The sequence below is a fragment of the Barbus barbus genome (assembly GCF_936440315.1).
Source record: "Barbus barbus genome assembly, chromosome: 15".
NCBI lineage: Eukaryota > Metazoa > Chordata > Actinopteri > Cypriniformes > Cyprinidae > Barbus > Barbus barbus.
In genome coordinates, this window is record NC_136743.1 from 2,646,504 (window position 1) to 2,718,592 (window position 72,089).

The window sequence follows — 72,089 nt, forward strand, 5'->3', positions numbered from 1 at the left end:
TCGCCGATGTCTTTGTCAGACGTCAGCAGGAACGAGACGGTGCTGTTGGTGCTCATGTTGGGCCTGCAAGAAAAAGATAAGACATGTTTCATGATTTACGTCCCTGTTTACCAGTCATGTAACTTTCTTTAAAACTGCTGTGGTATTTTGTATCTAATGACATTCAGAAATGTTGAAATGTGATGTGTAGTAAAGTTAATTTTATTTTATTTTTTAAAAATAAGTTTTAACACTCTTCTTGAGCAGTAAATCAGTATATTAGAATGATTTCTGAAGGATCATGTGACACTGAAGACTGGATTAATGATGCTGAAAATACAGCTTTCACAGAAATAAATTACATTTTACAAAATATTCACATGGAATACATGGAAGTAAATTCACAATATTACAGTTTTTACTGAATTTTTAATCAAATAAATGCAGCCTTGGTGAACAGAAGAGACTTGTTTAAAAAAGCATTTAAAATGAAAAACTATCAACCTCAAATTTGGAACACAACTTGTTGCTTTGATTTTCATGCAGTTTTAGGCTAAAACACGTTTTGGAAAATATATTTCATATAAAATAATAAACTAAGAGAGCATTTTCATAATAACAACCTTAAACTTCTATTAACTTTTTTGTTCTTTTCACTTTTTCACTTCAGCACTGATCAACCAAGTGTCTTCTTTAAAAAGGGACCAAACTTATGTTTTTTAATTCAAAATTTAGTTTAAGTCAGAAATTAAATTTTCAGGTCTATGCTCAAAGAGTGGTTCATAACTACCATAAATATAATTTAGTACCATAAAATTCCCTAAAAAATACAAAATGTTAAATAACTAAAATATAGTCCAGGATTAGAATAAGGGGACTCACACAGTGGCAGCGATGTCGTCCCTCTCATCGGTCGTCCCGAACAGAGACACTTTCATTGGCTGCTCCAGCAAAGTCATGTTTTTGTCGCTGAACAGATGCAGCTTAATCTGGTAATGAAACACTGTGAGAAAACAAGAGAGACGAATATAAAAACTCAAGCTAGATGTAGATTAGTAATGCATTTTCTGGGTGGTTTCTGGCTCACCCTTGAACGGCATCATGTCGCGGGTCTTGAGGTACATCTTGGCGCTCCTGGCGCTGCGGATCTTGTTGACGCCGTAGCCGAGTTTGTTGCAGCGGTTCTTGCGGCAGCTCAGGCACAGGCCCTTGTTGAAGGCGTCTCTGGAGCTGCAGCGATACGCCCAGCTCTGGTACGCCCGGTTCACCAGCGAGTCGATGAACAGGTGAATGGAGCGCTCGTGCGAGCATTTGACGATCTGGTCCATGTCTGACAGACGTCAAAGAGAAGGTCAGAGGTCAGATGATATGTGAGACAAAAACACAGGCTGAGGGTTTATGACTTCCTGTCTTACTTAGGAATTGATTTTAATTGATGATAATAGGTATTTTTCTTCAGTAACTGAAGCTATGCTGAAATATAAATTTTAGATGAAAAGCTTTAACTTAAAAAAACATGCATATGTTGCCTTGGCAGCTATACTGAAATAAGGTTAAGTTCAAATACTAAAATTACTAAAATGTAAATAAATATTAAAGCTAAATGTCACGAATCCTGTCCATGGCCTTCCGCCCTCCCATTATATTGACTCTCACATTACACAGACTGTTACGTCACCTGTCTACATTTCCCATGTTCCACTTCACTGATTATGTTCTCACCTGCAGCCAGTTACACACAAGGCCGAGTATTGTTTACATTTATCTCTCTCCTCATGATAGCCCTTTACAGAGCCTGTTCCCTCTCCTAGTTTTGTCTAGTTCCTAGCTCTAGTCACGTCTAGTTTTGCCTGATCGTCTGTTTTCTGATCACCTGCCTGTCTTGGATCTCTCTCTCGTCTTGTCGTTTGGACTCTGTTTGTACCTCGCCTGGATTATTGTCTGTCTGTGGATTACCCGCTTGCCTCTCCTTTGGATTACGTTCACCATTAATCGACCCACGCCTGTTTGCCGGAGTACTCTTCTGTCTTGCCCTCAATATACCTGTTTGCCATTGTCCGACCCTTGCCTGTGTTGACCATGTTTAATAACAAAGCTTTGCAGATGGATCCGCATGCCTCTCGTTTCAGTCACTCCGTAATACAAAAAAAAAAAAAAACCTCTTTCCCTCTATCTTTCTCTCCGCTTACTAGCTTGTACTTATTTGAACAATGACTGACTTGGTGTTACGAGCACTTCCTCTGTCTGATTGCCTCTTCAAGATTAATCGCTTTTTGTATTCCCCAATTGTAAGTCTCTTTGGATAAAAGCGTCTGCCAAATGACTAAATGTAAATGTAAATACTAAACATTAAAACAAAAACTAATTTACATAACAAAAGCACATAACAAAATTGCATTTTACTATTAGTGCTGTTATTGTGAACTAAAACAAACTATTAAATTTTTGGTAATTTAAATAAAGCTGAAATAAAATATAAATATTAAGTGAAAAAAAAACATAAATGAAAAATTGGAATTTTGCCTTGGCAACTAACTGAAATAAATTTAAGATGAAGTAATAAAATGACTAAAACTGAAACTTATAAAATTAAAGCAAGAAATATATAAAGTAATGTTATATTAATAAAATATTAATATGTTATATTAATAAAAACAAATTACAAAAGCACACAATTTATTTGACTAGATGTAGTTTTTTTCTAAATAAAATATATTTTTTTATAAAAAAATATATTTTTGGTGATTGAAATAATGATGAAATAAAGTAAAATATAAATATTAGATGAAAAGTATTAGATTAAAACAAATGAAAATTAAAGCTAAAAAGAAATCTATTTTAAAAAACTAATAAAAATGACAAAAGCAAACAAAAAATTTCAATCATATAATATGATTAATAAATCGATTCGAAATAAATCGATTTAAAATAAAACTTTAGTACTAAAATCAATAATTTAAAATAAGCACTAAATGAACTGAAACTGAAATAAATTAACACTAAACCAATTTTTTTTTAACTGAAAATAAATTCAAATAAAAAATAAATAAATTCTAAATATTACTAAATACTATAACAGTATAACAATAATGCTAAAATCCCACTGCTAGGAATGCAGTATTGGGACGTACTGTATATGCCGTAGGTGGCGATGAGCTTCATGGTGTTCTGAATGCTGCAGCCCGGCTGGAAGGTGCCGCCGTTGGGGTAAATGTCCACATGACCCACGGGTCTCTGGATGCCAATGCTGAGGTCTGGCGAGCCTCTGGTGTTTGTGTGCAGGACGTCCACAAAGGTGGCATCGTCAGGTGACAGACGCCTCGGACTGTCGGCATTCTCAAAGCTGGGGCCCGCGGGGTCCAGACCTGGAAAAACAGGAGAAAACTGCATTTTATAGCTCTGTACTCTTACTGTGCCAATGGACCACTAACTGGAAACCCAACTGAAATGGAACCAGTTCAGGGATGTAGTGACGGAGACAGCCAAGGAGGCGCTAGGCCCCAAGGAACGCACTCATCAGGACTGGTTCGATGAGAATGAAAGTGCCATTGGAGACCTGCTGGGCTCGAAGAACAAAGCATTCCTGGGATGGCAGAAAGACCCAGGGTCTGCATCCAAAAAGGAGAGGTTCAAGTCCCTCCGATCTCAGGCACAGCGAGAAATCAAGAAGACGAAAGATCAGTGGTGGGAGAAGAAGGCTACGCCGACATAAACAACGGCAGGCAGTTCTTTAACTCTCTCAAGGCAGTCTATGGTCCCTCAAAATCTGGTTTTGCCCCCTTACTTTCTATAACGCTCATCAAAGACAAACAGGGCATTAACAACAGATGGAGAGAACACTTCAGTCAACTGCTCAACCTCCCATCTACAGTCAACCAGTCAGCCCTCGACCAGATCCCTCAACATCCCACTCTCGAACAGCTGGACGACCCCCCATCCCTAGCTGAGGTTCAGAAGGCCATCAAGCAAATGAGCTCTGGCAAGTCAACCGGAAATGATGGCATCTCTGCAGAGTTGTACAAGGCACTTGGTGAGGAGGCGCTCCAGGCATTCCATGCAGTTTTGACAAGCATCTGGGAAGAGGAATTTATGCCCTCGCAGCTCTGTGACACCACAATAGTTGCCCTGTACAAGAACAAAGGCACACAAGCAGATTGCGGCAACTACAGAGGTATCTCTTTGCTCTCCATCGCAGGCAAGATCCTCATCCGCATCAGGCTCAATAGACTACTGACATCAGTCTATGAACAGAACCTGCTGAGTCATAGTGTGGCTTCCACCCAGATTGCAGCACCATTGACATGATCTTCACTGTGAGACAGGTGCAGGAGAAGTGCCTAGAACAGAACATGAAGCTCTATATAGTCTTCATCGATCTGACCAAAGCATTTGACACGGTCAACAGAGACGCCCTGTGGGTCCTACTTAGAAAACTCGGCTGCCAAGCAAAGTTCACCAAACTGATCCAGCTATTTCACATCGACATGACAGGAGAAGTCTTGTCAGGTGGAGAGCCATCCGATCAATTCAGCATCTCCTATGGCGTGAAGCAAGGTTGTGTCCTTTCTCCGGTTGTTCTTCACCCAAGTGCTGCTACATGCTGTGAGGGACTTGAACCTGGGCGTGTACATCAAGTACTGTCTCGACGGCTCACTGTTTGACCTTCGCCGCCTGGCAGCCAAAACAAAGACATTGGAGAGGCTCTTCACAGAAGCTTTCTTTGCAGATGACTGTGCTTTCATGGCGCATCAAGAGAACCATCTATAGACCATCGTAGACAGATTCTCAATAGCAACAAAGCTGTTTGGCTTAACCATCAGCCTCAGCAAGACAGAAAAGTTCTATACCAGCCTGCACCAAGGAGAGCAGCAGACCAGCCCTGCATCACCATCGATGGCACCCAGCTCTCAAATGTTACCACCTTACCATACTAGAGTCCAAAAGGCCAGTCAAGCTCTTGGGAGACTGCACTCCAAAGTTCTACAACACAGTGGCATTCGCCTCTCCACCAAGCTCAAAGTATACAGAGCAATGGTCCTCACCTCACTTCTATACAGCTGCGAGACATGGACGCTCTACCGGAGACACATCAAACAGCTGGAGCAGTTCCACTATCGCTCCCTCCGGTCAATCAAGAAGATTCACTGGCAGGACAAAGTCACCAACGAAGAAGTCCTGGAAAGAGCTGGCTCAACAAGCATTGAATCCATGATTTTGAAAATGCAGCTCCGATGGTCTGGCCATGTCATCTGCATGGATCCGCAGAGGATGCCAAAGCAGGTGTTCTTTTGAGAGTTGGCCGCAGGGTCCAGACACCAAGGGTAGAACCCAAAGCAGTTGGAGCTTGCCGCCTCTGACAGAGCCAGTTGGCGTGCTCTAACTAATAAAGCAGCCACCGCATTTGAAGAGGACCGTCACCATCATCTGGCAGCTGCAAGAGAACGCATACACAGAGCAGTCGCTGCCCCTGCCCCAACTACTGGCGAACCTTGCCCCATTAGCAACTGCCTCTTTGCTTCTGCCTTTGGGCTTCGAAGCCACATGAGAACCCACAGATAACAACGCAAAGCCTCGATCGTCATTCTCGACTCCCGAGAGACTACCTGACTCTTACTGTGTAACTCACTTGTGTCTATTTAGAATTCTACTAAGGAATTTTTGGACTTGCAAATATCCTCTGGGACAGAATTAAAGAGTTTGAGTGGAGCAGAATATCTTTTTTACATGCTTAAAATAAAAGGCTTCCCACCTGTGATTCTGTTAACTTTGTTGTTGGTGAGGTTTCCTGCGACGCCGGCCACATGTGCACCGAGACTGTAGCCTAACAGATGCACTTTTTCCAGAGGAAAGTCCAACTCCTTCACAACAACACAAACAAATAACTGATTGAGTCTCATATAGTTCACTCCAAAAAATTAGAAATGAGACTATTAATATCTTCTGTGTTCCTGACAGGTGGATCTGTGTTATTTTAGTATTATTTATAAACGTACATATTATTATTTATATACCAGTTTTCATTTTCATTTTTAGTAATGTTTTATTTTTTATTTTTTTGCTAATTTTTTTTGAAGAAGAAGCTGTAGAGACACAAGTCATTATCTATACCTGTTTTTGACCTGGGCATGTTTTTTGTCACGGTAGTGATGTGGGTAACATTCGGTCGACTGTCATACAAAAATGCTCCAGCAATAAAATGAACAATGCTAACAATGTGTTCCTCTGCACACAGTACTGTACCTCCAGCCAGTTGACAAACTTGGCCACGTCCGCCCCCACCAGTCTGGTGTTTTCTGCTGATTTGGGGTAGTGCTCGTTGGCCCGTTCCAGCCAGTCCACAACAATGACATTGGCTCTGGGTTCACGTTCAAACAGAGCCGACACCAGCTTATAGACCCAGCTCTCAAACAGACCCGCGACCTACAGGTGACACAGCCATTATTCATATATAGTAAAATAAATGAAGTAACAGTAACAAACACATGCAGTTCATATAGGAGAAATTAACTCATGCAGTGACTCTGAAAACAGACAAACTGCATGTGGTTTCTGTCTGTCATCAGTGAACTCACCGACCATCCGTGGATAATGAGGAAGGTTTGGGAATCATTTTTGAAGTTGCAGTCCAAAATAGAGTCCCGTTGTCCTGGGACGAGATAGCAAAGATCCTCGTCAGGGAATTCTGGGTTTCTGATGGAGAATTTGGACTGGATGTCACTGTAGTCAACTGTCAGCTCAGTAGAGTTTCCTGAAACAAACAGCACCTGTTAATATCATCAATCACTTTAGCATGTGCATCTAATTATTAATGTTCCGTAGTTTATTTTGGCCTGTATTATAGACATTATATATGTGAAATCCAGAAGAGGATGGGCTCCTCACAAGGTTTTCCAAGATATCTCCTCATCCACTTTCCTCACCACTGCTGGCTTTGGCTTGTAAGCCATTATTTTCTGTAAAGCTGCTTTGAAACAATGCATATTGTGGAAATGAAATAAACCTTGCTGATTAATAATGCAATTAAGTAAATCATATAAAAATGCAACTACACTGATCCTGGACCTGTGCCCTAGTCACATCCACGTATTTGTTTAGTTGATTGCAATGCATTCTTCTTGGAAAATAAACATATCTATATAATTTTAGTGCTTTCACTTATTTCCTCAATCTAATAATTATATTTTATTTCAGATTTATTTCCGTTAACATTTTTTTTTCTCAATAACTTTAGTAACAGTAATAACCCTAAGCTTAATTCCCTTAATAATGGTACATTGCTAAATAAATAAATAATAGACTTAATTAGCTTTAATTTAGGTTTTATTAATTTTATTAATTTATTAATTTTTATTGTATTTTTTTTCTTTGTTTTTTATATATATATTACAAACAAACAATGCAGATTAAACAGAAATGTGCATTTTAATAGCAGCATTCTACATCATTTTGATGCTCAAAAACTTACTAGTAAACACTTCTTCAGTAGAGTTGGAGATTGGCTCGCTCGCAATAAGAGAAAATCCGATAACCAGCAGCCAGAAAATTTCTGTTCCCATAGTACAGAATAAATCAATAATTTTAATTTGACAGTACAGTATAAATAAATAGTTGTAAGCTACTGATCCCAGTATAACGAGGCAACGGAAGCTCGGCGGGTTATTTATCTGTGAACCTGCTGCTGCTCACAATGCGTGGTTTTTCGTGCTCATCAGCGATTGGTTGAAAGTGCGCGGGGGGCGTGGTAATCGTGCTCAAAGTGGGGCACTTCAGCAAATCAAAGGAGAGAGATTTGCATTCATGCAGCTGTCAATCACAAGTGTAACGTAAACAACTGCATATGCATGAATGAGTCGCTTTAGCCTTTGTGTTCAGCTTGAAGATTTAAACATTGTGATGCTAAACACTAAAATAGTTCTGCAGAAGCTTCTGGAAACCCTTAGATGAACTTAGATTGGATATTTTAAAAGCATATCATGTTGTTTATTTTTGGTGATTTATTTTACAAGTTATTTAAAAAAAGGATGGATATATTTCCATTACACAAATGTCTTTTATTAATTAGGACTAATTAATTCATTATTGTATTTGTTTATATCTGCATCTATTTCTATATTTGTTTATATTATTTTATTGCTAAGTATAAAAAAGCTGTGCAGACATCATAACTCTGATTTCAGCAGTTTATTTTGATATCACTTGTTAAAACATACTATAAGTAATTCTATTATTCTTCAGAATTATTTTTTTTCCATGATCTTATATTTCTCCTGATAGAATTCCTTTGGGATTTTTGCAAAGAATATGTGGGATGTTGTGTCATTTTAGTCAAACATACACACTGAAACCATATTCAAGTTTATTGATTTTTTTATTTATTTGAATTCCATTTATTTATATATATATATATATATATATATATATATATATATATATATATATATATAAATCATGTTTAAAACCTGTTAGCCTGCACCAGAGCGACCTCGCACTGAACGCTCTTTGTTTGCATGTGTCATTGTTTTCTAATAGAATAAATGAAACGGGACAAAGTTAATCTTGTCAAACTCTATATCATTCTGAGGGTCTAAGCCTCAAGCATCGACGACAGATCGCTGTTTTTCGATGGAAAGCTTATAAGGAATGAGTGGCACAAATTTGCTACATTTGTGTAAGCAGTACACATCCAAACACGCAGAGTAAAAAAGCCGTACGTACCTTTATCATTGTAATAACGAGCCACAAACGCGTCCACTGCTGAAATCCCAGTTTAGTTAGAGAGGTAAGGGTCCACAGAAAAACATCCCAGCGAGCACTTTTAGTCCAGCGAAACAATAACGTTGTAATAAGGATGAATATTCCTTTGTTTACGTTTCATTTCTTCAGAGAGTTATTGTTCGCGTCCGTTATGGAATAAATTACGCTCAAAAACAGCGTCTTGGTGGTAAAAAAAACAAAACGATTTTGTAGAATACGGTCTTACAAACATAATGAGACCGTCTACGGAAAAAAAAGTCTCAGAAAAGCGGAATATAGATTATTTGAATTTGGCGCTCCCTCCTGCCGGCAGTGACGCTTCTGTGACGCACGCTGTCATCTGAGCGGGGCATAATTTAGCGATCTGCTTTATCCATAAAAAACTGTTTTTTTTTTCTTCTACATTTTTTATATGTGTGTGTGTGTATTGTGTGGGGAATGTGGCCGTGTCTGCATGATTATAATCTGTATGGACGCACATCAGCGTGTTTATTAGCGACTCTATGACGGCTATCATTGTGATTCATTGATCAGCTATTATTGATTATATGGCCCATCTGTTTGATTATAATCTGAATGGAAGCACATCAGCGTGTGTTTACTGACTCTATGACCATGTCTGGCAATATCACTTCACGTCTGGCAGTGATATTTATCATTGTAATAACGAATAACGAAGAATACTTCAGTATACATACTATATACAAAGCATTTTTTTCTATTTTTTTTCCTTTTTTATTACTCAAATAATTATTTTTGTATTTTTTTAGTGCTCAAATAAATCTGTCTATTATTTTATAATTGAAAAACTATGCAGGAACATGTATAATGACTAAAATAGCTTGTATAATTCTGTAATCCATTTGGTGGTTATTTTTCCTCAAACAGGGGGGTGGGGGGACTATAAATAGTTTCAGAAAAAATATTGCAGGAATCTCATTTTTCATGGTATCTTCTTCAAATTTGAAATATGAACTGATGAGACACATGGCTTTCGATCCATTACTTTTCTGGATTGCTCCAGGACTTATTTCATGTATTTGTATATGAAATAAAAAAACATTCAGTGTGGAAAAATATTTTTCAAGGCACGTCAGTGTCTATAACTTTTTATCTTTTTGAGCATTATCAACTCTGGATGATAGATAGTAAAGCCCAGAGTCTCTTCTTTCCAAAGATACCTAATTTGTTTGTGTAAGCACACTTTGTCACAAACTGTTACCATTTTAATTCAGGTAGGTTATTTTCACCTGCGAGGCCCTAAATGGGGTTGAAGGTTAAAGTGTTAATTCTTTAATTTTTAAATTTTTTATTTATTTATTTATTTTTAAGTCTGATTACATTATTCTCATTTATCGGCGAAACCTTTGAATTATTTTTTATTTTATTTGAGATCTCTTTCGTAATTTTCCTCATAATTGACTCACTTTATTGTACAGTCTTTCTCTCTGTGAAGGTGAGATGTTGCATCTTGAGTCTCATGTTTGCATTAGCCTATATGGCACATGGCATATGAATGTGATACTATGATAAGCATTCAGTTTCACAAGATTTTAAGCAAAGACCCAATACATCAAATAATTAACTCAGATGAATATAATCTGGCTTTCTTTGTGTGCTATAGCACACCCTGTTGACAAGTGAAAGCACTTCTCTTTATATCAAGCTGATGTAAAGCTGCTTTGACACAATTTGTATTGTTAAAAGCGCTTGACTTAATGATACCTTTCGTCTCACTGAGGTTTTCAGAATTCTGTGTAAAGGAGGGTCTGTTCTTCTAGATCTCACCACTAGAGGGCAGCTGTCAATCATCAATGACGAATCATCGCTTGAAAGAGACTTTTGACCTCTGCTCTGACCTTGGAAAAGGTCATGCATGCATGAAAAGGGGGTATAAGGTTTAACATACTGTATGAAATCTGGGTATTATTTTATATATCTACTCTGGAATTAATATATGGTTTTGTTAGTTAGCTCACTGATAATCAAACTGTATTGATTCAAACATTATAGGTTCAACAATGATTAAAAATCAGTTTTATATATAAAAACAGCATGTCTGAATAAATGAAAACTGAACTGTACGTTTTATCAAGGCTTTTTAATTTCTACATTATTAATTGTTACCCATTATCAGGGGGTAATTAAAAATAAAACCATTAAAAAATTCACATTATTGAAATTGAATGAATGTAAACTAAAATTAAAAAAAGCAATATTTCTTTTTTCATTTAGTTTAACTTGATGTACAAAAAATAATTAAAGAAAAACTGAAATAAAAATTAAACTACATGTGTTTTTGTTTGTTTTTTAAAAACTAAAACTAATAAAAATTACAAAAACACAACAAAATTACTAAAACTGTAACATTAAAGTAAACATTATTGTAAAATGGAAGTGGAAAATATAAAAATAAAACTTCTAAATATAAAAAAAAAACAATAAGGGTATCTCAATGATACTAAAATAACACTGACCATTTTGGATAATTTATTTATCTACAATATTTGCATATTGCATTACGTTCTGTTATATCACAGAAAATAAAACTAGAATTAACTGAAGCCCATCTGACTTTACAGGGAAAGTTCATCCAGAAATCAAATATCATCATTTACTGACCCTTAAGTTGTTTCAAAACAACAATGCTCTTTTTCTTCTATGAAACACAAAATAAATGTTTTATGGCTTTTCCATCAAATAAAAAGTAAATGGTGATCAGGGACCATTTACTTTTGCATGTACTGTTCCTTTAAGAGTGTGAACTAATAAACTCCACATGATCAGAGGTCTGAGCAGATCTAAACTGCAGTTTTTAATGTAACATTGCAAAACAGTCTTGATGCCAGAATTTCCTGCCGGGCCGTAATATGTGGAATATGATGAAATGTGACACTGAGCTGCTGCAATTCTGGAATGTCATTTAGCTTTCCTTCAGGTCCTGTTCCAGTCTTCTAGGAGATTGTTTTATGACTTTGAAATTTCATCTTACTGCTTCACATGAACAAACGCAGCATTCCAGACTGAAACTCTATTTCATCTCTGTTTCTGTGATACATTATTATTTGAAAAGAAGATGAAATTAGACAGATGAAAAAAAGATTTTCATATGTTGCCGTTTTGGCAATAAAACACAAACTCTTTTACTCATTTACTCACCCTCAAGCCACATACGATGTAGATTTGTTTCCTCATCAGATATGGAGAAAATGTACCATTGCATCACCATTTCACCAAAAAATTTAACTTACACCCTTCTGGTTCTCACCCCTCGCTCTGCAGTGAATGGGTGCCGTCAGAATGAGAGTCCAAACAGCTGATAAAAACATCACAATAATGCACAATAAACACAATAGCCAAAAGCTGTGTGTTTGTAAGAAACAAATACATCAAGACGCTTTTAACTTTAAACCATTGCTTCTGGCCAAAATATGAGTCCATAATCCATAATAACGCTTCCTCCAGTGAAATAGTCCATCTCCTGTTGTCTCTCACATCAAAATGCAGCCACATATTTGTTTAGAGCTGTTTTGGACTGTTTTGGCTTGTAAACGGTGCTTGATCTGTGCAGACTTCTCTCCTGATTCAGATCAGACCACTTTTTCACTGGAGGAAGCATTATTATGGATTATGGACTCGTATTTTAGCAGGAAGCAATGTTAAAATGAAGCTTTACACCTCACAAGATGTTAACTGATGGACTGGAGTGGTGTGGATTATTGTGGTGTTTTTATCAGCCGTTTGGACTCTCATTCTGACGGCACCCATTCACTGCAGAGCATCCATTGCTGAGACACTGATGCAGTGACACATTTCTACAAACCTGATGAAGAAATAAACTCATCTACATCTCCGATGGCCTGAGGGTGAGGACATTTTCAGCTAATTGACATATTTTGGTGATCTATTCCTTTAAGAAAATACAGTAAATAGTGTGAATTTTAATTTCACGTTGACCTTTTCTGTGTTTTTAATCAGCGTTTTATGTAAACCTGTAATAGAGTAGCTTCATTTATGATCAGCTTTCTTATAATAACATCTCAGTCTCCCACTGGTATTGTGAAATTACATTCGGTTCTTTCGCAGTGTGTCAAAAACCTTCGAGGTGGGATGTGCTTGGCTGAAGACATCTGCCAGACCTCATCAGCAGCATCATATCTCATGACTTACACGTCCAGCTAATGTAATGTGAACTCATGTGCCGTTCTCAATGAGTGACTCACGGTCTACAGCAGGACCATAACTATCTCCAAAACCCCTTAAAAGGGTTTATCTAGGTCAAGATCTCTAAATCATCTACAGCAGAGGTTGGAACACAGGGCAGGAAGATGAAGGAGAGAGAGAGAGATTTCATCCAAACATGTCTGTCTCTTCTCCCTGGGGCTTGTTTCAGCCAATCTCTCAATAAAGACGGCCTGATTTAATGCTGTCTGCCATTGTTTATTTATTGATTCATTTAGGACATTTATGGTCAATACCAAAATAACAATAAGACTTTTTTTTTTTTTTTTTGGAGACTATGATATTATTTATTTACTTATTTATGTTTATTCTTGCAAAACTTCAACAACAGTTGCAACAGTTCAAAATTTGAGGTCTGAAGTCTTTTATGCTCACCAAAGCTGCATTTATTTGATGAAAAATACATAAAAAACTTTAATATTTTGAAATATCATTCTAATTTAAAATAACTATTTTCTATGTAAAATGTGATTTATTCCTGTAATCAAAGCTGAATTTCTTCAGTCACATGATCCTTCAGAAATCGCTCTAATTTGTTGATTTGCTACCCAAGAAACATTTCTGATTATTATCAATGTTGAAAAGTAGTGCTGCTTCATATTTTTGTGGAAACTGTGATAAATTTTATTTTTCAGGATTCTTAGATGAATAGAAAATTCATAAGAACGGCATTTATTTGAAATAGAAATCTTTTGTAACATTTTAATGTCCTCACTCTTGCTTTTGATCAATTTACTGCTAAATAAAAACATTCATGTCTTTAAAAAATCTTACCGACCCCAAACTTTTGAACAGTAGCTCCACATATTCTTCCCATTTTTCAAATACTACTGCATCTTCTTAATGAGCATCACACAGTTCCTGAGACACCAGAATAAACGAGTCTCACATTCTGAACATGATATTAGCGGTGCAGGACTTAACGGACAGTCTTAAGCTGTTCCTCAACCTTGAAGCCGTGACAGAGAAACAAAATCACCCTTGAATGTTAAATGTGTTTGTGAATGAAGGATGTCGAGGATCGGAGGCTCCTCTGGTTTCAGTGGAAGCTCATGAGCTCACAGATATAATAAGCTGCTGTTGGATGTGAAGCTTATATAGGAGTTCTTGTAGCTCGACTAACATAGTGCTGCATGCTCAAATGTACAGACTGAATGGATGGGAGGTTACTTTAGATGTAAGCATCTGTCAGATGGACTGAGGTTACAACTTATGGAAGTAACTGATGATTTAGTTTTTTATATATATGCTATATTATAGATGAGAGAAATTATATCAACGAAAATGATTAAATTTGAACAGAAACAACAGCTAAACATATGTGCCTGTGCTATTTTATTTGTGATTGAGATACTACTATAGGTTTTAATATATAAAATAATAATATTTTTAATTGTTTTTATAATTATATCATATTATGCTATTTCTATGTATTAATGTATGTATATATATACTTCATGACTACTGTACATAACTAATACAGTATTTATATCACATCATGATGTTATATTATATTATTTTTCTTCTCATTTTAATTTTAGTTTTAGTATTTTGTTGTGTGCTTTTCTCGTTTTTATTAGTTTTACATTTATACACATATATGCCATTTTTCTAAATTTTTATTTCATTCCAGTTTTAGATAGTTTAGTACATCAGGTTAAGATAAATGAAAATGAGAAATGTTTCCTTGGCAACTAGCTCAAATAAATATAGTTTATATATCTACATACATATTTTATTTAATTGCAGTTAGTGTTTATTTTATTTCAAGTAACCTTTTTATGATTGTTGGCTGTAATAACCCTGAGTGTGTATCAGTCGTGGAGTGTTTGCTGTCAGTATTCTCAGGACCTCAGCTATGCTCTTGACTCACACTATCAAATCGGTCTATTCCCAAGGTGCCCACATGCTTTTTGGGGTGTTTTTACCATAATAGGGCACGAGGAGATGTAGATGCACTTCCTGTGGGAGGATCTTTTTTCCTTTCAATGATACAGCTACACTTTCTCTCTCTCCACTGTATTTCTATCACTTGTCCTTCTTGCAGTTTCTCAAATGTGTTTATTTAAACCAAGAAAACCTTGAGGAGGTGCACTGTGTGTCCATGCACAACACTTCAGCATGCAACTATAACAGCAGGCAATAAAATATGCTTTCTTCAAGCTGCATGGAGGAAAGTATAGATTAAGCATTAAAAGTTGATATAGTCATCCCTCTCTTTACATACAATACCTACAAAGTAAGATTTTTTAATGTTTTTGAAAGAAGCTCTTCTGCTCGCCAAGTCTGCATCTATTTGATTTAAAATACAATAAAAACTGTGAAATATTTTTACTATTTAAAACAAGTTATCTATGTGAAAATAATGTAAAAGTTCATTTATTTCTGTGATTAAAGCTGTATTTTCAGCATCATTACTCCAGTCTTCAGTGTCACATGATCTTCAGAAATCATATACTGATATGCTGCTCAACAAACATTTCTGATTATTATCAATGTTAAAAGCACTTGTGCTGCTTCATATTTTTGTGAAAACCATGATGCATTTTATTTTTCAGGATTCTTTGATGAATAGAACGTTCAAAAGAACAGCATTAATTTGAAATAGAAATCTTTTGTAACATTATAAATGCCTTTACTGTCACCATTGATCATTTTAATGCATCCTTGCATTAAAATTTGACACACACACATATATATATATATATAGAGCCTATGTAAGCAGAAAAATGTTTCATCATTGTACTGGAGCAGATCTGTCACTCGTTGCTGCTGGATTACCACGGTTGTTGTGTTTTGTGTCGCACAAGGCTTTTAAAAATATTAACATTTTATTATTGGCTGTATTTTAAGACCCAGCAGCTGTTAGGTTTCCCTAGGCTGGAGAAAGGCCATCATCATAAGCCTCACCTGTCTGAGCCGAGACCCTCGAGACCACATTACATGAGCCGCTAAATATCATCCTCTTGTGTGTGTAATGTCAAATATGTCATTACTGAACAGAAATGCAAACTTGATGCATTTAAGAAATAACGTATAAAGCCAGTCATTATTTCAAAATAATCCCTGATTTTGAAATGGGGCGATCAGGATAAGTGTCTCGTATCGTCCTGAAGGTATTTATTTTGTGATAATGACCGACTCATTAGACAGTTTCCTACTAATTATATGGCAAATTACCACATAAATAAATAAATAGACATGGAATATTGATTTGAGTTAATTGTGTGAGAATAAAGTGTGGAGGGATACTGAAGACATAAAGCACAGCTACAGTACTGTATGTAGATCATCACATACCTGGGACAATTCATAGTAATTCTGTTATTCAGAATAAATATCTATAAAATGTAAGTTGTAAAGCAAGTCAATATTAAATAATGTAGTCATTCCTGATGAACACAGCAGAAAACAATTCAGATTTGCACAAGAATTCTCATCTCAGACTTTTTCTTGGCTCAGAATTCAGCATTTCGTCCTTTTTTCCCCCACTTCCACTCAAGCAGCCAAACCAACCCTGTTATTAACACATGACTGCAGATCGAACTACATGAGAACAACCAGGACAACGCTTATTGGTTGTGAAGATGACAATCAAAATTTGTTTGATTTATTTCATTTTATTTATTTAATTACACATAAAATATATACAATTTGAATTCATTAATAATACATTTTAAAATTATATATTTCTAATTAAATTAAAGTCTAAGATGAGATTTTCTTTTTTTGCTAAATAGTTTAATACTAAATTATATATGTAATGTATAAATTTGTGTATTTATTAAATAATAAAATCATTTTATATTTTAGATTGTTTCTTGTGCTAAAGTTTTTGTTAGATATTGAAAAGTTCTGTTTTAATTATTTAAAAATATATTGTATGTTCTATATTAATTATTTAATAATAAATTATATATAATATACAAACTATATCCACTTGTGCATGTTTATTTATTTACTGCATGTTTAAATGTTTCAAATTAATTATTTATTACTTAATTTTTTTTTTAATTAAGCTAACAAATGACATTCTGTGATATTTCTAATTGAAACAGGACACTCAATGATGAAAACAGCATGAAATGTATTTATTATATTGATTAAATCATGAAAAATGGGTGTTAAATATGAATGTTGATTGAAAAATAAAAGGTACTGACGATCTCAAAAGGAAAGTCATTTTAGAATTAGAGCAAGTGACTGCAGTAAACCAACATGTATTGATGAATCATTCACAGTAAGACCAGGGCCGTGTTTTTATCAAGTAAACAGAGTCAGCTTGACTAGTTTAATGAGGCATGAGGAGCCACTAAACCCTCGGAAGCACGGAGGGTTTTCCCAAATAAGGGAATCGGCTGACTTTGAGACATTCTGTGGGTAAAACGCTTGCTTGAGGAGGGGGAGCTGCACATTATAGAGTGTGTGTGTGTTGAGGAAGGGGTTCAAACAGGGAGGTGGAGGCCACCAGGGAACGAGACTCGTCTCCTCCACCTCAGGTTGTGTTTCAGTGTGGACTCTCTCTCTCTCTCTCTCTCTCTCTCTCTCTCCCGCTGGCTGGTGTCACTCCACCTCCTCATCTGACGAGGAAAAGCGCTGTGACTCCTCTCTCTGTCTGACTTTGCTCTAGATCCCGATAGCTCTCGGTTTTCTCTTCATTCTTTCTCTGGTAAGAAACTCCAAGAGCAGATAGAGCAAGATGGAGGCCATCAAGAAGAAGATGCAGATGCTGAAGCTGGATAAGGAGAACGCCATCGACCGAGCGGAGCAGGCCGAGTCTGATAAGAACACAGCAGAAGACAAGTGCAAACAGGTGAGACTCGGATCTGAGACTGATGAGTTCAGTGAGATCCTTACAGAAAGGGCTTGTGTGCACTGATGCTATCAGATGCTTTTACTTTCATATGCTGTTTAAAAGTTTGGACACTTCACTGCAATTATATTTTTCATGATTTTTCAAATCTTTTACTCTAAAAACTTCTATTTAACGGCTTAGAATTAGTTTTGAACACTAAAAAAAGACTTTTCAACAAATATTATTTGAATACATTTTACAAGTACATTACCATGTCAGTCTACTTCAAAATTTCACATTTAATTCAGTGTTACCTGCTGTTTCTTTGGAATTATATAAGTTTACTAGCAATGTCTGAGTGAAAATAGTTTCAAAGTAAATCCTTCACGTTTTTTTCTTCAGGATTTTCAAGATTTTCTATTATTTAATAATAAAAGGTGATTATTTTAAGAACTGTTTACTGAACGGTTCTTTGGGGAGCCAAAATTTATATTTGGTGTGTATATTTTTGCATTTATTTGCATTAACCAAGTATGTCTGGTTCATTGTATATTATATTACATTACATTACACTCTAAAAAAATGCTGGGTTAAAATACAACCAAGTGCTGAATGTACCATATATATATACAGTATATATATATATATATATATATATATATATATATATATATATATATATATATAAAAATCACAGATAAGATCTACAAAAAAAAAAAAAAATCTGATTACTCTGTATTGAAAACATTTGCTATATATCTTCAGTTTCAATTAGTACAACATAATAAATAATGTTCAGACGTGGTTTATTTTTGTCATGTTGTATGAACTGCTCACTGGAGACGCTGATGGAACGTAAGTGTTGATGATCAGAAGATTGCAGATTCTAGAATTAGAATCACACACACAGAATTCCTACTCAGTGATGCAGACAAACACAGATCCGCTGCTCAAGCCTGTGTCAGATGGAACAGATCCCGTCAGTCTGACATAATCACATGTCAGTGATGTTTAGCTGCAGCTGCGCAGACAGACGTCTCTGAGGACACGATCATTGATCACAGTGTAATTATGCTGAGCAGTCTGATCATATTTATGACCTCGCTAGTGCAGATGAACTGTTAGCATGATCTGAAAATACATTCAGCCAACATCACACACACACACACACACACACAGACACGCACACAGTACTGCCTCAATGAACCCTGCTGAAAGGCCAGTGAAAATTATGATATAACTTTATCTATCTATCTATCTGTCTGTCTGTCTGTCTGTCTGTCTGTCTGTCTGTCTGTCTGCTAATCTTATGTTATGTTGTTGGTTTTTTAGCTGGAAGATGAGTTGCTTGCTCTGCAGAAGAAGCTGAAAGGAACTGAAGATGAACTGGACAAATATTCAGAAGCTCTCAAAGACGCTCAGGAGCAGCTGGAGCTGTCTGAGAAAAAGGCGACAGACGTGAGTATTCAAGCATTAGACACTGTTTATACAGATAAAATCATTTTTCTTCAATAAGACGTCAGTTTTCGGTTAAACACCATCATCAAAATCAAAAATACATGGGATCATAATAATGATCCCTCACTGCTTTCATATGCATGTGGCTCTGCGGTAAATCTTTGCACCTGGTCGGGACGGGAAGCTTCAGACTGTTCTCATTCCAGCAACAAAGACAGTCATAGTGGGAGCAAGTCAGCAGCTCCATGTGGGAAAAAAACGGGAAGAAAAAGTTTCCCCACATTCCTTTTCGGCTACCGCTGACAGCCTTGAATAAATATCTTTCCCACTCATTCTGTTACCGGACGCACCAGAGACATCAACGTCTTCAGTGTGCAATTTTCTAGCAAGGCTTACTTGAACTCATCAGCCTTTTTTTTTTTTTTTAACAAAACAACCTCGGAAAGCTGTGGAATCCAGGCTCACATGCAGAGGAAATGGATATATTTAGGGCGAGAGCCACCTCTGAAACCCACAGGGAGAAAATCCAGACCGCAAAGCATGAGAGCCAGAGCTGCACAACCGAGAAACATTATAAAAAAACTGTCTGGATGTGATATCCACCATCCCAGAGCTGCATTCTTTTAAAGCACTGGAAGAGAATGAAGGCTATACTTCTTAAAGGGACAGTTTCAATAAAACCCTTTCTCTTTCTAAAAAACTCTATATATATATATATATATATATACACACATTTAATGAGCGATAATGCATTCTATTAATAAAAAGTCAAAGTAAAAACATTTATCATGTTACAAAAGATTTATATTTCAAATAAAAGCTGTTCTTTTGAATTTTCTATTAATCAAAGAATACTGAAAATGTAAAAATTAATCATGGTTTCCACAAAAATATTTTGCAGCACAACTGTTTTCAACATTGATAATAATAAGAAATGCTTCTTGATCAGCAAATCAGAATATTAAAATGATTTCTGAAGGATCATGTGACTCTGAAGACTGGAGTAATGATGCTGAAAATACAGTTGCGCATCACAGAAATAAATTACATTTTAGCATATATTCAAATAGAAAACAGTTCTCTTAAATGGTAACAATATTTCACAATATTATTGTTTTACTGTATTTCTGATCAAATAAATGCAAAAAATTAATAAATAAATAAATATCTTCCCAAAAATTATTCCAAACTTTTGTAGTCCTGTATATTTACATTATGCATCCAGCAGACGCTTATATCTACGGCATGTTTCTATAGTATGTCAAATAAGCTCTGTTCCAAAACCTAGACAGCATTTTAGAGTCATCCTAGTGTTTAGGCTTTTCAAAAAGACATAAAAAAATGACAAAGGATGCTTTCTTTTAACATTCACAGAATGCATTCCTTTAAATATAAATATTCTTTCAAATATACAGTGTTTTTCTATTTGACTCAATATTTGTGTGTGTGTATTATGCTGATTAAAATATGACAGCATTAGCTTGCCAACACAGTAAACCAAACTTGTATTTAGTTATATTGAAATTGAAAGGATGCTGCCTTAGGCAGTAGACAGTAAGGCAGCTCAGGTTTTGTATAAGCAGTCTGAAATATGAAATACTTATAGTTTGTTTCTATTTCATTATATGGACATTTACCATCCAGATATAGATCATTACGCCACCGTCTCACAATTTGTGTAATATTTCTATATAAGGCAACAGCATAGGTCTGTGCAGAGCATGCAGTTCACTTCATTTCTTTCTTTTCACTCACAATCACACACACAGCCCAGGAATGTAAGGAATTCAACCAAAGCAAACAATGAACCTTCAGCTCTTGAATCTAATGAATACAACTCTCCTGCTGGGGGAAACACACACACACACACACACTCCAGCCGTCTGCAGCAAAAATACTCCCACACATGCTGGAATTCACTGAATGGAATACAAAAGGTATTATGATAGCGTCGTGTAATTTATTAGGCAGTGAACTGATTAAAGAAAGCCGTGAGTGACTCAAAGCTTTGCGTTAAGCTGGTTTTACCATAATAATAACTGCAGAAAACAATTCTTCTAGCAAGTAATGCAGTTCATTTGCCTGACTTTAGGCTGCCTATTATGGTGCATTAATATAAAATGAGCACAGATGTGTGTTTAGCACATCAGTTTTTTTCTAATGCGATCAGAATGTGGAGTCAGAACTATCTTTTCATATAAAGTTGACTGAGCCAGACAATAGATCTATTTCTGTCTGGATGTTATGAGAGTGTGTTTCTGAGCACAGCGTGAGAAATTCGGGAACTAGAGGTCTGTGCTGCCCCATAACTGCTGTAAGAGGGCCAATAATTACAACAGCACTTCCTGCTGAAGAATATGTGCTGAAGAACATATGGAGAACGTCTGTGGAAGTCTTGGAGCTACATGTGTGTAGATTCAGTAGAAGTGCTTAAAAATCTTGTGCATTTTGCCTGTATGTTTGTGTGATTCTGTAAATAACAGATGTATGTGAATTAAATATGATCTAAGATGCATCTCGGTGTTACATTATTTGTATTGTTAGACTGGTGTATGTAAAGACCATAACGATTTCCCAACCTTCCAAGTATGATAACTCACATCATAATAGTTGTACAGTCTGTATTAAATGTATTTGTTTGCTTGTTTTTGAAAAAACAAACCTGCTTTAAAAATCAAAAAATCTAATTTATGGTCTGATTATTTTACATTTATATTAACAACATGTGAAAACTAGCCCTCAATTTCATTCATAAATAATTTTTGTTATTAATGTATAAAATGTAATTAATTTAATAATAAATTAATAGAAATTACAAACTATCAGACCCCAATTGTGATATATAGACTTATACAGGCTATAAACAACCAAACACATGAAATTTGCCATTTTTTGTCATTCCCAAAACATAATAGGCTACTATTAAACTGAATATGTGATGGCGTGAAGATGACAAATGTGCATGAAGTTTCAGAAAAATGACCAAATTCACCTGTGTGTACTAAATAAATGCATTAAACAGGTGTGAAAGGTAGTCGTTTTTTTCTGTGCATTGAGGATTTTACGCATTCATATCTCAAATATGATGCAATCTCACATCATTCATAAGAAACACCAAATATGTCCAGAAGTCAGCACATAATAGCAGCAGGAGTCAAACAGGAACACCACCCCCTGATGTCATCCGAAACCCGCATCTTCTTCCTGGGATTGGACTTTTTTTTTTGCGCATTCCTGCCCTGTTTTTCCAGAACTCCTCATCCTGCGGCTCCGCGAATCAGTGACGCGCAAATGGAAAGTTTGCGACAGTTTTGAGAGACGCACAGAAGCTGATCCAAATCTGCGCTCTTGGTTTATTTAGAAACTCGCTTTTCCAGCCGTCTGTCTCCGTTGGCGTTTGTATGAGGGTTTGGGGATGTCTGTGAAGTCTTTAGACGCCGTGAAGAAGAAGATCCAGTGTCTGCAGCAGCAGGCGGATGATGCGCAGGACAGAGCGCAGTTTCTGCAGACGCAGCTGGACAATGAACGAGACCTGCGGGAGAAAGTGAGGAAAACATCTTACCTTTCCATCCTTACACTCCTCTTTCTTCCTCTACTGCTTCTGTCTGCTGCTCTTCGCGCGTCTCGGTCCTGGCTGAACAGAAATGGTGGAGACCGGGGCTAGTTGTCACACTTTAGTGCTTGTTTCTCACGGTATTTTAGCGTGACTCGTACACCGGGGCATGTTGTCACACGATTACAGTGAAAATCTGCCTTAAAGTTTATTTATGCTTAAAACTCAAAAAATAAATAAGCACAAAACAAAATATTACATACAAAAATATCAAAGCATCGGCTAACAAATATTGCAATTAATAAATTGTATGCTATAACATTTAAAACACATGTTTAGAAACCACTGCTAGAGAAAACAAGTGTTTGTGTAATCAAGGAAAAATATCACGTGTTGTATATTTATCTACTTTTTCATTCATTTCTGCTGGCTACAACACTTTTTTTTTTTTGCTTTTTGTGAATGTGTTTTATAATTGTTTTACCATTTACATTTAGCTGGAAAATATGTTTTTGAAGAAGGCTATTATGTGCAAATCAGTGTCAATAAGCTGCAGGTTGCCAATTGTGACAACTTACCCCGCTATAGTTAACCTGTGTTTAAATGAACTTTATCTGGTGGAAATTTTCTGCAGCTTTTTTTTCTTGTCAAGACTTTGTTTCTATACAGTAATGGACACCCCCCCCCCCCCCCCCCCCCCAAAAAAAAATTCATATTATCATATGAAATGAATCTCATATGAAATATTATCATTAGGATTACATTCTGGTGGGTTAATCTGCTTTTGTTGAATGTTCATTTAATATATAATCACTCAAGATGGTTTTGGGAACCTGGGTGTTAAAGTGGGATTTCTTCTCCACTTGGTGGCAAGAAAAATATTATTTTTGAAGTAAGCCTACATGACTGAATCTGGAAAAAACTCCTAACCGTTTTCCACATCAAACTCTCGACCTGTTACCTCAGCAGCATTTCAGCGCTTATATATAGAATTTTTTAATATGCAAAATATAATATATGTTAAAAAACATATTAAACATGTTATAATATATAAACACAGATTTTATAGATTAAAAAAAAATATATATAGTATAATATATTTTATATTGATTTTTAAAGCATTTACTGTAGAACATTTTTCACCATGGTTTTAAAAAAGATAAAACTGACCACTAATATAGCAGCACAGCAGCCCGTTTCCTGGAAACTGCTGTCCACAGTTAGTCGGGGCATGACGTTCTTCACATTCTCACTTCCTGTCTTATTTGTTGCTGTGTGCTTTCACCAAACACACGTCTCTTAGAAAAAGATGTCACAGGTGCCCTTTATCCATATAACTTTGGAAAGCATGCAGTGTTCTGAAATGACTGCAGGAGACTCAGTCGTGATCTGGTTCCTCATCTCATCTGAAATGAGATTCATTTATAGGCTACTCTCCAGTAAAGCATCAGCAGCTGATTTACTTCTGAATAACTACAAGTAAATCTATTAACATTCCTCCTGTCTGTGTGTCTGTGGAGCTGCACAAAGGGTTAATTCCAAGTATAATCCATTAGGTCTCCTGATATTTGTGCAGAAAAGACCACAATGATTTGCCGCTTTTAAAGACTCATAATGGTATGATAATCAGATGCATGTTTGAGCACCGTATAAGGAGTGAGGCCCACTCTGCTCTGTGTTAGAGGAAGTGGGCGTGGCCAGAGGAAAGCTCTCATTCAAATGAGTGAAACTGAAAGAATCAGCTTACAGTTCGTTTTGTGTTAAAACTACTGACTTCTCAGAGCTTAAACAGTTTAGCCAAAAATGGAAGTTTTATGAAATAAAAATGCTTTTAGTATCATGGAGATTATAGCTTTTTTATTTTGTAAGTTTTCTTTATATATATAGGTGCATCTTAAAAAATTAGAATATCGTGAAAAAGTTCCTTTTTTTTCATTTGTAACTTATTTTAAATATATGAAAATTTCACTTTTTATTATATTAAAATATAATAAATATTAAATATTTTTATATTTTATATAATATTTTTGATTATTATTATTGAAATCTGCTTTAAGTTGTTTATTTTATGTTTATATATATATATATATAATTATTTATTTATATTATAATATATTTTATCACATAAAAATTTATAATATATTGTATTTAATTAATGAATTTAGAACATGTTTGGTTTATTAAAGAGGTGAAAAATATTTAGAAATATTAATTGGCAACTTGCTGAAATAAAATTAGTTTAAGCTAAGCAGTGATATACTTTTATAGTTTTTGTTAATATTTTGAATTAAATTTGTTTTATATTGTCTGTTTTCATTTTGATTATAGTTTTAAAAAATAGTAATTTTATGGTCTTTTACAGTAATTTTTTTTTTTTTTTTACATTTTTATTAGTTTTTATTTGAGTTTATTTTATTACTTTAAACTTGAACTTGTACTCTTATTGGAAACTGAGCACATAAAAAAATATTGAAAAACAAAACAAATCAAAAAGACAAATGAGGTCAGTAAAGTTTTTTTTTTTTTTCATATATACATATATTTGTACGTTTCTAATAGGTGTCAATCCTACAAGGATCTACAAAGATCTTACTGGATAACCTGCCATTTCTTTGTTTTCTTATGTTTTGTTATGTTAGAATTTCCGTTTATCCAGTAGGATTTTAGCAGATTGTTTTAAGACCCGTTTCTAATAGCATTCCTGTAGGATCTTTTGATCCTGCCTCATTCCTTCAGATTTCTATGCGGGATCTCTCAGTGCTGTTTCTCTGTGTGTTGACAGGCGGAGGGAGACGTGGCCGCTCTGAACCGCAGGATCCAGCTGGTGGAGGAGGAACTGGACCGAGCTCAGGAGAGACTGGCCACCGCGCTCCAGAAACTGGAGGAGGCCGAGAAAGCGGCAGATGAGAGCGAGAGGTCCGAACAAACACACACATACATCTGTGCACATTAGAGTTATTATTCAACTAAAGCTGAAACCATTCATGAAACAAAGAAATTACTTGATTGTTACATTGTTACTTGAAATAAAATAAATGTTAACTGAAATAACATATAATACTTATTTTATTTCAGCAAGATTTCACATTTCATTTGATGTACTAAAATAAATCAAACTAAAACTGAATATAAACATTTTTAGAAAACACAAGCTAATGAAAATGACAAAAAAGTAAATAAAAATGACTAAAATGTTAACTAAAATTAAAATAAAATGGAAAATATAAAAATAAAAACTCAATTCAAAATTTAAAACTATATTTGAACTATAAAAACTATATAATATTTGAATTATCGACCTAATTATCATTTCTTCTGTGTACATTGTGCTTGTTAACATAATGGTCAGTTAACAAGAAAAATCCCAAACATATAATTACTCTATATTTTACAGATTTAAAAAAATCCCTTGAATTGCTACATTGTACAATTTAATTTCCGCTGGTGGCCAAGGCAGCATTTCTCGTTTTCATTTACGCTGACTTGATGTACTAAAAACACTAAAACTGATATAAAAGTTAATAACCCTAAATAGACAAAAAACTATCCAAATGAAAATTATAAAAACACAACTAAAATGACTAAAAAATAGATATTTACGTAAATAATATTTAACTACAATTAAAACAGAAACAGTAATTTAAGAATAAAAACTTAATTCAAAATATTTCTGTTTAATTTTCATTAGCTTTATTTCAATGCAGATAAAAAAAAAATGTAATCAGTGGCTTTTTTGAGATTAGCAGTTCTTTTTGTATTGTATATACCATCAGTTCACTGCACACTAAAACAATTGTGCATTATTAATTAGATTTAATTCAAAATAATATATCAGTGAAACTAAAATAGCACTGGTGTGCATCAGTTGCACACTAAAAATCATGCAAAATGAAATTGTTCACAAAGAACTGCTAATGGTGAAATCCATAACAAAAAAGTATATTTTTGTGTATTTTGTATCCAGAGGCATAAAGGTGATTGAGAATCGTGCGATGAAAGATGAGGAGAAAATGGAAATTCAGGAAATACAGCTCAAAGAAGCCAAACACATTGCTGAGGAGGCCGACCGCAAATATGAAGAGGTCAGACACACTCATACGGTTTACTCTGTCGTTTGAGTCAGGAGAGGATCTGTGAATGTCCTCTGTGTGTTTGCAGGTCGCTCGGAAGCTGGTGATTCTGGAGGGTGAACTGGAAAGAGCAGAAGAGAGAGCGGAGATTGCAGAACTGTTAGTACACGTCTTTAACTAACCCACAGACAGATTTAGTTAACCACAACTTGCTGACCTTCACTGAAAAAAAATATGTAAGGTTTGCTTTGAAACCGTTTTCTCTGGAAGCCCGCTTCAACCACTGAATAACAATTGTGAGAAATTTCTCAGAATTGTTCATTATAAAGTCAGAATTGAGGGATATATACTTGCAATTTTACAGCTTTTAACAACTTTTTTGCGAGTTATAAAGTCAGAATTGTGGGACATGAACGTCATTTGTGAGAAATGAAGTTGGAGTTGCGAGAATTAAAGTCAGAATACAAGTCTACGCTATAAAAAAAGTTTTCAAAGTTGTAAATAAAGCAAAGATTATTGTAGTATGTTTTACAAGAAAATAGTATTTCAGTCTTTCTACTTCTTGTTTAATTCGGTGTGAATTTACCAGCAATTTCTGAGTAAAAATTATGGAAGTTTGTTTCTGCCCAGGAATAAAAAAATGAATTGCGTCTTAATCTCACAATTCTGATTTTTTTTAATTTTATTTTTTACATAGAACTGCATGAAATAAACTCACAATTTTATAATTGATTTTTTGAATTGCGAGACAAATTTGCAACTGCGAGCAAAAAAGTCAGCATTGCTTGATATAAAGTCGCAATTGTGAGAAAAAGCAGAATTGTTTATAACCCACAATTCTGACTTTAGAACTCGCAATTCTGACTTTTTTCTCACAATTCAGACATTTTTCTAGCAGACTTTATATCAAGCAATTCTGAGTTTATAACTCACACTTACAAGTTTGAATTTTGAGAAAAAAGTCTTAATAAATAATAAATTAAAGTCAAAAAAAATAATTTTTTTGAATTTTGAAAAATTATTTCATGCAGTTCGGAGAAAAAAAATAGAATTGCATGATGTAAACTCGCAATTGCGAGATTAAGTCGCAATTACCTTTTTTATTTTTATTCAGGGGTGGAAACAAGCTTCCATAATTTTCACTCAGAAACTTGCTAAAACAAAAATACTAAGAAAATAATTTTTTGTAGTGTATCACTGTATGATCAATATTGAAATGCAGAAAACTAGTTGCAAGCAAAACAACACTTGATATAATTAAAATTCTTGGTCAGGAACGCCCATTTGAGCTGTAATAAGATGAGGAAATACAGGTTCTTTATTGGCATTGATAATTCCACGAAGAACCTTTCCATTCCACAAAAGGTTCTTTATAGCGGAAAAAGGTTGATTGGATTATTAAAATGTTCTGCACACATAAAAAATTTATAAAAAAATCACTGATCACTGAAAGGTTCTTTGGGGGAACCTAAAACGGTTCTTCTTTGGCATCACTCCAAAAACACCCTTTTAGAGTCTTTATTTTTAAGAGTCTACCCACTTTTTATCAATGTTTTTACAGTAAAGGAGGAGATCTGGAGGAAGAACTGAAAAACGTAACCAACAACCTCAAGTCCTTAGAAGCTCAATCAGATAAGGTGAGTCAGCTGACCAATGACCCATAATTCCACAGAGCAGAACGAATTTCTGTGTAAATTGTTCATAACGCATTCTGATCTGCTGTTATGTTGAATTGAATGTGATGATTTACAAATCAAGGATTTGCACAGAAACTGGTTCTGCTTCTGTCTCATGAATGAGGCCATTGTATTGAACATGAATGCAGGACATCTGGTAAATCTGATCCATCGTAGCTAATTAGTGCTCTCAGTAGCTTCTTTTCAGTGAGCTGGTTCAAAAATGATTAATTTGAGTCACTTCTCAACAGTGAAGCCCCTGCACATCATCATATGTCATCTTCTTTAGTAGCAAAGTTGCTAAATACAGTTATTATTTACTAGATTTCAGATGCAATTATAGAATTTAAGGTGTTTTCTTAAAACATGGAAGATTATAAAATAAACAGCATATTTACTCGTTTACAGGCTTTAGTGTAGTTTGATTGATTTGTAGTCTAGCGAACAACCTTTTCAAAAGCATAGTTAGGCTTATGAACTTTTCAGTGAAAATTAAATGCATCGCATTTTTTGCAAATTCATCCACCACTGCAATAATAAAATAATATATTAGTGATCTCTCAGTGTTAAGCTGGTAAATCACACTTTGGCTGTTTATTTATTTATAAAATTATAACCATGTGTGTTCAGTTTTAGTAGTATTTTTTTATTGTTGGGTCTGTGTATTTATTATTGTATCAATGCATTTCAATACTTTTAACATTTTAATTTATGTAAGCAATACTGGCACCATGTTTGATGTCCAGTGTTAAATCTGAGACCAGTTGAGAAGCAGCGGTCTGAATAGCCTTTTGCTTGTTTTCTGTCTGCAGTATTCAGAGAAAGAGGATAAGTACGAAGACGAGATCACAGTGCTCACTGATAGACTGAAAGAGGTGAGCGAGTTTAACCTAAACCAGCTGCTCATTCTAATGGTTTTGCATGCAAGTCTTCCTTTCGTAGGCCAGATGCATGCCATTCAGGCCATTCTCTGACCTTTCACATTTGTTCACTCTGCATTTTCCCTCGTAGGTTGAGACTCGTGCTGAGTTTGCAGAAAGGACGGTGGCCAAACTGGAAAAGACCATCGACGACCTCGAGGGTAAGCTGTGATTCAGTCCTGAGGAATTCCAGCTGATCACATCAATAAAACAGTCAGCTGGAATGAACCTTTGTCTCCTCTGTGTGCAGCGGCTTTATGTCTCTTTTCATTGTACTGAAAGAGCATAGCCAATGGTGTAAGCCTGTTCGACCTGTTCAACTCGTCTTCTTAAACAGTTCTTGCAAACACCTGGAGAAGATGAATTGAACTTGTTTTATAATTTATGAACTTTGAAACACTGACAACAGTGAACTAAATTTAGCTGAATAGTGACACTATTATCTTCTGTAGAGCTCTTTATAGCTGAAGTGACATGGAAAATATATACATATATATATATATGTATGTATGTATGTCATGGCCAAAAATATCGGCACCCTTGGTAAACATGATCAAAGAAGGCTGTGAAAATTAATCTGCATTGTTGATCCTTTTGATCTTTTATTGAAAAAATTCACAAAAATCTAATCTTTAAAATTTTTATTAACTTTTATTAAAAAAATTTTAAATAAAAGATCAAAAGGATTAAGAATGCAGATTAATTTGCTCAGCGTTCTTTGATCATATTTACAAAGGGTGCCGATATTTTTGGGCATGACTGTATATATAATACGTTTATTAAATAAAACTAAAATGTATAAAACACAAAGGGAAGCTACTTTGAAACAATCTGTATTCTATAAAGCACTATAGAAATAAATATTACTTGACTTAACTTGACATAATACTGCACATGCACACATATAAATGCACAAAACAATGTACAGATCAAAGTGTTTAGGATTACACCTCAATATTTTCTTCCTTGCCTCTTTTCTCTTTCTTTTTCTTCTTTTTTTATTGAGTGAGCTGCCTACCTAGACAGCCTTTGTAGGCATTATTGTGCTGTGTTTTGTCCATTTGGACCTGTTGAACTTACTGTTTTCTTTCTTTTTCTGTCTATCATTTCCTGTTCCTGTCTCCTGCATTCTCCATCCTTGGCCGAAAAACCTGTCCTTTCTGATCTTGACCTTTGACCTCCAGATGAACTCTATGCTCAGAAGCTGAAATACAAGGCCATTACTGAGGAGCTGGATCATGCGCTCAATGAAATGACCTCTTTATAGATGCTTTTATGTGTCAGCAGTGCTTGAGCTGAACATTATGAGTGCTAACTGTGATTGACAGCGCTCTCGTTCAATCAAGCGCTGCTGCTCTGCATAAACTATCCTGATCGGCTGTGCCTCTCTCACCCTTTCTTCCTCACTGGTGCCTTATGTATTTTGCACTCTCTGAAAGTTTGATTATTCCTCTAAAATGTAATAAGTTTTTTTCTGCTCTTTGAACACTCTCTTTTGTTTCATTTTCTTGCTTTAAAAAACATTAAATATTTCCTGCCTCTCTGATCTTGAGTCTAGTCTTAATCTTTCTTGCTCTTTTCATAGAGAAACAAAATAAAGAAACAATTAATAACTTGTTTATATTAGACATGCAATAATTATATTAAGGTGTTAATGATCCTCTTTTGTGTAATGTAATGCTTTAATTTACATTTATGCATTTAATGTTTTTTTTAATTAAAACATTTTTTTTGTGGCAAAATATTTAAATATATCCAAATATATAAGTAGTTTGAGAGCAAATCACTTAAAAAAAAAATACTTTACATTTATGTATTTAATCCAAATGTAAATATTAATTTTAAAAATATTTTTTTTTAATTAAAAAAAAAAGTTTTACTGCAAAATATTCATATATATATGCAAATATGCATTTTTTTTTAAATCACTTACATTTATGCATTTTATCCAATGCAACTTACAATAGTGGAATAATAATATTTTAAATGTTAATTTTTTTAAAAAAAGCATATATTATGACTTAAGAATCTCGGAGCTTATTGTATTTCTGTCTTTAAAAAGGTTTCTGCATTATCTGTAAAAATCAGTTTCTCTGTGGAGGCAAAATGAATGGGATTTTACTTCCACAGCCCAGCTGTGGTTTATAGTTTACTGGTTTAAAGCCTGGAATGAGCAGGCTTATTACGCAATCAACACTTTAGAGAATCATGTTTAGAAAAGTGTCACAGATGCTTGTGTCTCTTTTTAAATCATGGTGCTGGTTTATTTCAGAGGATGTGGCTGAGGCAAAACAGCAGAACCTGGAGATGCATCAAGTCCTGGATCAAACGCTTCAGGAGCTCAATAGCTTGTGAGCAAACCAGAAGACATCCATGAAGAACATCCCAGAATTTCTCATCCATTCCAGCAGTGTTTTATGTTTAGCTTTTCATGTTTTGTATAAGTTATGCTATTTCCATCCGTTATTTTCTATATTTTGGTTTGCAGTTTTCTGATTACTTCCTAATGCACCTATTAGTCCATTAAATAATGTCTTGTTGTTGCCATTTGTCCCGTTTAAATACAACTTCCGACACCATATGTGGCATAAAACCAAAATATGCCTATAATGGTTATGTTTTTAGACTTAAAAATTTCACTTTTTCTGTTTTTTTTTTTTTTTTTTATAAATATCTGTCTTGGTGCTGTTTTATTTATTTCTTTTGAATGAACATAAAGGCTTAAAACAGTAGAAACGCAACAACAAAAGGTCAAAAATCAATTAGTACATCACATTTTAGTAGTGATGTTAGAGAAATTGTAAATGCGTTATGTATTGGAACACAGATTTCTTGGATTATTTTTGGCATTAAGAAGTCTTTATTAGTTTGTCATTTATGGGACTATTTTGATGCTGCAAGGGCTATTTTCACTGTGGTTTGATGTTTTTTTATACCTGTTAAACTAAATACATATTTACTTATTTGCACAACACACCAATCTATGAGAGTTATTATATATATATATATAAAAAAAAAAGAAATTATTTAAACTTGCCAGATGTGTCACAGGAAACGTACAAAATTATATCTTATAAAAGAAGATGAAGCCTACTTTAGCATCAAAGACTTTTTTATTTTCTTTTTTTTTTGTTGCATTTTTACCTTATTTTCATGAATATTCCACCTCAATTTCTCTTTATTGTATTGCAAAAAAATAAAAAAAATAATTATATGTATATATAAATAAATACAAACTTTTACATTTAAATATTTATGAATATAAAAATAGTTTTACATTAATAAAGAGCTTGACTGTCAGGAAAATAATTCACAGGCCTGAAGCCAAGACTTATGAAGGAATTTGACCGGCCACACACACACTAATTAGTAATGACCTTGAGGCACAGACTGCGTCAGTGATTTCTGTGAAGGTATGAGGTCTTGTATTAGTTCAGGAAGCACACTACGGCGAAGGCTTAGCTCATGAATATTAATCGTGTACGCTAACGTGCGACGTGGCCGCTACGACAGTTGGCGATTGAACGAATCGTATCTTATGAATATTAATGACGCTACGTGCCCGAACGTTCCAGGGCGGTTATAGAGTACGTCTGTTTGACCTCATTAATATTAATATACGCAGCCTTCGCCGTAGTATGATTGGTCGGTTCCTCGCTGCTTTGCGGATTCTGCGCTGTCTGCTGAAGTACCGGGCGGGATTTCCGCAATACATTCAGTATGGCGAAGACCTACGATTATTTGTTTAAACTGCTGTTAATCGGGGATTCCGGCGTCGGGAAGACCTGTGTGCTGTTCAGATTCTCGGAGGATGCCTTTAACTCGACGTTTATCTCGACGATAGGTATTTATGTCTCTGTTTTATGCTCGGGTTGTATATGAATCGTCAGTCTGTGCTAACGGCTAAGCTAATAGACTAGTTAGCTATAGCCTGTTAGCTCTTCTTGAGTTATTGTGGTTTGTTTTGTTTCTGAACTTTGACAGTTTTGCTGGTGTTTTATCTGTTAATGAATTATTTTGTGCGGTAATTAGGTGTCTATTTGATGAAGGTTTCTACTGGTTAGCATCTAAGTTAGCTGGTCTGACAGAATGACTCAGATACCAAAGTAATAGATTTGCTTTACTTTTCTTATGTTGTAAACTAAAATATAAAAAAAACTAGCATCATTAGGTGAATATACAATTAAAATGTTTAAAATATAATTAGATACCTGTTAGCCAGTAGTTACCTGTTTAAGACTCAACATTTTACTGATATAATAATATGCATGTCCATTTTCATTTCAATACTTTAACATAAAACTGTTACTGTGATAGTACATGGTACAGTTATGCTAATATCAGATGGTAATGCCACTGTACTTTGATAGATACCATGGTGCTTAATGATTACTATATGCTTTTACCATGGTAAACCAAGTTACTTTATATAATTTAACTTCCTAAACAGTTTACATGTTCAATAATCTGACATTGTAATGGTAATATGTCCAAAAACATGATAATTGTTGCGTGTATTGATGTAAATGGAGCATTTTCTTAATTAATTGCTCTGTTAAGATCAGTTATAGCTTTATGATACATTTTTAAATGATATGCTTACTGCTTATGTTTTTATAGCTTTGTATTATGAAAGGGTGATGAATATGTCTAGCTTGGATGATACTTTGTTTTGTCTATATATATATATATATTCATATAGCATGTGTGCATATGCATACTATGGATATGTATTTGCCTTTTATGTATGGAAATAGTGTGATGTTGTAAGTGGACACATTTGAAAGAGACATTGTATTGGGCTTGTTTTTCAGCCTATGACAGTTGTGCAGTTACGTGTTTTCTCTTCCAGGTATCGATTTCAAGATCAGGACAATAGAACTAGATGGCAAGAAGATAAAGTTACAGATATGGTGAGTTTCTAGTCGTCTTTTCCTTCTAAGTGTCACTCTCAGCGCTAGTTGAACATTAGCAGATGGCTGGAATGACAAGGGTGATTAGTTTTTTTGAGAGTTTTCTGAAGGAGCCGCTGTTTGACTAGTGAAACCACGACCAGTTTAATTTCTCCTTTATATAGCACCGTGTGTTAGTGGTTGACTTTTGTCATTGTTCTAGTAAGGTTGAGGTCATCTTCCACTTTAAATGCATTTCATCATGGCCGCCGTTACAACACTGATGTTGTTTGATATTTACAGGGACACGGCAGGACAGGAGCGATTCCGAACAATCACAACGGCATATTACAGAGGTGCAATGGTAAGAAGATGCTGAAGTATATACATTACTGTGCTTTGTATGATGAGCTTCAGGTCTGTCTCGCTGGTTGACCCTCATGTTGTGTTCTGGTCATTGTGACCTGGAGAGGATTTTCTTTGTCCAGAACCAAGTAGTTCATGTTATTGCCTTAGACCAAAACCTACTGACACTTGGTATAATTACTTCCCAAAAACGCACACGTGGTGTTCCTGGTTAAAAATGCTTACATTTCTCATTATGCTGTGTCATTACCAAATATTGCATTCAAGACAGATTTTGTATTTCTTTTTGGAACCGATTGATTGTAGGCCTGTGTTAATTGCGAGAAAACAAGTTTGAAACCAAAATTTAGTGATAATGAGAGCTTTACAAGCAGTCTTTAAAGGGCTGGACATTTTTGAATTAGAGAAAGGATTTTTAGCACAGCAGGGTTAACACAGTAATAACACTTCTGCTGTTGTCTTCCTAATTGCTGTTTTGTGCACACTTGTGATTTATCTTGTGCTCTGATCTCAGGGTATCATGCTGGTTTATGATATTACTAATGAGAAATCATTTGACAACATCAAAAACTGGATCCGAAACATAGAGGAGGTGAGTGTTTCAGTGCCCAATTTATCTTCAGATTTCAAGGCTTCTGCTGTGTGCAGGTCTTATCTGCATTTTTTATGCAATAAAAGGTTATAATATAAATAATTACATAAGTTACTGTAGTACAAACAGTGAAGCATGGATTTGATTCTCATGGAAATGCATGAACTGATAAAATGTATAGTTTAAATGCATTGCATTTCGCTTTGGATAAGTGTCTGAAAATGCATTCATGTAAATGTAAATATTTTGCCTATTTATTTTTTAAATATGAAATGGACATTTTTGGCCATTGCATCTCACTGCTTTTTGTCTCTAGCATTTTCCGGCATAAGTGTTGTTGTGCTTTTAATACAACATGTCCAGTAAATAATAGTTTTTGAATACAAAAGCATGTTTTATGTGAACTCTTATTATTGTTGTCTAAACTACCGGTAACCTAACTACTTGTCATTCAGACTAGTCAATTTTGAAAATGTGTAGTATTGCACATCCTAACTAATAATGGTTGCATATTCAACGGCAAATTATTACAGCTCATGTTCTTGTATGTTTTCAACCCAGCATGCATCAGCAGATGTAGAAAAAATGATTTTGGGGAACAAATGTGACATTAATGAGAAGAGGCAGGTGTCTAAAGACAGAGGCGAGAAGGTGAGCAGACCATGTTCCTTTCCAAAGCTTGATGTTCTCTTATACTCTTTTTTTCTTTCCCAAAAAATAATTTGCTAGTGTAATATTATTTAAATTTCATTGTATAAGAGTCTACAGCAATGATGCCACCTTCCACAAGAATGTGTTTAGTTAATGATCTACCTACATCACCACGAATGGCTAGATCTGCTAAACAGTCTGTAATCATCCAGAGAAATCATACTTGTATTTATATAATGGAAACTGCATGTACTCGTTTAGCTGGCGTTAGAGTACGGCATCAAGTTCATGGAGACGAGTGCGAAGGCTAATATCAACGTTGAGAATGTAAGTGTAAATGTCTTAATCCTAGTTTCATTTCCTTATCATATCTGCAGCAGATTGAACGTTTAAAGGTCTAATCGAGACATAATGTTGTTTTCTGCTATACTCGCAGGCATTCTTAACACTCGCCAGAGACATAAAATCAAAGATGGACACGAAATTGGTGAGACTTTCCCTTTCTGTGATTTAGCTTTGTGTAAAAATGAATTTAGATTGAAAATTGGGTAACACTTTACAATAAGTTTCTTTAGTTATCATTAGTTAACTGCATTCGTTAACATTTGTATTAACTGACATTAACAAAGGTTAAAATTAGCTTTGTAAGTTCATTAGTTAATGCATCAGTGTGACAACTAGCATGTGAAACAGTATGAAACAAACATTTTAAACAGTAATATGCATGTCACATGATCTGTGTTACATGATTAATCGATTGCTGTGCATTTAACATCATTTACATTATGATTTTGTCTTAATAAATTAAATTGTAAATAATCCATTTTGGTAACACTTTGCTTAAAGCCTTTATAGCATTTTTATAGCCTTAATGCACATTGAAATGCGTTATAAATTTTCATTAATAATTGTAAACCAAAGTTAAAATGCATTATAATATTTGCAGATTCCTTGTTACATCTGAAATTGGTTGTTTGTCTTGTTTTTTATATGCATTATATTTTCTCAAGGTGAAACAATGAATAGATAAATCTTATAACTGTCTAATTATTAATAAGATCATACAATGCATTATGAGTCATGATTAATGCATTAAAGATTTAATAATAAAAAAAAAGTAATCAAGTGAGAATCTTGAGTCTGATGAGGTTTTTTTTCTTTGCTCACACAGGAGGGGAACAATCCTCAGAGCAGCAACCATGGAGTGAAAATTACCACTGAACAGCAGAAAAAGAGCAGCTTCTTTCGCTGTGTGTTACTGTGAAGACCAAGGCCTTACTGTCCGCCACCCGTAGGCTGGATACGACTGGACTATGCTCTCCCTCTTAGCACTCCTCCTCCTTCCTCTTTTATCCCACCTCTCCTTCTGTCGCGCTCTTCTTTCAGCCCTAGGGCAGTCAGAGGTCCTGGCTCCTCTTATCTTCTTCCATTGACAGATTAGCGATGCCACTTGAAACTGTGGTGGGAAAGCATTAGTTCTTCAATTCAAGGTGAAGAACTGGGTGCTGATGCATCGTCGTGATCGTTCCAGCAGCTAACGTGCATCTAAAGAAGATCCCACATCTTTGTTTCAATCGCTCGTTTTGAGCACACAACTGCCAAAATTGATCCATTCCTTCGTGGCGACCTGGAAACAGTCGTGATTCTGGGTCTGATATTGAGCCAGTTCGAGAGTTACGTGGGACTTTCTTTATCATTCCATTTTATTTTCGGCCCTCATGCATTCTTCGACAATCACATGACTTTATTGTAAGTAGAGGAATATTATAACCCACCTCTTAGATGCTTTTTCCTTTCTTTTTTTTTTTTTTTTAATAACAAACATTTTCGCTCTTTCTCTCCCCGGTTTTATTTTTCAGACCTGTTACGCAAAAGTGTTGCGTTCGCAAACTTGGTGCAGTCAAGGTTTCATATTAAACGAATGAAGATCCTGCTTTTTATTCATCAAGACATGTTTGCTGCCTCGTTAAAACTAACCGCCCTTTTTTTTTTTTTTACATGCACACGAAGCTATTTCCAAATAGTTCAGTTTTTTATGCAGTAGTGCTAGCTTTTGTTTTAACATTCCTTCGAATAAATCCAAAACTCGGGTCTTTCTTTTATTACGACCTGAAAACAGCCCAACATGACAGAGTTCTTTAATTAAAAACACTTGAATTGAATCGACTAGTGTAATAAAATGAAACTGACACGTAGCCTTTGATAGGAAGTGAAAATCCTGAGTTTGTAGTATTAACAAATATGCGTAACCAAAAGCAATGAAGAAAGGGTGACTGTGTAACCTGAAAAGCAGAGCTATACTTGAGAAAGCACCTCCTGTATACAGAAGTCCATGCACTTTATCAGTATCTTTTGTGTTGTGTGTAGTTTGTGCCAAGTGATAGTTTTGCATCATAAAGACAGGCGTTTTTACATGGTTACATGGAGTATGACCTGCCGAATTCATGTTCGTTTTTGAGATTAAGGCGTTTTCATTCACCCAAACGTTTTCTAGGAACATTTCTACAAGTCTTGCGTTATCAGTTATCCTGATAGTAAGCCAAAGCTGGTTTTAATGCATTGGCTGCTGTTGTTTCCAGTTTGAATAAATAGTCTTCTATGAGTTGTTTTGTTAATTTGTTCATATTTCTCATGTCAGTCGTAATTGGTTTGGGTTGCACAATGTAAAAACAAACAGATTTGGTTCATATGACTAGGATTAACTACCCACAATACAGTAATCCACCATTCCTAGTGTGTTGTCATAAGCACATGCTTCTAATTAAAGCAAGAAATGCAATGCTAGAGAGTTGTACTGCTCTTCAAAAGCAAACTAGTTGGATATGAGAGTCAAACCCACCTGTCACAAGAGACCTTTATTTTGAGAAAATTTGTCGTTTTTCCTTTGCACCGCAGAATACTCAAATGTACATTTTGTTGTCATATTGTAAAACGAAACATGTCAGGTGGTGCAGTTGTGTTCACCAGCAATAGGTCAGGAAACTTTACCTAAAGCTTCAGCACCCATTAGATTTAAGTGGAAAAAAATAATAATTCTCCATTTATAAAAATCCAAATAAGTGCAACAAGAACACATTCAGGTCAGATTTGCATTTTGTTATTTTCATGACAAGCATGTGTTTCCATGAATGGAATCTGATTCTTATTACTGTACCACACAAAAATTAAGTATATGCATAAAGCTGTTTACATATCAGGACAGTGTGTGTTGTACCAGCTTAAAAAAAGTCATACATTTTTATTAAATTTTTTACATGATGAGAATTCAGGAAGTAAATTGTCATGAAAATGTAAATGTGACCTGAATGTGTTTTTAAGAGATTAAAAGGCTAAGAAGCACAGTGTTTGACTGTTTTCGAGGCAGAAGTGCATGAAATTCTCTTCTTGCTGCAATATGGCGCATCCTAAAAGTGTCCGCTTTCCTTTTCTTTTTTCCAAGCTTAGTTGTCGATCAACTTGAAATGACTTCCTGTTTGCACCTTGTTCTCTTTCCACCTCAAGGAGATGCTGTTCTGGGTTCATATTTGCGTTAGAAGCTGTATGTCGGTGTAACGGTATATATCTTCATCTGTTACCCACAGCATCTCTCTGCTCTCCCTGGTCCAATAATGTCCCCAACTTGCCGTTTGTCTTAATAACTAATACTTGATCTTTCATTTTGGATCTATGCATCATGAAGGTGATACTGTTGACCTCCTGTATGTTTTGTTTGTGTGTGTTTATTTTCTATAGACGTCTTGTACATTGTCTGTTCTGAGCTTTAGTGGACAGTGCTGTTTAAAACTTGTTAATGGACCTCAGATGAAATTGAATCTGGCCTTAAGGTGTTTTAAAGTGATAAAATAAGATGCAAAAACAATATAACAGACAGCTGGCAAAACATTTTTATTTTATTTAAGTGGAAAAGAACATTAGCAAACAGGTACCGCTTTCTGTCTTAACAAACGGCTTTGCAGTCATGTGTTTGAGCAGTGATGCGTACGTCTGTCCATCTCAGTTTTCGCTGTTTAGTTTGTCTTTCTTGATTTGAAACAACTCATCCATATCATTTACAGATTCTTTTTATATGACCGTGTTTTCATTTGTCGATTATGAGGTAACTGGGGAGATCGGTAAATTACATTTTTGGTATAAAAAAAGAAACAATTGTAAATAACTCTAAAAAGAGATCATCTTAAATTGTACTGTACTTTCTAAAAACATTGAAAACTGATCTACAGTTTTTGTAGATATCTGTACTTTTGATTTATTAAAATAAGATTCTTTTAAGAGATGGATTTGTGTGTGTGCTTAATATTGACGGATTCATTATTTTCAGGTGTTGATTTGCTGTCGGCCATCCAAAAAAAAAAAAAAAGCGTTACTTCTCAAGTACATTTTTGTCTTGTTTTTATGTTTAAGAATCCTTATCTTAAACACAAAATGCATTCTTCTTATATTTGTACGGGTGCCGCCTTTAAATAAATTGGTGAATGTAAATTGGTCTGGTAATGTAAGCCAACATCCGCATCGAAAGATCTTACATCATCTTTAGAAAGTGACTTTCCTGTCCAGATGATCTTCATATCCTGATGTGGAAAGTGCTAGAAGAGAGAAGATCAAGACATTTTCAGGGTTGAAAACATAAACAGTCAGCTCTATCAAAATCATCTGTATACTGTTGATTAGTCAATGTCAAATGTGTACACACCGAAAAAATTAAACCATTTTCATTAAGAAATTGCTCAATTTTACGAATAAAACAAAAACCTTTTATATACTTTTTAACCACAAATACTTGTCTTGAACTATAGCTCAACCTCACACATTACATAATCATGCATGCATGACGTTGGTTGAAGTACCGACCCAGTGTTTACAAAGCGAACGTGCAAACAAATTCAAATGCCCTTTACAAAACAGGTAAAACAACAATGTTGGACGATTTTGAAGTTGGAGGAGAGAATGAGATGGAGTTTTTCGCCCTACCCTAACTTTCTGAACCGGAGTACACAGAAGAACTAACCCACACGTGACCTTTTTTCAACTTAAACAAAGACCAATTTTAGAACAATTTCTATGACAACTAAGCATTTTTTTTTCTGTCCCAAATACTTAAGTCTTATTTTTTAGTTTTTTTTTAGTTTAACAATAACAACATCGCTCATTAATGTGTCTGGATTTTTTATATTTGACTTTACCCCATTATTCTCAATGACTACTCTTCTTTCTTTCTTTCTTTCTTTCTTTTTTTTGAGGAGCGAAATGTGACCCAGTCCTGAGTTTTGTGAGAAACTCTTCCTTCATGCTGCTTTCAGTCATTTTAGTGTATTGACTAGGGATCTCATGAAAAGTAGCTTGGTGTATTGTGTACATATCAGCAAATGCATCTCAATTATGGCATTAAATATGCAAGCACTGGTGCATCGGCGCATTATTGTGAGTTGAATTGGTTGGCACAGAGACTGAACGGTATCGGTTGATCTTGCAGCTGTTCACCTGCTGTTCTTTTACTTTCTCTCTGGATAACGGCTCATATCGCTACCTGTCACCTGTTGCTTTTCTTGCCACTTTTCCCTGTATGATCTCGGATTCAGATCAGTTTAATGTTATATACATGTTATTATGTTTGTATTTCTTTGTTTTGGACATTTTTTTCTTCTGGTGATGTTTGGATCTGCAGATCACTAATTGGTTGATTAATGTGCGATGAGCTGATAAATGAACAGATGCAGGTCACTGAAAGACTTCAAAAACCCTCTGGTTATAGTGGAGGAGAAAGAGAGGGGATAAAAAAGGAAAAGCATAGAAACGAGAAAAAAAAGAGGAAAAAAGAAACAGAGTATGAAAGGAAAGGGGGGAAGAAAAAAGAAGGGAAGAAAAGAGAAAAACAGGGCAAAGTGAAAAGAAAAGGGGAATAAAGAAGAAGAAAAATGAAAAAGGAGGAAAGTAAAAGGGGGAAAGCAAAAAGGAAAGGGGGATAGAAAAAAGGTAGAAAACGGTAAAGACAAAAAGGGAAAATAAAAAAAAGAAAAGGGGAAAATTAAACAGAAAGAATGGGTAAAAAGAAAAGTGGGACTGAAAAGTTTGTTTTTTGCAATATATAAATTATCTGTCAACAACCACATTTAAAAAAAACTGCTCTGAACATCATGTTTGTGTAATATACAAAAAAACGTGGGAGGGGATTAAAAAGAAATGCTGAAAAGAAAAAAAGAGAGAAAGAACGAGTATAAAGAAAAACGGGGAAAAGAAAAAAAATATATATACATTTTTTGCAGTACAAATTACCTGGCAATAACCACAGAAAAAACACAACTCTACATCATTTTTGTGTAAGACAGAAAAAAAAGAAAAGGGCAAAATAAAGAAAAAGCTGAAAAAAGGGGAAGTGGGGAAGGAAAAATGGGGAAAAAAATGAAAAAAGTATAAATGTATAAATGATCTGGCAACAACCACAACTCTATCCATCAAATTTATTTTGACTTTATAATAGTTCACAACATGCAATATACAAATGTACAGGTGACCAACTCAAACTCCTCCATATATAAAAATTTGATATCTATTTACATATTTTACAATCCCGTCCTGCCACAAGAGTCCAGTCCAGATTTGTGAATGAGGCTGGTCAGTGACAGCTGCAGCTGCCGGCCACCATATCATCATACTGCTTCAGAACCACGTTCTCATCGTCGTCAAAGTACAGCAGGTTAATGCTGAAGAGCTCGTCAGGCACGCAGCATGGCATCTCGATGCCTTTGGTCAGTTTGAGGGCGTTGATGATGGACTGGACCGTGGCGTGGTTGCTGGACCTCATGTTCTGACCCAGAGGAAAGTCACAGGAGCCTTTGCAGTGGTAAGCGTTGTATCCGTGCGGAGACACGATCCACCCGGACCAGCCAATCTCCTCGAAGTCCACGTAGAGCGGCAGACGCTGACACAGCATCTGCTCCCCGCTCTCATCATCGTCTGTGGAGCGAGCGCTACGACGAGCCGCAGCCGAGAGAAGCAGGCTGGGAAACGGGAGACTGGGTCTAGCGGGAGAATCATCTGAGCCTGAAGACAAAGACAAAACTTTTAGATGCCGTGGACCTCCAGATAGGATCATCCTTGTGCAAGTGACACTAAACTTCAAATGTAAAAGTCAGCTATATATTTTCCAGTATAAAAAAAACTGTGAAAAAATCTATATTTTATTTAATAATAACAAACATATATTTATAAATGCGCAAAATATTATTTGAAAACAATTATTTCGCGTTACTCAATGAGATACTAATATATTTTTATTAACATTTTTTATTTATTTTTATATTTTCTGTCTATATTTTAATTTTACTGAAAGGTCTATTAAAAGATTATTATTATTTTTATATTTTACTTTAAGTATTTTTTGTTTGTTTCTATTACTACATTTTTTCAACTCTCCATAGTATTGTATTCTTAGATGTTATAGATGTTATATTATTTTAAGTTAATTAAGCAGTTTTTATTTACTATAACACTGGATTTGATTTACTACAACAGTATATTATTTATTATTGTTACAATTTTACATTATTTTTCTACTTTTTATATTTTAATTTAAAGTATTTCAAGCATCAATTTTTTTTTTAGTTTAGTTTTAATTTTAGCTATATTATCCCTGTCTATTATATTACAATATTTTTCTACTCTCTATAGTATATATAATACTGCACTATTAGATCTATTGTATTAAGTAAATGTTTTAAGAATGTTTTTTATTTAATTTTTTTTAGCTATTTTCTTTTATTTGTCTTTTTGTTACATTTTTTATACAGTTTTTCTTTCAATTTTTCCACAGATGCCCAAAATCTTTTGTTTAGGACAAGATGTACTTGTTTAAATCCCTGCAGCCTGAAGCATCACTCATTTGAGATTACTGTGAAGAAACATCAGTCTAATTGAGCTAGTAAAGAGACATACCTTTAGGCTCCAGAGAAGCCGCCCGTCTGCTGTCGTCGGTGAAGAGGACCAGCATGGGCTGTTTGCTATGATGGTGGTTACGGGCTGATGAGAAACGCACGGTTTTCAGGTCCATCTGAAGACCTGCTAGAGTCCTGACCGAGACCAGGAGCCCCAGATTACTGCCTTCATCTGACATCCAGGAGCGCACCTTTGAGATATTAAACATATTTATTACTGAGGAGAATTTGCACAAGCAACTCTTTGGGTCTGTTCTACAGCTCCCTTCTAAGGCAGCATTTGAACTCAAATACAAGCTAAAGCTTGGAAGACTCTACATAGTCATAGAAAACCTCTCAGAAAGTGTGATTTTATCCATACTTACAGCTTGAGTGATGGTAAAGACCTCCCAGCCGCTGGAGTGGATGGGCACCAGTCTGGATGAGAGCAGCTTGTTCCCTTGTGAGACGTTCTTCTTGCTGCTATCGAGAACCTGATAGACACTGACCTGCATAAAAACATCACTGCAATGATTAACCTGAAGAACCTTCTTTTAGAAGCACATAATTTTCTTTTCAGACTGTAAATACTGTACCTGACAGAAGTGATGTCTGTTGAACGTGAGCGACGCTTGTGGTCTGAGCTTGAACAGATGAAGCTCGGCTGTGAGGATCTTCTCACTCTTAGCTACCGAGGACATGTTGAAGAGAAACTCGATTTGGTCGCTGTGCACTAAAGAGAGAAGTCAGAATTCAGAAGTGAGAATTGACACACAATCACACACACTTTATGCATATTCCACACCATCCCCCACCTCAATATTCAGATTAGCGGCTGATAAATACGGGTCTTAATGAGCCGTTCTCAAAAGTACATGCTTCACTAAATTTAACACTAAAATATACAATTACACTTTTAATTATACACTTATGGTCAAACAATTCAATTTTTCATAACATAAATAAAATATGTTGATTTTTAGTTGAACGAATGTTTCTTTCTCAGACTTCTGTTTAAATATCTGATGTCTTGAACACTAACCCCCGGTTTCACAGACAAGGCTTAAGACTAAAATGTAAGTCTGAGCTGTTTCAACTGAAAGAAACTTGCACTGACTGATCTTAAAATCAGTGCCTTTGTTTTGTCTCAAGATGCACACCAGCCATGTTTTTTTTCTAAGGCATGCTTATAAAAATTACTTAAATGTCCTAATTGAACTATGGCCTAATCCTGGTTTAGGCTAAACCCTGTCTATGAAAGCGGGCCTAAGACATACAACTAAGCTTAAACTTTTAAGTATAAACCACATGCAATTCCATTTTGGTTTAGTTCCATTTTTGTATTTTTCATTCATATATTTTAATTCCATTATTCAATCAAGTTTCTCAGGATTAAAAAAAAAAGGCTCAATACACGTATTGAATCTTGGTTAAACTGCAAACACTAAAAATATTATTTCTACTTAAAATTCTTTTTAAACTGATGAGATGGTGTGAATAAAGGAAACACGTGAACCTTTTCAAAACAGATTAAAAAGCGTTGAAATCAAACTTTTTAAGTAGATTTTGAGACTTAAGTTCACAGAGAAGGTCACAATTTTATTGAGAGAAGTCTGCATTTTTACAGTTACGCTTATTACGAAAAGAACAAACATTTTTCCATCCCAGATACTTGTTTTATGTTCACTGTCCCGCTTCAAGTCAATGAAGAAATCCGAATCTTACGTTTATCGAAGAAACTGCGGACAGTGTTTCCCTCCAGGAGCGTCGGGTCTTTGGTGACTCCGTCCACATCTGCGATGGTGTTATACAGGTCCAGCATGTACTGAGGAGGCTGTTTGTGTCCTCGAACCAGAGCAGCAGGAGGATCCTCCATCCCAAACACCTCCAAAAGCCTCCTGATGGCCTCCGAGCGCACTTCTTCAGACTCGTTTTCCAGGTGATTCACAGATGGTTTGCAGACGGCGAGTCCGATCAAGGAGATCCAGATCATTGCGGACAACATGTTGACTGATCCTCAAGAGATGTTCTTTGGTAGCTGGAGCTGGACTGAATGAAGCACCGCCAGATTGGCAGGCCTTTTTATGATGTTGGTAAAGTCTTCGGTCAACAGCCGTAAATATATGCTATTGAGGCGCAAATGTAAATCAACAATCAGTGAATATAAAGCAAATCTAATGGCGGTGTTAACAAGGTGCGAACTGGACTGGTGGTCCTGTGGAGAGATCCTGGGAGGAAAACGTGCTATGCTGCAAATAAGCCCTTTATATGTCGATTTAAGAATTAAAATAGTGAAATTATAGTTAACGTGTTTAATTGTATTACATTTGGTATGTTAAGTGGATTTGGCACGAAGTTTGCGCACAGCGGGCGGTGATTCACCTCGAAACGGATCCATTAATTGAGACAAAGGAGGATAATGTGATACAGGAACAATCAGTCAAGTCAAGTCTGCTTTATTGCCAATTCGTCCACATGTACGGCACATATATACAGAGAATTGAAATTGCGTTACTCTCAGACCCTTGGTGCATACAGTTAACATTACTGACAGTAGACGTTCAAATACGGATAAATACAGTTTAAACATATGTACATGCAACTATACAGATATACAAATGAGGACATTGTAGAAAAAAATAAAGAAAGAGATAAAGTGGCATAAGGCACATGGCAGATAAGAGTGCAAACCAGTTAAATAAAACAAAACTGTGCAGATATATGTGTATATGTATAGAGTGTGTAGTGCAAGAGGAGCTTATCAGTCTGAGGACATTTGTAGAAAAATAAAAAAAAGAGATAAATAAAGTGGCATAAGGCACAAGGCAGATAGAGTGCAAACCAAGAACTGTGAAAAACTGCAGAGATATGTGTAGTGCAAGAAGAGCTTATCAGTCTGTTAAAGTGACAGGAGAACAGTATTTTTATCAGACTATCTGAAGAGGTAGTTTGCAGTCAATGCTGGATGAGGTAGTGATCAGTCCAATGCTGCACAAGTGACAGGGGCTGGTCACAGTTTTTAAGTTGGTGGCTGGGGGGGGTCCTGGGGATGTGGGGAGCTGGGGGGGGTCGTAGTGTCAGTGTTGCATGGTGTAAAAGAGGGGAGGGGGGCAAGGACGGGAGTGAGTTCAGCTTCCTGACAGCCTGATGTAAGAAGCTGTCCTTCAGTCTGCTGGTCCTCGCCTGGAGACTCCGCAGTCTCCTCTCTGATGGCAGCAGACTGAAGAAGCTGTGTGTCGGATGGGTGGGATCACCTGCAATGCGGAGGGCTTTGTGGGTGAGACGGGTGCTGTAGATGTCCTGGAGGGAGGGGAGAGAGACACCAACGATCTTCTCAGCTGCTCTCACTATGCGTTGAAGTGACTTGTGGCAGGATGCGTTGCAAGCGCCATACCACACAGTGATGCAGCTAGTCAGGATGCTCTCGATGGTGCCTCTGTAGAAATCATTATTTCGACAAACACCGTGAGAAGGTTCCAGCATGTTTTCATGTTAATTGCAAACACACCTGCTCAAACAGAGATTTGAGTCCATTTTATCGCATCACTGGATTTACAATCTTGTATGTTAATGAGAACATGAATTTGAATAAATGGGCTCGAGTGTTAATGTAATAATGGTTTAGACTGGTTTAATTTCTCATCTCTAATTGTTTGTTTTCATTAGGGGCTCATTACTGTGTGTTGATCCGGAGATTTCTTAATACTAATGGATGGCATGAGCTCTTGTTATATTAATGCTGAAGGAGACTGATGTTGCAATGCCATCTTGCAATCAGTTATTCTAGTTTCAGTTGTTGACTGATTTGGTTGACATCTTCCAAGCTTTGAAATCAAAGTAGGTGGCCCCAAATAAAGCATCATGGTATGTTTTGCCTCTCACACAATCAAAGACCAGGCTATAGCCTATTAAGTGCAAATACCATCTGTACCGTAGCCTATTATATCATATTTAAGAGCTGATAAAAAATGTAAAAACTGTAACTTGAATGCAATGTAAGTCGCTTTGGATAAAAGCGTCTGCTAAATGCGTAAATGTAAATATATATGTTTGTGCAAATAAGATCTTTTTTGGATGCTGCAGTTTACTCACTTATATGTCACAAATCACTAACAGACGCAAACAAAGCATTTGAAATGTGCATTTTGGTCATCTTCTGTCTTTTAAAAACATGCCAATCTTAATGCAACATTTTGCAAGAGATTGCAGGATGTTTCTTGTGTGCATGTTTAGAATTTTGTGCATAATTGTAAATTGTACATTTAATTTCTGAAAAAAAAAGTTTTATACTGTGATTCTGTGAATTCATTGTATATAATAATTTCTAAAATTGTGTAGAATTAGCTCTCTATATTATGTATCCCTTTAAAAACATGTACAATTTCCAGTTGTATAATTCTTTATTTGGGATTACAGGTTTGTGTAGGCTGTTTTTGTGTACTTTATAATTATGGGTATGTAAACTGAATATTTCAAATATATAATTTCAGTTTTCAGTAACTTTGAATTGCCTCTCGATAATTACTTTTTTTGTGATCACAGTATTTTGTATGCTATTTTGCATATGATATGACTCTTTAACTCCATCTATCTATCTGTCTGTCTGTCTATCTATCAAATATCCAAAATTGTCACAAGTAGGTTGTATTTTTATTTTTGCATTAACTCCATTTCTAATCTTTATTTAATTGGGATTACACATTTATTTCTTGTGCACTGGTTTATAATTTTGTGTATATATTCTGAATTCTACATTTTATAGATATAATTTCCAAAAATGTAAGAAATTGGCTTAACCACATTTACCAAATTGGGTTAATTTCAGTTTGCAATAACTTTGAATTGCCTCTCTATAATCTATTACTCTGATCTGTTTGGGATTACAGTATTTCATGGGCTATTTTGCATATGTGACACCTTGTTGTCATTTGCATTTCTTGCTAACGCTTTAATTATTGGTTGATTTGTGACATGATTTAAAACTGACACATGATTTGCATGTGTAACTCTCTTTAGTTGTTCTGTGCAAATTGTCATGTATTCCAAAGATGGTGGACTGAAAGACTGTTTTTCCACTTTCTGACATAGATTTTATTTACAAAATACTTTTTACATAATTTACATATATTACAAAACCATCAGAATGACATCATTGCATCATATCTTTAAATCACTGTCCATTAATGCACATCCCCAAACCTGACATTACAGCCAAGCAGAAGATCCACGAGGGGAACTTCAAGTTTTCACTGTAGTTGCTCTAGTCGTCCAGTAGAGGACGCCGTGTTTAAGACTGGCATAGACAGGAAGTGATGGCCAGAATGGTGCGGATTTGGCCATGTTGACTGAGGAAAGTGTGGCTTTCGTAGTCTTGAGGAACACAAGCGTTGCCCTGTCCTTCAGCCCACAGCAGACATTCACTGAGATCAGACGCGCTCCTGCAGAAACATGCATAAAATACACTCGAATGATCAATGGCAACGGTTTAAAGGTGCAATAAATAACATTTCAACTTAAAAAAAGTGTAAAAAACAGTTTGAACACTAAAAATGAGCAATGCTTTTTAACAGTCTGTTTAAACTAATGTTAAAAATTATATAGTGACATATAGCTATAGCATCAAATATAAATATTTGAGCAGTTTTAAATATCTCACTAGTGAAAATACATTAACTAGATTTGTTCAAACTTTCTCGTTTATTGTCAAAATGTACCAGTATACACAGTATCACACATTATAATGAGCCCTAGCATTATTTCTCACAAATCCACGTCCCTTTTGTCAATCAACCTATTTTTACTTTTGATCATTAACCTTTACAAAAGCTTTAAGGTTTAAAGTTGTTGAGTTTGAGTTAAACTTCAATTTAGGATGGAAACAACAACATGATTCTACAGATCCTACATTTATACTTTTATATACACTACAGGTCAAAAAAATGAAATCATTTTCCAAACTTTTCCAAGAGTTTTTATTCTTTTTGAAAGAAGTGTCTTCAAATGTGTTTTTTTTTTTGTCTCTTCTGTTCACCAATGCTGCAATTATTTACTCAAATACAGTAAAAGCTGTAGTATTGTGAAATATTAGTACAATTTAAAATAACTGTTTTCTATTTGAATATATTTTAAAATGTAATACACTAGAATGATTTCTGAAGGATCATGTGACACTGAAGACTGGAGTAATGATGCTAAAAATTCAGCTTTGATCACAGGAATAAATTACATTTTACTATATTACAATAGAAAACAGTTAAATTGTAATAATATTTCACAAACTTGCTGTATTTTGACCAAATAAATGCAGCCTTGGTGAAAGTAAGAGACAAAAACAAGATACAAAAAGTTACTATTTAAAAATACTTTTCATTTCACTTTATGTATTTGTACTTTTATACTTTATTCATTGACTACTGCCAGACAGTGTAGAATTATTATTTTTACACTGTATTTCATCATGTTATAAGTCTAAAATTTTTTTCATCATCACCAAAAAAACTACCCTGAAAATGAGCAAATACACATTAAACAATATAAATCACAAATATAATTAACTGTTGTATTTCTGCTTTAGATTAAAGACTGACCTAAGTGGCAAAGCAAACAGGGTTGTGTTTTAGTGCGCACTGTAAAGGGTGTGTGTGTGTGTGTTTGCTTAGCTGTGTGTAAAGTCAGATGTGCGGCGTGTACCTGAGAAGACAGCGGCTCCCTGAGGTGCAGCTTCCCAAACATCTGCCAACATCTATTTCCTGTAAGAACATTAGCAACACAAGAGAGAGAAGCCATGAGTTCCCCACCTGCTGTTAATGAGGGATGGCCTGTTAACATGCTAAGTGCTTTGATTTGGCACCTGCAGGGACCATTTGTGGCCTCCTCGCACCTTTTGAGAGAGCGGCGACAGACAGAGAACATCTGACACGGATGTGTTCAATAAGCACACAAGATCAGCGTTAAACTACAAAATGTGAGGATTTAACATTATTAAATGGCTAAGAATCTGTTTTAGGAATTCAGAACATTTTTTGGTAAAAGTATAAAAAAAATTAAACGCTATAAAAACATGCATATGCGATAGTTTAAAGCCACACTAAACTTAAATGGCCTAGAACAGAATATAATGAAAAATATCACAGATTAGATAACATAAAATAATAAAGAATTCATTTCCGTCTGTTTGGGACATTTTGTGACTTTTTCATGGCATTTTGCCTCAGAAATAATGTTGCCATCATGCTTTTGCATTAAATTAAAGCATCTTTTGTTAATGCAAATGTCATTTCTTATGAAATTTTAGAACATGTACACTTGTTTTGTGTATAATCTATTTGTAAGATGTGCTAAGGGGTTTTCAAGCATTAAGTAGTTGTTAGTGTGCAACATCTTCATGCATATTCACACTTGAGGAAATGGATCCTGATCTTTAGATCTAACAAATGGAGAAAACAAGCATGGATCACATGGAAATGACTAATTTCCTTTCTGACTAGCAGCATTTACTGGTGTGAGATCCTTAGCTTCAGCATCGGATGATTGAATTTCATTTCAGTAAAGACTAGCTATTGGTTTGGCCTTTCAGAGGCCCTTAACGTTCCCAAATCTCCAATCTAGGTTTTTAACTAACCCAGTAACCACTGTAATATGTAGTTATATAATAAATTTAATTTATATGCAATATCTAAAATGCTGCTTTTATTAATAATATAAACAACCATTATTACATTATGCCAGTATTTTTATATGCAACCAGTGAGAGAGATTTACATTTGATGGCTGAAGCAACCAAATCAAACCTGTTTAGAATACAGTGTTAAAAAGTTCTAAAATAAATAACCCACTATTAGAAATTGGTTGAAAACCATGGAAATTGTGCAAAAAAAAAAATTTCATTTTCATTTACCCACAGTTGAAACTCTATTTATGGTTTACTCACCCTCAGGCTTTCTACTTTGACTCCATCATCGTCGTTTGTGATCTCGTAGTGATACTCTACATACGGGATTCGGTAACATCCCTCCATTAGTTTGCATTGGGCCACTGTTTGGATCAACTCCACTTTGTTTGGAGTTTCAATGAGGGTGGAATCAAACTTAGTCGGCACGCATGAAAACCCCTCTGTCAGAAAACCAATCAGTATTTATTAGTGCACAAATTTAGGGGCACATAAGTTATTATTTGCTAGTTTCTTTCCTACAACCAGTAGGACTGATTATTAGGGGAATATTCTAATGCACAGTGATTATAGAAGGACTTTTATTCTGTTTTTTCTTACCTGGTGCCCCTTTCGATCCGACACATTTGCCCGCGTCTATGACAGTCTCATATGGAGTCTCAGAGTAGTATGTTTTCAGTGAAGGCGCTCGGACACACTGGCTCATTTTGGCTTCGCAGTGACAGTCCTCGATGACCTCGACCTCCCGCAGACCTTCATACAGCATCACACGGTCCACACGCACCCCGGCCGGCTCGCAGGTGGAGCTCAGACCGCAGGACGGGGAACCGCTGATGGAGTCTGCAGCTCCTGAGGACTGATCCAGACGCCTCATCTATAATGGTTATGGACAAACATATTAAGTTGGGCTTCTAATGTGTATGAATAACCCATTGTTGTAGATACTTCCAGTAAAATTAAAAAAACTGATTTAAGAAATTAAATTTGACTACAAAAAATGATTTTGTGTAGGCCTAAATATGTCATTTATATGTAAATATCAAAATTTTTATTAGTAATTTATTTTTATTTAAATTACACATAATAAATAAATCAAAAACATATATTTATATATATATTACAAATATTTCAAATGTAAAAATTTGTTTATATATATATTATATTATAAATATAAACATAATTTATATAAATATACGGTGCTTATTTAATGTATTAACAATTAATTTACAATATTATTATTATTATTTGTTTAATTAAATAATAATTTATTCATGCAAAATCCTTCAAAAAAAGCACACTTAAAAAGCATTTTGAAAAATATGGGCATCTTGTTGTCGGCTGTAGAAATGCTTCACCTTTTTGTGTCGCAGGAATTCGAGCATTGAGGAATATTTGGAGGCCCTTAGCCCCGCCTCCAGTGACACAGAGCGCACTGATTGGCCACAATGCGTTCTGCACACGCCCACGTCAACATTCACAGGACTGCCAGAAATATCTGTTACATGAAAATAAAGGTACGAAATTAAGTGACAGATACAGTCATAAAAACAAACTACTTAAACAGCAAGATTTAACCAAGCGATTTTAAAAAGGGTAGAATATTTCTGTTGTCCAATTTTCTTTTAATTAATATAAAATAACTACATCAAACCTTTGCCAATGTAGATGACGTGACTCTGGCGTCTGCAGCAGGCTCTCTCTGTGAACAGGTTTCTGGATTCTGTGTTTTTACCTAAAACAACTGTGACTAAATGACACAAATAAGTCATATTAGTCCACAACTAAACAAAGACTGAGAAAAAGCATCATTTGTATGAATGAAATGGCATGAATGCATGTGACCAGGGATATTACTTACCTTTATTTAAATTTAAATAAAATAATTATTATATTAAATAAATTTTTTTTTTTTAACTGAAACAAGTATAGTACTGTTGTTTGAAGTGCTAAAACAATTAAAATTAAAACTGAAATAAAATAATTACAATTATTGTACAAATTACAACAAAATTACTCAAACTTTTTGAATACAATTAAAAATAAAAAAATTAAAACGAATTCAAAATATAATTTTACTTTAATTACTAAAATGACTAAAACTGAAATAAAAAAGAAAACATAGGCTAACTGTAGACGTTAAAAATAATAAAATAAATGACAAAAACACAACAAAATTACTAAAACTTTAAGTAGAAAATGTGAAAATAAATACTAATTCAAAATATTATTAAAGCTATAATGCAGTACATTAAAAAAAAAAAAAAAAAAACATGGTACCTTAACTGTCATCTATTACTATGGCAGTACCATATTATCAGATGCCTTGGTATATGTGAATTATATATGGTGAATTTCATATTTATATACCACTGTAACAAAAAGGCACTTAAAACATGGTCTTTCCATACCATATACACAGTATAACATCAAATTATTGTAAGTGTCTTTTAACTTTTTTATATTTCAAATGCCTTATATTTTACAGATTACATTCATAAACAGATTATATTATAGTCACATGCTCCATTAAATTAGGATGATCTTGAATAATGATACAAATGCTCATCACTCACAGGTCTGATGGACGGCGCAGAGCAGAAGAAACACCAGCAGCGGCAGTAAATCCATAATGTTCCTCGCGTCAGGTCTGTGTCTTCAGTCCTGCTCCTCTGGGATATTTATACCTGCATCGGGTCAACTGCTACGGAGCGTGTGAGGTGAATGGGAGAGACCTAATCAAATTTCCATGACTCTAATGCCTGCTGTTAGGAGGCCAGCAGATCAAAGAGCATCTCCTCCACACCTCCTCAGCTCTTCAGCGCTGCTCGCGTATGCTGTCAGACACATCCTTTCTCTAATTAAGTACTTAAAGGACTCTGAGCCACTAAGCGGCCCTCATTCAAAGGTATTAATCATCTTTTATCTCAGGGGGAAGGTGTTTAGCACCTCTACTTAAAACAAAATGGGTTCAAAGCAAGAGAACGGGCCCCTGCCCCCTGTCGAGAGCTTTGTGTTTGTTCCACATCAGAACAAATGGTGCGTGTGAGTCTGTTTGAAAGTGTAAGACTGTCTTTTCTTTTTTTTTACTCTGAATATTTATTATGTAATGCATTATTTACATATAAAACAAATGTTTCTCCGCTCTGATGTTTCCTCTTCTCGAGCTGTTTTCACCTCAATCATTATAATCACTAAACAGGTTACACCTCGCACTACAAAGACCAGTGCCAGCTGATTAACCCACTAATCTGGTCAAAGAAACTCCTGAATCACAACCAATCAGTCATGATTAGCTTTACCCTATAGCATACTGTTTGCAGTGCTGTTTTCATCCATCAGATCAGCGAGAGATGTTTGAACACATGCAACAGTATTCGTAAATATAAAATGAGCTGGTTTGTTCTTAAAGGTGCCATAGAATGCATTGATACAGTATTTTAAATTGTTCTCTGATATCTACACAGAAGGTATGTGGCTTAGGTAAGGGCAAAAAATCTCCAGAAACGATTTTACATGTCCATTTACAACCCTAGGATTTCTCCCTAGAATGAAACGGTCTGTTATTGGCTTATTTGGCAGGGTCATGAATAATAATGAGCTCTGCTCTGATTGGCTGTTTCACAGTGCTGCTCAATGTTGAGCTCTGCTCTGATTGGCTGTTTCACAGTACGGCTCATCAGCAAGAAGGAAGCACAGGGAGGAAAATATATATTTAAATACTTTCTCTCGCAGTTATATCGTCGGGTAATTATACTGTATTATAAAACGCGGGCATCAGGGAGCCGTTATTAATATGCGAGGCATTGAAACTGCTTTTGAACGATCCATCGATCGCGTTATAGTTTCACTTTCAAGAGACGCGATCACACAAACTATGTTTACATTATGGAGCAACAGTACTTACCACACATTTCACAAGATCAGATGCTTGTCAGTGGTGCTCAGGATCTGTAAGTCATTCGCCATCATCCTCATCTCTCCTTACTGAGAGTGAAATCGTATGTACTGTAACAGGCTACCGCTAGCAAGGAGCTAACCATGTCCCTTTAGTGGCTCGCGTTATTTGCTTTCTGTGCCTTTCTGAATACAGACACCAACCCATCCCTGCACTTCACACCCCCTGCACGGCCTGGAACATAACATTTATTTTGTTATTTTCGCTGTTGTCCGCGCTTGTTTATTTACAATACCTGCAGAGCTTCTGATGGTTCGGCCGGCTTAGAACAAGGGCGGGTTTATGCAAATGTTGGGGGCGTAGTGATCCCGACTGTTGCGTCACAGTCGGTGTTTTGTTCTGATTCGCCAGTTTTTCAGTGGTCTTTTTTAATCACGAGATTTACATATGAAGGAGGAAACTATGGTGTTTGAGGCTCACTGTATGTCATTTCCATGTACAGAACTGTTATTATTTAAATATGCCAGGGTAAAGACAGTTTTTAATTCTATGGCACCTTTAAAAGCAGCCATTTTTCCATAATAATGCATTCAGAGAGATCTGGGACCCTCCTCCACATGATGCATATGAATTGAGGGAAGGCTTCAAAGAGATGAATGAAGCTCAGATGCTGGAGGCCCTCCGTTTCTACAGACTTCATGAAAGAGTGTTGCTTCAACAATAACGATAGCAATGTGGGATTTCACTCGCAGGTGCAGAGGAGAGAAATTGACATTAAACCATAGAGTGCATCAAAAGGAAAGTACTGCAGAATTTTCCAAAAATGGTATTAGACTTTTGTCTAGGAAGTCACAGGCGTCAGAATCTTTTAGATCTTGAAATAGGTTGATCCAGAACTGTGCATGCTGCTTCCTCAAAAATCCCCACCAATGCTCTATCCGTTGGTTATGATTGCTTGAGCCATACAAATAGCAATTTATCGAAAAGTCGTCCGTATGATCATGTCTCAAGAACATCTGCATCTGTTCCATGTAACAGTTCTCTGTCCCTAAGTCTGAGCGAATTCGGGTGGCTGTCCCATTCCTTGATAACACCGCATCAATAAAGTATCCAGCGATGACCTTGGGGTCACTACTTGTAGAGTATGCATGTAGCCATATCATCATTCGTGAAAACCCGTCGATTGCACCATTGATGCAGATCCCATATGGTTTGAGTTTATCATATGAATCAACATGCCATAAAAAGTTCGGGCCTGGATTATGATACAAACGTCGCCGAAGACGATTCCGGCGCCTCAGTTGCACTCCATGGGGATCCAGTATCTTCAACAATTGTCTGATTGTCTCTTGTGTCACCACGTAGCCAGCCTGAATGCATTTCAGATGCATCATCTTATATCCGTGAAGCATACCATATCTGTTCAACTGATTCTGGAGAAACACAGCAATGTCAAGCAGATCAGAATTTTCTTTTCGTCTGAACAGGCGCAAAGTCTTGAGGTGTCTGCGCAAAGTTGACGCACTAATAACAATACCATTTATATTACTTAAAGACATCAGTATCTCCCAATGTCTCAAACCCAAAGTAAAATAAAACCGGATTAAACTTGAAAGGCGGGACATGTTTACTTCCATGCAATCCAGCTAAAATAGAGCTCCTGGCAGGATTTTGAGGGATCTCATTAATTCAGAAAAACAGAACAAAATATATTTTTTTTCATGAAAAATTATCTCGTAATTCTGAGATAATTAACTCGTTAATTCAGAAAAACAGAGTAGATTTTTTTTCCTCAAGTGAATGCAATACGCTTCCGTACGAGAGTCTCTGCAGAGAATCTCCAGAATCTGTGTTCGTACCCTCTTAAATACAGTTTTTTCCCCTAAGGCGTGTTCAATACATATCCTATATCGTTATTGTTTACCTCTTTTTGGCTATGTCTCAATCTGTTTCCTAGAGCAGACAATAGGCCCCAATTTATGTTACGTTAAAGGAAGAGACCCTATCATGTCAAAACAGGATGCGCAGCTTTACCTCAAACCATACATCTGCACATTCCATTCTTCTGCAGGCCTCTACACATGCAGGCAGATACAGTTTTATAATAGTAGCATAACTTGATACATAAATGGCTATATTCACGTTGGTTACACTTGATTAATTTATATTTTGATTAATAAAACTATCTGCCGAGTAATGTATAGCGTATATCCTAGTAGGGATGTAACGATTACCGGTTTGATGATAAATCATGATAAAATTCCCCACGGTTAGTATTACCGTTTCATATTTCAATTATCATTAAAACCGTATTTGATTACCGCGATCTGAACATCTCACGATAAATAAATACTGTCCAGCATAAAGCAGAGTGTAACAGTGTCACGTGCGCACGGCAGCAGAGTTTCATTCTGAGTGAAAACAGGCTGGAAAAGCTGGGAGTGCTGAGGGAATTATACACATGAATATATCAGTGAATTAATTATATGAATGTACCTCTGAAGGATCTGACTGTCTTCAGAAACGATTCGATGGCATTTTGTTTTAATCTCAGCTCCATGTAATACCTAAAGGAAGTGTTCTTAAACACAACACTGCTTAGTTCACGGGAATCAGCTGTAATTCAGCTTTTCCATATAAAGCGTCACCTGCTGTCAGAGACTGGATTTACAGACACTTATTTACATTCAGCCTGTGTGCAGTTTCTGTCTGGCCAATAAACGGACCAAATTTGCATGCCCTGCTGTAAATTATAACCGGTTGATGAAAAACAAGCTTATATGGATTCTACACATTTAAACAATTCAGATAAGCTATATAGAATTATTTATGGAGCAGAAAAGTGGATAGAGAGTTGGACTTGTAACCTGAAGGTCGTGGGTTTGAGTCTCAGGTCCGGGAGGGATTGTAGGTGGGGTGAGTGAATGTCCAGCGCTCTCTCCACCCTCAATACCACGACTGAGGTGAGACGCTTGAGCAAGGCACCGAACCCCCAACTGCTCCCCGGGCGCCGCAACATCGGCTGCCCACTGCTCCGGGTGTGTGTTCACTACTGTATGTTCACTACTGAGTGTACACTTGGATGGGTTAAATGCAGAGCACAAATTCTGAGTATGGGTCACCATACTTGGCCACACACCACTTCCCCTTCCCCATATTAATCAATTATCATTTTGACTTAACTCTTTTCTTTAAAGGCTGAAATGTGAGGTTTACCTTTATATGAAACTTTTTCAAAGCTTTATTTGAACATTTACATTATTTATTTGAACATGCTATTAAACTGGTGTCAGTCAAGTTGTCATTTAAAATCCAGACCTCGTTGGTAATGTTATTGTTTTAGTGATTATGCAAACAAAAAGTCATTTTATTTGCTGTTTGTTGATTTTTAAGTATAAAACTTGGTGAAGTGATTTATGTATCGGTACTTTTTGAACATCTCCAGCACATTTTAACAATACCGTGATAATACTGATATCATTTGGATTATTGCTCGTGTACTTAGATTATCTCTCTCTGCCTTGCCCTGGTGGCTGTTGTTCGCCGATCGTTGACCCATGCTTGCCCTAGGATTACTCTTTGTCTTGCCTGTGTTGTTCCTGTTTGCCATTTCATGAGCGTTGATTGTTTTGTGACCTTGCCTTTGAATAAAGCTTGCAAATGGATCCGCACATCTCACATCTTGTTCGCCCCGTAACAAGAGCAAGCTAAAATGTTTATTTGTTTACCAAAACAACATTGTTGCATTTAATTCTTTTGCCCACATAACAAAATAAAATGATATGCAAATTTTTGATCACAAGGCATGATTCATTTTGATATTCAAAGAACTCATTTTCATTGAAGACATTTTTGCATGTTGTCACTGGGCAGAACATCTTATCCTAAATGATCTAAATCTTGATATAGAGTGTATTTTGACACTGAATAATCTAACCTTCAGTAAATCTAAAATAATTTCATGCTCCGTGCTACAATGTAAAAAAAAAAAGAAAAACAAAGTCAACAGATTTTTTTTTCTGTGTAGTAATTTATTGGGCAGCATCAGAATACAACTTTCCCAAAACATTCACTATTATTGCAAAGTAGTTAGTCTAAATGTGAAAAGTGCTAATGAAATCAAGTCCGATCCTTTAGTCTTCATGATTTTACAATGCAAATGTAATTTCCCTCAAATAATGTTGGGCATAATAAAAAGCATAAAATGTACTGCATACACATCATTGTATTATATCAATAATGAAAATGGGAATAATATGATAATTCCCTTCAAAATGTATTATTAGAATGTCATTACAGTATACAGGTAATCACAGGGTTACATATCTCAAAGGTCCTATTTATACTTTTAATGATTTTAGAAGAAGAAAAAGAAAAAAAAGCATTTAGCCTAAAAGACCATTAATTGGTAAAGTTAGTCAAAGAAATGTTTATTATTATAAGAATGCAACTGTTTGTGGTTAAAGTTAAGTTAGATTCATTATTACTGATCTAAAACTTACATAATATGACCATTCATGATTTCTAAATTATGAGCAGTTCTACTACTATTTCCCATTTCCTCTAAACAATATAGTTCAAACCAGTTTATATTCTTTAAGTCTATTTTAAAGTTTACTTTAAAAGATTTACACTGACGATTACGGTCCGCTACATTTATTATTAGAATTGGCCGTACGGTTGATCTCTTCATGAAACACCTCTTCACCTTCATCCTTTCTCCAGCTTATTTTGCTCTCATTTCCCAGCCCCATGCTCATCAGCTTTTCCCTTATCTGGAAGACCAGCAAGAAATATTTGATAAAATAAGGAAAAATGAAAAAACATGTCAGGCTACATATCAACATTAAGCTAAATTTGCAACAATATTGATGATATGAGTAGTGCTGGCTAGCTGTAATGTAATGTATTTTAACACATTATTGTTCTCCTAAAACCCATACTCTGCACCAGAATTTGGCAATGACACTACACACAGTGTTATATACAAACCTCATTCAGAATGGCCGTCTGTAGTGAACGATCATTCACTGCGCATTTTCCATTACAGGACAATTTCAGTCTGACAATCTGTTTTCTAAAATTTTCATCTAGAGAAATACAGAGCTAAAGTTATCCTCAACATATAAAATACATGAAAACTGTTTCAAGAGTGATCAACAAACCCTTCATTTGAATCATCTGTTTCTGTGGAGAAACTCACCTCCATGGCAGCTAAAAGGCTGCTGTAGATCACAGCTGTATTGAGCCCATTTCCCAGAATTGATTCTTGACATGCCAACACAGTAACCAGATCCTTCACTCTGGGATGGCTGGCAATAGCCCAGTATCTGAAGAAGCGGCTCCATTTGTCAGACCATTCCCAAGAGTCTTGGAACAGACCAAACCATATTAACGCTGGATAAACAACAAGACTATGTACACGAGACGACTCCTCTTCGGTGTGCATGGTGGACAGATCTGTGTGATACTTTCTGCAGTAGCTTTGAGCTTCACTCCAATTCACCGCCAATGCTATCTTGAGGTGTCCAGTGCTTTCTATCAAGAAGTAGAGAAATTACAATCAGATCTCAACTTTATTTTCAGCTAAACAAGATATTTATTCACATAAAATCTTAACTAACCATTGTAACATGAAAAGGGAGTGTAAGATGAGCAATTGTAACTCCTCCATGTAGAAGCTCCAAGCATAGCACAGTTGTTTATACTCAGTGGTTCACCACTGAGCCAGTTACTGTACTGTCCGAATGCATCTCCGTTAGACCAAGCCCAGCGTTTCTGTGTCCTATTCTTCAGTCCAATCCACACTGCTCCATTGTATCCAGCATCCACTATTTTTACCAACCTGTTCACATCAGCCATGCTGTCTACAGTTGCCAGATCAGTGAATCTCTCTCTGCAGTAACTCTGAGCCTCTGGCCACGACATGCTCACATTTATATAGTGGTACTTACGAGAAAGAGCAGAACTGCTCCAGAAGAGCCCTGTTCACATTAAGACGTTAAATCATCTAAACATGAGCACATCATCATCATCAATACAGATTACAAATGACCAAACCAACCTGACAACAGAAGCAGCGCAAACAGGCTCACACAGATCCTCTCTGCTGGATTTTAGATTCAGATGACTAACTGACAATTAACAACTATTAACGTGATCACAAATAGATGTGATAATTGCTTACCTCAAATTATTTTTTGTCCTGTAAATGCTTTGGAGACTTCCAACTGCTACTGTCATCTCAGGAGTGTGGTGGACATGAAAAGCAGTGCTTTTAACCCTTTATCTAGTTTCTAATTGGCTAAACTAATGATGTTATAAATCACGCCATATTTCAATACTCCCCACTCTCTTCGGTCCATTTCCAATAAACACACCCTTAAAAGTTCTTGGCCAGAACAAAATAAGCTGCATTCTGGACCTGACCTTCAGCCAATTAGTCTAACAAATCCTGTCCCTCGCATACACCGATCAATTCCTTTTACCACGTTTAAATCCACATAGTTTAATTGATTTCCCTCATCACTAAATGACATTCCTTTTAACATTTAAACTTCAGAATTAGCATCAGAATGAGATGAGGAGGTTCAGTCTGCAACATAATATAATGCTATTTCTCTAAAAGTTCAATCTAAAATGTGTATTTGTTTACGTAAAGAACATTGTAGCTTTAAATGATTTTCACAGGCATGACAAACACAATAAAAACATATGCTGATTTCTGTGATGGCAAGGTATGACAATTTTCATTGAAGACGGCTTTGCATGTTGTCACTGGTCAGAACATCTCGCCCTAAACAGCTGAACTTGAAGTTATTTTGACAATTTGTTTAACAAAATGTTCAACCAAGTAATCTTCATTACAGCAAAAAAATAAAAAATTATTATTTCATGCTCCATGCCAATCATATACTGGCCACACATACACACACACACAGTATATACTGTATATATGTGACCCTGGACCACAAAACCAGTCTTAAGTAGCACGGGCAATAGTCAAAATTATCAATTTTTTTTCATACCAAAAATCATTTGTATAATATGTAAAGATCATGTTCCATGAATATATTTTCTAAATTTTCTACCATAAATATATCAAAACATAATTTTTGATTAGTATTATGCATTGCTAAGGACTTCATTTAGACAGCTTTAAAGGCGATTTTCTCAGTATTTTGATTTTTTGCACCCTCAGATTCCTGATTTTCAAATAGCTGTATCTCGTCCAAATATTATCCTATCCTAACAAACCATAGCTTTCAGATGACGTATACATCTAGCTGGATACTTTATTGATGCGGTGTTATCAAGGAATGGGACAGCCACCCGAATTCGCTCAGACTTAGGGACAGAGAACTGTTACATGGAACAGATGCAGATGTTCTTGAGACATGATCATACGGATGACTTTTCGATAAATTGCTATTTGTATGGCTCAAGCAATCATAACCAACGGTTAGAGCATTGGTGGGGATTTTTGAGGAAGCAGCATGCACAGTTCTGGATCAACCTATTTCAAGATCTAAAAGATTCTGACGCCTTCTCCGGTGACTTCCTAGACAAAAGTCTAATACAGTTCACATGTCTTGAAATAATAGAGGTAAGAAATGTGCTTTAGACATGTAAATTGTGATATGTTATTCAGCTATAGATTTTGTCAATACGCCAAAATGTTGTGACATGCAGTATAATTATCTAATTTCATAGGACTGTTCCATAACAGAAGCAAATGGGCGATAACCATTAGTTATTTAATTAGATTATTAAATTAATTTGTAGATCACAATTTTTCCTACATACAGGTGCTGGTCATAAAATTAGAATATCATGAAAAAGTTTATTTATTTCAGTAATACCATTCAAAAAGTGAACCTTGTATATTAGATTCATTCATTACACACAGACTGATATATTTCAAATGTTTATTTCTTTTAATTTTGATGATTATAACTGACAACTAATGAAAGTCCCAAATTCAGTATTCCAGAAAATTTAAAAAAAAATAAAAAATTTTCATGAAAAATTATCTCGTAATTCTGAGATTCTGAGTAGATTTTTTTTCCTCAAGTGAATGCAATACGCTTCCGTACGACTGAATTATCACTGATAATAAAGTCTATTTTTCTGCCATCAAGACTTCAAGAGTGAAGACAAGAGAAAGAGCAAGTCTATGGTTTATGTAGGGTGTGTGACCAGTGCAATCAGCTGTGTGTGTTGTCAGTGCAATGAATGATGGGAATTGTAGTCTGTGGTCTGTGTGTGGTGAGCGAGTGACCTCTGGTGGTGAGTTAACAGAATTTCATAGACCAGATTCATGACAGCTCTTCTGTTTCATATGGTGAGCTCAAATAGTAAATGTAATAAACAGTAATCTATGTACCTCTTTAAAGGAGACTTTTTAAAACAACTTAGCCTGAATGGTCCTAACTTGTTGCATTCTTAAGCCAAATGTATAATTATGTTTTTATGTGTACTCTGTTCATACAGTGTACATGATTCAAATTTAATAATCTGCATAGTACTCGTGTACTTTACATGAACTATTTTATTAAATAAAACATTAAATAAAGAAGTACTGTATAAAAACAAACAAAAACACTTTTTTTCATACAGGTACTGTACAGTTTGAGCTAGTGTGTGCAATATGTAAAGTATGATCATATTATTCTCATGATTCGAATTCGAATTTAAATCTGAAAAAAATAAAATAATAATAATAATAATAATAATTATCTGTACTGCGTTGGGCTAGCTGAGACTTGTAATAGCACTTGCACGTTGTTGCTCTTTTGTTGGTTTTGATTGATTCTTATGTCCTCATTTGTAAGTCGCTTTGGACTAAATACAAATAAATAAATAAATCATGCTGTGTATTTTCCCATTTTCAAGTGATGCCAGACATGTCAAAATGTGAATTTTGTTTTTAAAAGTGATGACTAATAGTATGACTTCAATATAATATTTTTTTGCATACCTTTTACATTTGAGGGAAATTTAATTACATTTAGAAGTTTGAAAATAAGTTTAATAGATAACTCCTTAATTTATTTATTTATTTATTAGTATTTATTTTACAAAGTTGTTGACTACCTGTGCACAATGCTTATTTCATTTCAAGGATAAACAAACCATAATGGCTCCTGAAACAGTTTTGTGATTGTCTGGACCTCTGCTACATTACAACTCATAATAATTTAGAAATTTTATGAGTTGTTCCATAGTTCACTGTGTCTAAATATCTTCCAGATGAGCTTTTGTGCACAAGATGTGATCAGTATAACTACGTGCTGAAACAGCAATGAAAATGAGCTATTTGAATAACAAAGTTACTCATGTCTTGTCATCACAAAAACCAGCATACGACTCATATGCATACAGATATCTTTCTTACAAAAACACATTGATTTGCTACAGGAGGCCTTTATTCACCCCCTGGAGCCATGTGAGGCACTTTTTTTATGGATGGATGCGTTTTATTGGAGTTCTTTTGGACAGTTGAACACCACCCGCCTATATACTGCCATTCTAAAGCTTGGAATTAAGAGCCAGGACAATTTTTAATATAACTCTGATTGGATTTGTCTGAAAGAAGAAAGTCATATACACCTAGTGTCACGAATCCGGTTCGGGGTCAACTGCCACAAGAGGTCGCCTCTCCATCATATTGGCTCTCACACCACCACACAGACGGTCATATATTACCCTGGACTGCATTTCCCAGCATTCATTGCACACAAGTACACACAGCTGTTTCAATCACACACTCACACCTGAGAACCATCTCACAATCACACACCCTTTATAAACATGGACTTCTTTTCATATCTCGCCATTTATTGATCACTGAAGAACCATACAGGTGCTTAACAGGTTCTGTATATGGTAGCAGTGCTATATAGTCCCTCAGTCATGCCAAAGAACCACTGAAGTGAAGCTGAAAGTGGTTCCCCTATGATTACGTGTCAAAGAACCACTTTTAGTGCTATACAGCACCATTTGTTTAGAGTCTACTGCCATGGTACATCTCCGAAAACCCATTGTTTTGTTAGTGAAGGATGTGCCTGAGAAAAGATTCATGTTTTTCTTGCTGACTGACATAACAGTATCAACTAGGATAAGTTCACGTAAGTTTCTGAAGATTGTTTTTCATATGTGAACCAATTTTTCATATGCAAAATCAAGAACTGCAATGGAAATGTTATAGCTTTATTGTGTTCTCCTTGACAAATGAGTTATAATTTGACTTCTTTTTTGTCAAATAAAACTCAAACACAAAAAACAATATAAAACTCATCTCTATGAGTTATACTATTTACTATATATTTATACTATTTCTTTATTTTCTTAAATATGTGGGTAGATAGTATTTATAGAGTTGTAACTTTTTAGTTTTAGTTACTTTTTCTTATTTGTAAGTCGCTTTGGACAAAAGCGTCTGCTAAATGACAAAAGTAAAAAAGTAAAGAGTGTAAAGACCATCGACTCTACCGTGCGACTCCACCGGGCAGGGACACCGGCAAGGGATAGTAGTAGCTTTTTATTTAATTTTTTCATTGATATGTTTATTATTGAAATGTTGTTGTTATATGCATGTGTTAATTTTATTTAATTTCTTTATTTTCTTAAATATGTGGGTAGATAGTATTTATAGAGTTGTAACTTTTTAGTTTTAGTTACTTTTTCTTATTTGTAAGTCGCTTTGGACAAAAGCGTCTGCTAAATGACAAAAGTAAGTAAAAGTAAAGTAAACTATGAAATTGCGTTCTCGTCAGATCATTGGAAAAAAAAAACTGTCCAAAACAAAAAGCTTTAAAAACTTTTTGATAATCATGTTGCTGCATCAGTTCAAAATGAATCAATTTTATTTATTTTTTTTGCTAAACCTTTCCACCCTCATTTATGGCTAATTTTTGAGTACCAAGTAGTTAACCAGCAGTATGAAGTCAAAAAACAAAAGGACTCACAAAATTCAAAATGTTTACAACTTTGTTTCTAGAACACAGATAAAATTGAAAACATAAATTGCATTAAATACAAACAAAAGATAATAAATACTACAATTAAAAATGCATTCATTTGTCTATCTATTTGTTTATTTGGAGCAAACTCAGGGTTTTGCTGACTCTTGTAAGCCTGCTGCGGATTGAATGAATGTCGATCTCCTATCTTATTCTTGAGAGATTTCTGTGGTTGCTGGGCCCGTGGAGACTGAACTACTTTTTGTGACACACCATGCCGATGTGAAGATTGCCTATGCCTGGGTCTGTCGCCACGCACTGTCCTTGTCAAAGACAGTCTGTCCACTCTCCGCACGAGGACATGGACCCATTTTTCTCTGGGGTCAGTGCAAAAATCACAGCCATGTTCCAGTGTGAAGCTGCAGAGACAGAATTGCATGAAAGGCTTCCTACCTGAAATGCGATGAATGCATATTCAAAATCCATACGCAATTAAGATTTTTAAAGCTGTAAATTAAAGATTATACAACGATTATACAGTATATCAACATTTCACATTATTTCAGTGTGTTACTTTCAAATTGTTTGTGAAATTTAATAGCAATTTAGTGTAGCAGATAACTTTATATAGTCTTTATATACAGTGGGGTCAATTTTTTTACCTTTCCAATAAATAATAAAGCCCCCAGATGTTTTAATGTGATCTTAGACTTTTTGACCCCACTGTAATAAGCAACTAGATTATTAACTAGTCTATAAACATATAAGCAATAAATAAGGACACAATAATTTCCTTTACGCTGCACACATTTTTCTGAAAGCAGACTCATACAGGTCACCTTTATGCATGAAAACAGTTATAAGTCAGTCAGTCAGACAGATGTTGCTTACACAACAGCTGGGATGTCACAGCGTCCGTCCAGCTCTTGTTTTCTGTAACTGATCACTTTGTTCCTCATGGACTTTTTAACTTTCGTGATGTATTGCAGACAGCAGGTCTCATCTAAGAGAGACACAGCAAACACATTAACATGCAACAAAATTGCTTTTATAGTTCAAATGGATTAATTATGTACATTTATGTAAAACGGCAGCATCATCATGTGTGGTTTTTACCTTGTGCCAGTGTGAGGTAGAGGAAGGCCAAGAGGACGATGAAGAATATGCAGAACCGCATGATTTCCCAGTGTCTCTACTGTAAAAATGAGAGAAAATCATGAGCTGTTTCACTAGATACACTCACAAACACACAAAGAGCTTCCATAAACCTGATCATATAGACTGCTCACCTTGTTTGTTAAAGCGCACTTTCTTGAACTTATTTATAATGAGCCCAACCACATCCTTCAAGGAAATGACGGGTCATTATGACTCAAACACATGTGTCAGTTTTTATGTTGTTGCTGATTTGTCAATCTGTGTGTTTATTGCTTTGGCTTACCATCATAAGACTATTGCACCCCCCTCATGACAGTTTTGTTATCAATATTTAAAATAAAATGCCTAAATTTTATTTTTTTTTAACCACATTTTCATTCAGCTCTATGTGACTGCTTCTGTTGAATAATGAAAAAAAGCTTAAATATTATTGAATTGTATTGTTTTTATTGTTTGTTGCGGTTACAATGTAACTCTGTCAGTGATGTCCGTTCCCAAAAAGCTAGAATATACTTCAATTAATCAGTTCTGTAATGTTAAAAGTTAAAGGTTGCGACAAGGAGGAGCAAATATCTGCAGTGTACATAATTTTTTTTTTTTATCTTATATGGAAATCCAGTAAACCACTGACCCAGTTTTAAACAATAAAATTCATAATTTCTGACAATAAAACACAATAATTTCTCTGAAGAAATCAACTGAAACCACATATCACACAGTTAATCAGTGACCAAGTTGATGCATCAGAAATGTTTATTTTTATTGTCTGTCTCTACTGGATTGGATCAGAAGTGTATTGCAATTTCAAAATCCAAAATCAGTGGAAATTATGCCATAAATATGAAAGTTTCACTTTGAGTATACAATGCTGAAAGCATACAGCACAATCAACACACAATATCAAAAATGTCATAGGTTAACATATATCTTGCCTATAGAAATGTGTAGCCTAATGCTTTTTGAATATATGTCATGTACAGGTATATCCACCCTAATTCCTGTCAATACATGTTCATATTGCATAAAGATAGACTTGGATTTTTTTTTAAGTTTATTACAAGAACAAATAAATATGCAGATTTTTTTATGTTGCATGAAATACATATTGTTGACAGTTATGGTTGCTCCATATATAACATACAATTATTATATAGATATTATTAACATATGTTACAAACTTACATCTTTATCTACCCAGTGAATGTGTGGATGAGAAAATAATATATGGCCTTACATGTAAACAGTGTTGGGGGTAAAGCATTACAAGTAACTCGAGTTATGTAATCAGATTACTTTTTTCAAGTAACTTGTAAAGTAACGCATTACTTTTTAATTTTCAAAAAAATCTAACAGATTGATTATTGATTGAGTATTTGCCAAACACACAAAAGGATTCCATAAAAACTTTCACAGAGAATTTTACAGAACGTTCATATTTGATGGTATATGATTATTTGGAGATTACCTTTAGCCTACACTTTTGTGAAAATATTTGTTTGTAAATAGTGTCATTATTATACTGTATGATTTGACTACCAGTTGACTACTGTTGTTCAGTCAGAGCTTCGAAAAGCTTCGTTTCTCTCATCACCTCACCAAGCCCAAGTAGGTAAACACCCACAACAGCCGTGCAACATTGTGTATCAGCATCACTATTCTGGTGTTTCCCCACTGATGAGCAGCAGAGGACGACAGAGACTGATGTTAATGCAGTGAAGTAGAGCTAATACAGCGTGCATTGCATCTGCAATCATTTCTTTCGATTTTGATCAATTTGAAGGATAAATATTCATATCATAGTCAGAATATTAAATATTATAATGGTCTGATTTGATCCATTAAAGTTATAAAATATTTTTGTGCCTTCAAAAAGTAACAGAACTCATAATACAGAATGTCATATTGCAGTTTAAAGGCCTTGTATTTAATACCAAGACACTTGATGTGTTTATTAGAATTGAACCCATTTAATCCCACCAGTCACAATAGGTTTCTCATTTGTAACGCTGACTGATGTTTTAGTGCACTGCCTGCAAATATGGAACAAATAAAGGGTCTCAATTAAATATGTGCAGTTTCACATGGCAGTTTATTTCCTGTTTGCACCTTGAGAAGATGATGACTGCATCAAAGCTCCAAAACAAAAGACTAGTAAGGTATGTCAACATAAAGATATGACAAAGATTTTTGGTACACATTATCTTTAGGGTGTATTAATATATGAATTCACAATTATTCCGTTTTATTGAGTGTGGTCATAGAACGAGAAAACGTCTTGATGGTCACAATAGTGACCGGTGGGATAACAGTGAACTTGGGTTACAATATAAATCCAATTGCAGTCGTAAGTGAAAATTGCACTAAAATGTTGCAACGTGTGTACTGAATTAAAATATTTCTGCAGTCATAAAAAAAATATTATACATCTTAGCCCAGCTATTTTAAACAGTTTGATCACATTCTAGGGTTATTATTATGCATGAAAAAGCCCTTATACAACATTGATAGGAATACTGAGATGAAAGACAAAAAATACAACCATCAACATATTTCAAAATTGTTATTTATTTGTAACATATATCATAAAATGTTTATATACTAGTATTACAACATCAATATTGTAACTTATAAGTATTCAAATGTAAGATAATATACATTTGAAATATACGTAATCTAATTGTGACGACTATAAAACACAATTTTTAAAAAAATAAATAAATAAAATTATTGATTATTTCAAAGGGTTACTAATGACACATCATTTGGATATTTTCATGTCTGGGACAAATTTGGGATTAAATGGGTTAATGCTGATATATTGTTTTCAAAAATAATTTTTTTACTATACAAAACTAATTTTAATATGCTCCCTATTTACAAACATAAGATAAAAAGCAGAAACAAAAATGTTTATTTAATGTTTAGATTTCATAAAAATATGCATTTTATTCAGAAAAGTGTACAAAAAGCATCCTTTAGTTGAAAGAATGTGAGCAAATGTGATTTTTCTAGTGGCATAGTAGTTATTCATTCTTGAACTCATTTTGCACCCATGTATTTGAGGGACACATGAGTGGCACAAGTCAGGCACAATTTATGGTTTTTAATAGTTCACGTGTTGACAAAACAGATTCAGTGTGATTGCTGTTATTAACATGAAACGCTGTGATGAAGCAGTTAATGTCATCCTACCAAGACTTTCACACCTGCATTTGATTAATCATAATACAACTGAACTCTGTGCCAAATTCTTTTCATTTTGATTCACTGCAATTTTATGAAATATACAAGGCACGGAGAAGAATGAAAAGTCACGCTCACCCTCTCTACTGTTTGATCAGCGGAGCCCTGCAGTGATACTCAAACACATCCAGATCTGATCTGCAGCTTGACATTTACACAGTTTATTGAAGAACTAAAGATCCAGACATGCAGATCTTCCACAGAAACAGCATGTTCCTTGCCCTGCGTTTAAACACGCCAAAAGACTTCTTTATCAGCAAGTTTGGGAAGGAAATGTGGGGAAATAAAATACTCTTATTCAGCAGTGATGCATTAAATTGAATGAAAGTGACAGTAAACGCATTTATAATAGATTCTATGATTCTATGAACTTTCTATTCATCAAAGAATCCTGACAACAAATTATTGGTTTCCACATGAAGCAAGCAGTACAATAGTTTTCAACACTGCTAATAATCAGAAATGTTTCTTGAGCAGCAAATCAGCATATTATAATGATTTCTGAAGGGTCATGTGACACTGAAGACTGGAGTAATGATGCTGAAAATACAGCTGCAGATCACAGAAATTAATTACATTTTACAAAATATTGATAGAAATCAGAACAAAATAAGATTGCATATGGCACATGCTGCAACCTGCTTCATGAATCCTGGAGATGCTGTCAAATAATTGCAATTATTGTGCATGGAGTCAGTGATTATATTTCAGCTGCAAAATCGGTTCATTATGACCAGCAAACTAGGTATGAAATTAAAGGATTTTCATAATTATCAGAGGATTATACATCTTGTCTTAAGTTCAGCAATCTATTCCCTAAAGCAACTGTTTTTATCATGTTTTAGCCGCAGAACATTTTTGGCATTGAGATTGCAACCGCAGATCTTGGAGTTCCCCAGGTCTTTATACAGGTATGTATATACATAAAACAGCAAATATGTATATTTTAGCTATAAAAAATATACAACAGTTTTTTATTGTGTTAAAATTTGTCACATATTAAGTCTACATTATATTTAATGTTCAAATAGTCAGGGATTGCATCTTACTGTCTTTTTGGATTCATTTATTCTTTCTGTTTGCATACGATACTCTGAAAATCCAGTCATATTTCCTGAAAACAAAACGCAATCATATCACGAAATACATCAACTGAAACAATATACAGTATCTCAAAATTGTCAATGACTCTAGTTAATGCATAAATTTAATAATTGATGCATTAATGCATTTATGGTTGAGACTAAAAGTTTTTGCAATTGCAAAGTTAAAAATAATGAGCTTTGTATGTAAAGAGCTGAAATG

At 35.1% G+C, this 72,089-nt stretch overlaps 5 protein-coding genes across 9 annotated transcripts in view; 2 read left to right on the plus strand and 3 right to left on the minus strand.

Moving 5' to 3' along the window:
* Positions 1-7,672, minus strand: part of LOC306881480 (lipoprotein lipase-like) — a 9,487-nt gene extending 1,815 nt beyond the window's left edge. The window contains exons 1-8 of the mRNA XM_079435605.1: positions 7,445-7,672; positions 6,552-6,727; positions 6,220-6,399; positions 5,729-5,837; positions 3,111-3,344; positions 1,067-1,309; positions 862-982; positions 1-63 (exon numbers count right to left, since the gene is read on the minus strand). The exon at positions 1-63 is cut by the window's left edge and continues 114 nt beyond it. Coding sequence (XP_079291731.1) covers positions 1-63; positions 862-982; positions 1,067-1,309; positions 3,111-3,344; positions 5,729-5,837; positions 6,220-6,399; positions 6,552-6,727; positions 7,445-7,535 — 1,217 coding nt within the window. The 5' untranslated portion in view covers positions 7,536-7,672. The remainder of the gene's footprint in view (positions 64-861; positions 983-1,066; positions 1,310-3,110; positions 3,345-5,728; positions 5,838-6,219; positions 6,400-6,551; positions 6,728-7,444) is intronic.
* A 9,694-nt stretch (positions 7,673-17,366) lies between these two features.
* On the plus strand, positions 17,367-32,418 carry LOC306881809 (tropomyosin alpha-4 chain-like; the record flags this gene model as incomplete). Of its 4 annotated transcripts, none has more annotated exons than XM_079436091.1 (9): positions 17,367-17,788; positions 19,103-19,228; positions 25,564-25,697; positions 26,746-26,863; positions 26,940-27,010; positions 28,413-28,488; positions 29,340-29,402; positions 29,539-29,608; positions 31,720-32,418. In XM_079436091.1, exons 1-9 carry the CDS (start codon positions 17,675-17,677, stop codon positions 31,800-31,802), a joined length of 855 nt encoding a protein of 284 aa, XP_079292217.1. In that variant the 5' UTR covers positions 17,367-17,674. The 4 variants fall into 4 exon arrangements, with proteins under 4 accessions (XP_079292217.1, XP_079292219.1, XP_079292218.1 ...); XM_079436093.1 differs by lacking the exon at positions 31,720-32,418 and adding an exon at positions 30,632-30,714 and having other exon boundaries at positions 17,387-17,788; XM_079436092.1 differs by lacking the exons at positions 17,367-17,788; positions 19,103-19,228 and adding an exon at positions 22,435-22,772.
* A 471-nt stretch (positions 32,419-32,889) lies between these two features.
* On the plus strand, positions 32,890-40,220 carry LOC306881054 (ras-related protein Rab-8A). Of its 2 annotated transcripts, XR_013785120.1 has the most exons (9): positions 33,114-33,291; positions 34,300-34,360; positions 34,643-34,703; positions 35,220-35,297; positions 35,859-35,948; positions 36,210-36,275; positions 36,385-36,435; positions 37,120-37,697; positions 37,808-40,220. XR_013785120.1 is itself a non-coding variant. In XM_079434943.1 (8 exons), exons 1-8 carry the CDS (start codon positions 33,168-33,170, stop codon positions 37,210-37,212), a joined length of 624 nt encoding a protein of 207 aa, XP_079291069.1. In that variant the 5' UTR covers positions 32,890-33,167; the 3' UTR covers positions 37,213-37,759. The 2 variants fall into 2 exon arrangements, 1 of the variants encoding a protein (XP_079291069.1); XM_079434943.1 differs by lacking the exon at positions 37,808-40,220 and having other exon boundaries at positions 32,890-33,291; positions 37,120-37,759.
* A 2,338-nt stretch (positions 40,221-42,558) lies between these two features.
* On the minus strand, positions 42,559-45,848 carry LOC306880925 (bone morphogenetic protein 2-like; the record flags this gene model as incomplete). Its single annotated transcript, XM_079434732.1, has 5 exons — positions 42,559-42,986; positions 43,878-44,067; positions 44,242-44,364; positions 44,452-44,588; positions 45,581-45,848. The coding sequence occupies 5 exons, from the start codon at positions 45,846-45,848 to the stop codon at positions 42,559-42,561; spliced, it is 1,146 nt and encodes a 381-aa protein (XP_079290858.1).
* A 3,294-nt stretch (positions 45,849-49,142) lies between these two features.
* LOC306880781 (uncharacterized protein) lies at positions 49,143-54,152 on the minus strand (the record flags this gene model as incomplete). Its single annotated transcript, XM_079434542.1, has 7 exons — positions 49,143-49,293; positions 50,546-50,604; positions 51,786-51,967; positions 52,125-52,398; positions 52,880-53,019; positions 53,176-53,271; positions 54,098-54,152. The coding sequence occupies 7 exons, from the start codon at positions 54,150-54,152 to the stop codon at positions 49,143-49,145; spliced, it is 957 nt and encodes a 318-aa protein (XP_079290668.1).
* Between the last annotated feature and the right edge of the window lie 17,937 nt (positions 54,153-72,089).

What these genes read in the sequence shown, in the direction of transcription:
- LOC306881054 (XM_079434943.1), top strand. Translation starts at nt 33,168, where the DNA reads ATGGCGAAGACCTACGATTATTTGTTTAAACTGCTGTTAATCGGGGAT. An exon ending in CTAAAGACAGAGGCGAGAAG is followed by an intron (nt 35,949 to 36,209) that starts GTGAGCAGACCA and finishes GTACTCGTTTAG; the next exon opens with CTGGCGTTAGAGTACGGCAT. An exon ending in CTAATATCAACGTTGAGAAT is followed by an intron (nt 36,276 to 36,384) that starts GTAAGTGTAAAT and finishes CTATACTCGCAG; the next exon opens with GCATTCTTAACACTCGCCAG.